The following is a 58,345-nucleotide window of genomic DNA, read 5'->3' as shown; positions in this document are numbered from 1 at the left end:
GGTCGGTGGCCTTGCCAGCGCTTCCGCCCGGCAGCAGCCCAGGGGCCTTGTGCGCGTCCAGGGCCATGTACATGGCGTAGTCGGCGATCACGTCGTTGAAGCGCAACTTGGTCATGTCTTCGCTCGCGTACTTGCCTTCGGCAAACGAGAATTTGCTAAAGCGTTCGCTGTTTTGCCACGTGTGCAGATGCGCGTGCTGGTGCGGCGACTCGGACGACGTGGTCGGAAAGTCCAGCATGTCGTCGCGCTTGATGACGCCCACGTCATTCGCACAGTGGTTGATGGCGATGTGGCCGGCATACAAGGTGAGCACGCCCCAGTGCCAGTTGGGCCACCCCTTGATGCCGTACGCGTCGCTCTTCTCTTCGGCGGTGAATTCGGATTCGTGCAAGTACAGCATCGTTTTCACCGTGAGCTTGGCGCAGCGCCGGACGACATGGGCTGGCCCATACCACGTCGACCCGACATTGTGGATCGTTGACGCCGAGTAGTTGAGCTTTTGGATGATGCTTTCAAGCCGCGCCGACGTCGTCGTGCCGTCGAACGTATACGCGCCTTGGCCGACAATGAGCTCCTTCGGCTTCCACGTGGCAAACGCTGGCGTCACAAACGTGTCGAGGTCCGTGCGCAACATGTAGTCGTAGGCGTCCATGACCGCGTTGTCCATGGCCACGACGTTGAGCGAGTCGCCGTAGCCATAGTTGAAGGCCTTGGTGCGCAGCGGTGTGTAGTTGGTGATAACGATGCACTTGTTGGGTTCATGCCGATTCATGCGCGGCGCGGTCGAGCAGTTGAGGCTGCGCAAGACGGCCGTCATCGCTTTCGTGTAGATGACAATGTCGGTGCGCCACCCCGCAGGCTCGTGCTCGGCCATGGCCTGCCAGCTCCGGCGGAACCAGCGCAGCTCCCGCACAAACTTGGGCGTCTTTGGCGGCAGGTACGTGACCGCCGCGCGTACAAACGTGCCATCGTCGACGCGCGTCAAGGACGGCGTTGGCGATGGCAGCGCGTCCTTGTGCGCGTCCAGCGCCATGAAGAGAGCGTAGGCGCTCGTGTTGGTAGCGATGTTGTCGGGCGATACCGATGCCGAGGCGTAATCGCCGGCCGCAAACGCCTTCTTGTTGAAGACCCCGTCGTGTTCGTGCGTGCGCAAGACCGCGTGCGTGGACGGTGCATCGTGCGACGTCGCCGGCGCTTCCAAAAGGTCGGGTCGCTGGACGACGTTCGGTGCGCAGTCGTGGATCGCAATGTCACTCGCGTACAACTCGAGCACGCCAAAGTGCCAGCGCGGCCAGCCACGACTCCCGTACGCGTCGCTCTTTTCCTCGTCCGTAAACTCGTGGGTCACCAGGTGCTTGGCCACGCGCATCGCGAGCGCTGCGCAAGTGCGCACCACGACGGCGGGCCCGTACCACGTCGCGCCAAAGTTGTTGTTGCGCTTGCTGCCGGTGGCGAGGCCGAGGTTTGTCGCGATCCGCTCCAACCGACTGCTCGTGTCGACGCTGTCCAGCGCGTAGATGGTTGACGCCGTCACGAGCGAGTCGGGCGTCCACGCGTGGAGCCCGGGCGCCAAAATCGCATCCGGCGTCACCTTGAGAATGTAGTCGTACACCGACGGCACCAACGAGAGCACGTGGATATGATCCATATCGACGTTGAACGTGGACGACCGCTGCGGCACGACGTTGCCGTAGCGCACGCAGGCGCTCGAGCGGGCCGGATCCGATCGCGTATGGGCGGTCGTGCAGCCAAGGCCGTGGAGAAAGCCGTCGTCGTCGTTGTCGGTCGTGTACACAAGTAAGTCGGTGCGCATCGCGTCGGCCTCGTGCGTCTGGATGTGCAGCCAGCTGCGGTGCAGCGTCCGAAACTCCATGCGGAGCGTCGCCGACGTCGGCGCCGGGAGGAAGACGACGACGGCGCGGACACGGATGGCGTCGGTCGTCGTCGTCGTGGCATTGGCCGCACCGGCTCGGAGCGCCATGCGCAGCGCGTAGTCTCCGATGCGGCTGAGCGAGAGCTGGTCTGCATGGCTCGCATCGTACTCGCCGCGGCCAAAGGCAAACTTGGAAAAGGTCGGCGCCTCGCGATCGTCGCGCCACGGCGTGCGCAGATGCGCGTGCTTGAACGGCGAGCCTTGCGACGTCGTGGGGACGTCGAGCATGTCCTGACGCACCAACGCGTAGCTGCTGCCGCCCTTCATGTCGTCGGCCGCCGTGCATTCGTTGATCGCGAGGTGGCTCGCGTACAAGTTGATGGCGCCGTGGTGCCACTCGGGCCAGCCTTGCTCGCCGTACGCAGCGCTTTTCTCCACGTCGCTGAACTCGCGTTCGTGCAGGTACACCATAGTCTGCACCGCGAGACGCGCGCACGCTTGCACTTTTGCACGGGGTCCGTACCAGCTCGAGCCGACGTTGGTGACATGCACGGGGGCATACCCGAGGTCCGTCGCGATGCGTGCGAGCCGCGCGCTCGTGTTGTAGCCTTCGAACGCATACTCGCCAAAGCCCACAGTCAGTCCGTGTGGCTTCCACGACGCGAACGCCGGCGTGAGAAACGTATCGAGGTCGGTGCGCAGAAGGTAGTCGTAGACATGCACCCACGGATGCGCCTCGCCGGCGACGCCGACGGACGCGCCGAGCGCATACCCGGGCACGGGCGCCGCATGGAAGCCGCTCGTGATGACGACGCACTTGTTGGGCTCGCTGCTTGATGCGCGGGCGTCGACGCGCAGCCGAGTGCGCCGAGCTCGGGCAGCAGCGAGTCGGTGAAGACGACCATGTCGGTGCGCCACAGCGATGGCTCGTGCTTCTGCATCTCGCGCCAGCTCTCATGGAACCAGCGCAGCTGCGGCAGGAACGCCTTCTCGGACGGCAAGTAGAGCACAGCCGCGCGCACGAACGGCTCGTGCGTCGCCTTGACGCTCTCGAGCATCTCTTCGCGCAGCGTCTGGGGGTCATTGGGCGTCGACGCGAACCAGTACTGCAGCACGAAGAACTGTACGACGAAGACAAGGATGACAAGGCTGAGCTGCAGTCCGAGCTGCCGCGGTGGCGCGACGGCCGCTGGAGCCTCGGTCATCGTGCAGGAATGGCGACTGCAGATCGAAGGGCCGACCTACCCTAATTTGAGGCAAATGTCCTATCTGAAACCTCCGGCTATTTTTGCTAACTTGGTATTTGTATATGTGGTCGGCAGTCCGGCAATGTGGCCAAAGATGTCAGGATCGCCAGAGATCGCCAGCTGGCACCATGCTGCACGCAACAGTCGATGGCACGACGCCTCGTTGCGGATGCACTCCGACCGCTTGCAAGGACCTTGCGTGCAGCTGCAGTGACTGCCTCAAGGCCACAAGTATACGCACATATGTGCCCGATGGTCCTGCTTATTGCACCAGCAATAAGGTCAGGCGCCGACAGGTGGTGACGTGGCACGGCACCTTGGCGGCACGTACCACCGTGCGTACACCGACTGCGACGATCGGTATCATGACTTACCAGCTAGCATGGGGTTGCAACACACTGGCGCCTGGGTAGATCCAGTGCGTCGTCAATTGCTCGCGCTCGTCGTCAACGTGGTTCGTGGGTGGTGGTATCGATGGCCACACGCATCGTTGCGGACAAGTCGGTGAGGTCCAACCATAGCTAGTACCAGTAGTCGGTCGCGGTACGAACAGACACGAGATGGACGCGATCGCATCTTCTTCTTGTACTCCAACTTAGGACGTTGGCCGCGCGATCTCAAAGAGGTTGGATGTGGCGACGTAGTCGTTGCGGCTCATGCGGCCGAGCGACGCGAAGACGTTGCTGTCGATTTGGCCGCTGTCTGTGAGCGCCGCCTCGGCAATCTCAAAGTGCACTACGTTGAGGAGCACGACTTTGCCGTTGCCGATCGCGAGGACGTCCCGCAGCGAGCACTCCATTCGGATCGGCGACGCCGCCACACCCGGCACATCCACGCGCTGGCTGCGAATCGTTGGGATCTGGAGCGCGTCGATCTCGCTTTCGCCGTGCGCGTAGTTTTTGGACGTCGCGTTCATGAGGTCGCCGAGCTCGGTCGTCACAAAGTTGATGACGCACTCGTTCGTCGCGCGGAGGTTCGTCAGCGTGTCTTTGTCGGTGCCCGGCGTCGGGAAGATCTGCGTGTACGACACAATTGGCGGGTCCGAGCTCACGACCGTGAAGAACGAGAAAGGAGCGAGGTTCGTGACGCCGTCCTTGCTCACGGTGCTAATCTACGAAAACTATCAACTCGATACTCGTTGAGAGATGGAGCGCATACCCACGCAATGGGGCGCGGCACGACGGCGCCCGTGAGGAGCTGGTACGCCTGGCGCGCCGGAGTCGACGCCACGTCAAAGCCTCTGGTTTGCATTGAGCAAATGAATTGTGGCGACGGAAAGCCCAACGGCCGCTGAAACTGCGACAGGCGGACCGTTCCGTGAGGAATTCTCAATGATGTCGTCATGCTCGAGTGGTCTCGACGAGACGATGCCGCAGGCTACTGCGCCTGAAGCAACGTACCAGGGCATTGCTTTGAGTGTGAATCGATGTACGAGTGGTTCATAGGCGACTGGGCCACAAACGATTTCTCTCTGCACCCAGCCTGCTCTGCACCGGCGCATTATTTCCAGATCCCAGATCCGACCGAGAAGGTTTAGCGGCTGGTTTTTGCCGAAATCGGTAGCCCTTCGGCGCGGCAGTGGACGCTTGGTCGTCACTAACAACGCCTTTCATGCCAACGTGACCAGCTAGAGGCCTTTGAGGAACGCCGCTGTATGAGGACGCATGTACGCTGCGAATCATCAGTATCAGCACCGGTCGGATACGTCTCTCCTTGAGCATCTTGTTCAGAGACTGAAGGATGCACCGGTAATACATGGACGAATACGTTATTGCTTTGAATCTACTACGAGCATTATGGCGCCATGCTAGAATGCGAAACCTCATCGAGTTGGTCCTATGCGCTGTGCGACCGCAGTCGAGCGTAGGCGACGTACGACGCGAGGCCGAGCGCGGTCGAGAGCGCGGCGTTGTCGATGGCCCACGACATCGTATCCGAGACCATCTACGCAAATGCGATTTCATCGCTCTGAGGAGAGACAAGTCGATGCATACCTGCACGAGCGTCGCGCCGCCGGTCGCGTAGGGCTGGGCCACAGCGCCGTACGACAAGGTGTGGTTGCTCGCGAGATGGACGTAGCCATAGTTTTTGCCATAGTAGACGTGCTTGCTCAGCATGGCAAACTCGGTGCGCGTGCGCGGAGCGATCGCCGCGTAGAGCCAATGGAACGGCTGCAGCAGTTGCGTGATGGCCAAGTGGAACGAGATGATCTTGAGCTCGTGCATCGTCGTCGAGGCTTCCGTCATGCCGCTCGTAATGAGCTGCGGGAGACAACTCCAGTTGCCCGAGCCGACGTGGCCGCACACGGTCGTGTCGGCCGTCATGTGCAAGTCGCCGCCCACGAGCAGCGAAGCGTGCGCCAAGTGCGGCCAGAGCTGCCGAAAGAAGGGCCGGTAGACATCCAGACCCGGGTACATCTCGCCGTCGACCGCATCGGCAAAGGCCGCCGAGTACTTGGTGTGAAAGAAGAGAGGGAGCGGCGTGAAGAGCACCAAGTGCTCGCCATTCAACTTGGCATCCAGCGTCTCTTGGACAAACCGGAGCTGGTCGTCGCTCATCAGTGTCGGCGCCGCAGCCTACCGAGCACATGGTCCATGACGATGTCTGCACAGACCTTATCGCACGTACCGAGGTTTGGAGCCCGCGGTCGAGGCGCGTATCGACCAGCAGGAGCGAGAGGTTGCCGACCCGGCGCAGTGCGTGGCCAGGCATGTACAAGGACGACCAGTTGTGCGTATGGGCAAAGTCCATCGAGGACCAATCGACGTCGTGCAGCAGCTGGAACTGGTACTCGTAAAAGGCTTGGAGACCGGCGCGGACGAGCACTTCGTGCTGCGGCGACTCGAGGTTGGCGTAGCTCCAGTTGTTGATGATGTCGTGGTCGTCAATCAACATCCAGTGCGCGCCCCGCCGGAGCACATACTGCAGCATCGGCCGGCCAAAGCAGCGCCGGTACAAGGTGCGGAAGGCCGAGAGCGTCTCTTCAAAGCTCAGCGCCGAGGCGGCGTGGATCTGCGCGACCGCGAGCTTCACGAGCTGGTCGGCGTAGATCTGGTCGCCCGTGTGCACCATGCCAAAGTACGAGTCGTCGTCGGCGATGTCGGCGGCGAGCGTCGACCAGTGCGTGTCATCGGCGTCCTCGCTAAAGCGGTCGCACGACACCGAGAGCACGCGGACATCTGTGGCATCGGACGCCGTCGGCGCTGTGCGGAAGAACGCCTCGGCCACGCCATGGCCGTCCAAGACGAAGCGAACACGGTGCTGGCGCTGCGGCACTAAGGCGGTGAAGGTCATGACGTACGGCATTGGCTGGGTGTGCGCATGCGACTGCGCGTAGACGTGCTCAAAGCTGCCGTCCGCCGTCGCGGCTTCGAGGATGACGTCAATGGTCGCGCCATACACCAATGGCTCGTAGAGGACGCGCGCCATGGACGTCGACACGTCTCCGACGATGACCAGAAAGTCCATGCGGTTGGCCGCGACCTCGGCAGGCGAAGCGTCTGCCTCGAACGGGATTGACGTCTGCAGGCGCAGGTCGGCGACGGCCAGCGACACCAGCAGCAGCAAGAAGGTCCAGACTCGTTGGACGCCCATTTCGCAAATATCGCAGTGCGGAAACGCCACGACAATCCAGGACACTCAAAATTGCATATTGAGTTTACTTTAAGAATGGAGATCCGGGCAAAATGGTGGAAGCAAGCGCCTGGAGAGGCGTGTGCGACGTATTGTGTGCTGTAAAGTAAAGTAGACATCGACCAGTGGAGAATCGAGGAATCCATTTTCTTGCGGTGAAGCTACCGCAGAGCTTTATGGTGCGATGATCTTGTTGCATGCCAAGGGAGCGGCGACGACTCGTGATTTGAGTTGAGTTTTATCCATTTCGCGTTTATTCAACATGGCGTTTTATTGGCGTTTTATAGGTTTTAATGCGGGACAGGCGCAGACAGGCGCATTCGGCGTGTGTGATTGGCTGTTGAGGGCGGAAGCGTGTTCTGGGAACAATCGCTTGAGATGACCATGGTGGCACTCTCGACTGGTTGGGTTGATTTCGCCTCTTGATGGCTTGAATCGCTCATACTTTATATCGAGTCCAAGCCCGCCCAATCGAGTGAAGGGGTGAACCCTGGCCCAAGCATGTCTCTGTCTTCTGCGCTAATGACTGATGATACATAAATGGGTTTGTGCACGTACTGCGATGATACTACCGACAGAAGTATACGATTTCCTTGTATCTTATCACGATGGTTGTAGCAGGCTTCGTCGTGTGTATGACATGGTGGACGCGCCATTTTCATTGAAGTCCTTCACACGCTTGTGTCTTACCTAAAAGCTCTCCGCACCAGTTGAGCGACTCATTGACGTGATCATTCGCGTTGATGTTTCTTGCAGTGGAGCTACATTATTGTACCCCATCAAAACAAGTGGTATTTTCACACTTCGCTTGTAGAGCTGCTAGTAGTACCAGCAAGAATGGAGCTCAAAGTGTGCACCGGGTATCAACTTGGTTCAAGAGCAAGTGAGGACCGAGCATGGGCATTCGGTGCTATTGCCAAAGCCGCTCACCTGATAGGGGCGGCTGCACCGATGCCATTGGCAAGACAGACTGCGAAGCACCGTCACTTCGCTCGAGTACTCGAGTTCCCCCATTGTGTAGCCACTTTTGTGTAGCCGTGCTTCGAACAGAGGTGATTCAGAGCCTGATCCAGTTTGTCACAGCGAGCTATCAGTGGACGATGCGTCGCTTTGCAATCGTGCGTCTTGCGGCGGCTGATAGATGAGGTCCGCGATGTTTAGCAGAGTAGATGATGAATCCTTGGCCGAAGGACACGCACACCACTGATTCCACTGATTTGAGTATATAAAGCTCGCTCGCAATGAGCCATGGTGTGATCACCACCGAGTGCCGTCGCCGCCAACGCTGGTTTGGATCGTCGCGAAACATCCGGTGCCGAATTCCCTTATATCAATATAATCCAGATGCAACCACCAATCCGATGGTGTATTTCTTGTAAAAATTAGCTTGGCTACGCGAATTCAAGCTCAAGTGCACCGACCACTTTCGTGGCAGTTTACAATCGACCTCGCACCCTCGAGAACGATGCGAGGCGGGTGCGCATACTGGACGATCATCGTGCCGCCCAAGTCGCCGGCCGAGGAGGCAGCCGAGGTCTACCTCTTGGTTCTACCGCGCGGTACCGACGTCTACTGGACCTCGCGTCCCATCCGGTTTCGCCGATGGCACCTCTTCTTCGCCGTCTTTTGCGTCCAAGTAGTCAGTGGCTCCATGTATGCGGTCACAACAGGCTTGGCTCCGGCACTGGACTTGCACTTTTACGGCAGCGCGACAGCCAACAAGGTCGTACACGCCCTCTACGTCGCTTGCACGGCGATGGGCCTCGCCGCTGCCCTGTCCGGCCCCGCGCTCGAGCGCCGCGGACCTCGCTGGGGCATTACCTTGGGCGCCTGCGGTGTCGGTCTCGGCTGCGCACTGCTTCAGATCGCAATTCTCGCCACGAGCCGCGCGATCCTCTATGCGGGGTAGTACAACGCAGACTCCACTGACCATGTTCTCATGTGTAAATACGACTCTTTAGGGCGCTCTTCGCCGGGGCTGGCTTTGGGATTGTCATGCTGTGCTCGACCGCGACGGCGCAAAAGTGGTGTCCCGACATTCGCGGCGTCGTCACGGGCCTCAACTGCTTTGCGTGGGGCATTGGCGGCGCTGTCTTTGATATCTTCTTTCGTCGCGTCGTCGCATCGTCCGCCGACGGGCTCTCGTTTGTCATTTGGTTCTACTTGGCCATCGTGCTACCGATCTTGGTGTTGGCTGCCTTGGTGCTCCGGACCCCGCCACCCTCGTTCCAGGTCCACGGCAAGACGATGCACTCGATTCCTGCCGCGTCGGCGCCCAGTCCGACCAAGATCCAAGACGAGTTTCTCAACGTCGGCATGACGCTCGTCAACTATGACATTGTGCGGCGGTCAAGCAACACAACATCCGGGAACGACCAGCTCCTCGAGGGCACGGACCGGCGGTACTATGAACAAGTGAAAGCGCTCTCGCTGCTCCAGTGCATCTTCTCGACCGACTTTGTGCTCTTGTACGTCGCCTTTGGCGCGACAGCGACCGCGGGCCTCATCACGATTGAGCTGCGTATCCCCGGCGACGAAGTCGGCAACCTCAAGTCGTGGTACCCCGCTCTCTCGGACCACGAGGCGAGAACATTCCTTATCACGGGCCTTCTCATCAACTGGGTTGGCCGCCTTCTGTACCCAATGGTCTCGGACGTCCTCATTCGCGTTCTGTATGCCAACCCCGCCGCCGCGCGCAAGGTGTGTTTCTGGCTTCTCGTGCTCGCCCAAGCGATCGCGCTCGGCGTTGGCTTGAACAGTCCGCAGCTCGAGTCGGACTTTTACGTTTTCTCGCACACCAACTATGTGCTTCGGTTTGCGACGGGCGGCGGCGCGTCGACGATCATCTGCCTCCTCACCGACATGTACGGTGTCTACAACGTCGGGACGATGTACGGCTTGATCATTACGAGCTGGTCCATCGGCATGGTCATCGTCGGTATGTCGTTTGCGGGCGAGAAGCACGTGTTCTTGCGCCAGCTCGACGCGCTCTGGGTCTTGGCGATCGCTGGTAGCGTCTTTATGATTTTTGTGCGCACCAACTCGAAGGACCGGTTCTACCGCGGCTACCAGCTCACGATCTGGAACAAGGTCTGGATCCAGTGGCCGATTCTAGTGACGTCGATCCACATACTTCAGCGCGACGACGACGACGACTACCACGACATGGTCTTGCTGTCGCCAGACGCGGGGTCGTCCTTTATGTGGAGCTCCGAATCTGAAATGGACGCGCCGCATCGGTCTACGGCAAGAGTGCAGACTGTCTAAATAAACGAATGAAGTATCTTATAGCAACAAAGAATCTAGAAAGAGGTTGCCCTTTTCATGACATGACGTGGCTGCATGCAAACGCGCCGGTGCAACGTGTGAATTTCCAAATCGGCCACATTTTTACTATACCAATAGCTACCGGTTTTCACATTTTGTAAAGATTTGATCGAAATGGACAGAACCACCGTTCGCCGCAGCGCAATGTGCCACGTGACTTCAACCGGATATATCATTTCTTATTGTCCTCAAGCTGTGTTATTTGTTCCCTTGGCTCGTGTGGTCGAGCATGGGGGTTTTTGACAAATTGCGCCCAATTTGGGGGTCCGTTAACATTTTGTGCCCACTTTTGCAGAATGTGCCCAATCCAAAAATGTTGCTGACAAGAAGTGCCCAAACGGTCAAAGGCGCACCTATCTTGAGCACTTTCCAACTAAGCCAACCAAAATGACAAACATGCACCCTCATCACTTTGCAATTGCAGATGAGCGGAAGCAACAACAATCTGGAGTGGATCGCACATGTTTTAGCACAGCAGTATTTATGCCATGGGCAGTGATACCAATGCGGCATTGGTATCACTGCCCATGGCATAAATACCGTCCTAGGCATTGGCAATGCCTAGGACGGTGGCATCGTCTTCACCGTCGGGTCGGACGCGCCCGCCGATGTCGCGCCTTCCGGTGTTGTGCCTGTGAGTTTCGACGAGCTGCTGCGAGTGTTCGCCGGCAACGATGCGCTGCATCATGAGGAGGCGGCCACGTCTGCTACCGAATCTACCGTGCCGAGCAAGAACAAGAAACAAAAGAAGGCTCGCAGTGAAGGTAATGACATTCTATGCATACAGTCGTCCAACACGCTAAGATAGACCTCACTGCTTCCGTGAACGAAACGATGGATAAGCCGAGAGTCATTCCTGGAACGGGCTTCTTACGGGAACCTTGTGTCGGCGACGTTTTCGGGTCGTCCCGAAAGGGCCTGACGGATCATGTCACCGGGGGGCTCCTCCAAAAAGGGAAGTCGTGCAAGCAGCGTAGGTTGCCCCTTTGATCTCCACGTTATATTTGTACCAGTTCAACATTGTAGATTCCGTTAAACCTGGCGGGAAACGTGGCGGCAGCAAATTTTCCTGCGCTGCAGCAGCGCGACGCCGTGCGACTTCTTCGTCAATGTGTCGTTGATCCGGTCGAACGCCGCCTCAGGACGACCGCATCTAGTCAAGGGTATTTTATTGATTCTACACTGACGAGTAATTAAAACTTTGCGCAGATGTGAAACTAGCTAGACGACTCCGACATGTGCACACCAGTGGCCAAGTACACGGTGAACGACATCGCTAAAAATTCACGCCTTCGAGGCGTTCGTGCTCTAGCATTCCCATGCTATGGCTGCCCAACTCAAGGTAACGTTAGCTGTCAAGTGTCTATCTTCGTCATCTTACTGGTGGTTAGGCGGCAACGATCCCGGATCTCGAAGGACGCCTGCACATGATTTACTGTGGCAAACATCTTGTTTCGTACGGCTACATCCCAGCGCTCCCGGACCTAAACAATCCGACCGATTTTTTCAAGGCGGCGAACCTCGAGAGCCTCGTCGACCTTGAGCTCGACAAGGACTATTGCTTCTGTCGGGCATTCATCGCGTTCTCGATGCTCGACCTTGTGGTGGCTTCCACGGTGCAACGCAGACAACGCAGCGAGGGGAGAGCCATCTCCCAGGAAGCAGGCCGTTGTATTGCGTTACGCCACGAAGGCAGATCGAGAGGTATTGAGAAGTGGGACTATGGAAGCCTGCGCCGCGGATAGAAAGATAGGCTGTGCAGGATGAGACCGTCGCCAAGAGGCTCCAACTGGGGTCACTACCGTATAGGGTCGCTACCAGACATCATCCGTACATGGCACCTCGTCATATCCTATCTACACCACGCACGCACAGACTACACAGACTCTGGGCTACTAGCTTCCTGGAGTCATAACTCTCCAGCGATACACGCTTGCATCGGCCTGGCATGGCTTGACCAAACCAGACACAACAACCTGCAGCAACGTCATGGCATCCCTGTGCGGGGGACCGACGAGAGCTCGACGCCTCGGCTGTTTTCGAATGCAAGAAAAACAGTAAGACATTAATTCACTTTCATGGAACATGGCGATCAAGATTGGATGGTAGATGATGGCGTAACGTACTACGTCAGCCATCCGGGCAATCGCGATAGCTATCGCACAGTGTGCGTTGAAACGTTGCAGTGCTCTTGCTCGTACCGTCTCCAAAAGGAGCTGCTGTGCCGTCACTTGTTGGCGGTCCTCCGCGTGGCGGAACAACTCGATCGCGCGCCCGCGACCTTCGGCATGCGCTACACGGTGGCGGCCTCTGCCGAGGCTCATGCTTCAACGGTTGTCAATCTTCCTCGGAGCGAGAGCTTGGAGCTCGACCGCGTTGTCAAGGCGCCCGTGCATCAACCAAAAGCGGGCCGCATGCAACCGGCTCGCATAGCTAGCAACGGCAAAAGCTGCGCGGCTAAAGTCTACCGCTGCCGCAAGTGCAAACTCGTGGGCCATAAAGGCAGCAAGTGTACGCACCGCTGCATCCAGCTCGCTCCTGCCATCCCAACTGAGCGCAGCCCCCTTGGACCAGTGCTTCCTGTCGAAGGTCCGCCGTTGCAATTGCTCCTTGACGACGACGAGTTCGCAACAGTGATGACTACATCAACAGTGACCAAGACTAAATGATGTCGAACAACCTCAATACATTTCGCACAAGACGATCAATCAGCAAATGAATTTACTTATGTGATATCCGCCTCAGATCGTCCGCTCATCTGCAATTGCAGAGTGATGAGGGTGCATGTTTGTCATTTTGGTTGGCTTAGTTGGAAAGTGCTCAAGATAGGTGCGCCTTTGACCGTTTGGGCACTTCTTGTCAGCAACATTTTTGGATTGGGCACATTCTGCAAAAGTGGGCACAAAATGTTAACGGACCCCCAAATTGGGCACAATTTGTCAAAAACCCCGAGCATGGGCCATGGCAATTGGAGTGCCCGGCCAGAGGGAGTGTAAGATACGCCTTGGGTTGACGTCATCAAGAGTGTGCGACTAGCTATACGTGAACACGATCGTCTCGGTATGTAGTTTGTGTCGACACGCGTCGTAAAATGTGTCCTAGGACCGTTGTCTGTTGTGTCGTACATTGAGACTAGAAAGGAGGGAAGGTCCGGGTCAGAGCGCCGGAGGAAGCTTCGTCCGTGCTTTTTGCAACGGTGGTGGACAAAGGTTGTGGCACTACGTAGTAGGTGACACTTGTACGTAGTAGGTGACACTTGTACGTAGTAGGTGACGTTGTTGTGTCGCTCGCATCGTCGCCTTTGCAAGGTATAAACAAACAATGTGCTCGTGGATGCTGGTTGCAGATGCGACCATCGAAGTCAAATTGCACATGCGGCCAAGCAAATAGGTCGAAGTTAAATCAGATTGTTTGATGTACTAGTACTTCAATTTGGCTCTTCACAAGAGACCTCGTTGCGTGAATGTATACATCACGCACGCCGCCTCGATGCGTTGGCTTGGGCTAAAAGTCGAGCGGAGTCAATGCCATAACAGACAATAATGTCTCTATCATAGAGGAATCGGTTCCTAGTTCGAGCGCCCGGTGGAGCGACGTACCGAGTGCTGCTACGCAAAGACATGCGACGTAGCCGTCGTGAGGCGACGAAACGTATGGTACGTCCGCTCGCTACGTTTAGTCTTCAGAGAAAGGACGTTCGTCGTGCATGAGCACTGCACAGCACCCCTGACAGCACCCGGTACGGCAGAATTCAGCCACCTTACGTGATGCGCAGCCAAGTGGTTCGTTTGTGACCAAGGCGCCCAATGACACCTGCAGTTTCCCTTCATCCTCGTGACATGCAAGGCTGCGGCGCGTACTGGACGATCATTGTACCGCCCAAGACGCAGGCCGAAGAGGCTGCCGAAGCTTACCTCTTTGTGCTACCATACGGCCGCAGTCAGTTCTGGGCCTCGCGTCCCATCCGCTTTCGCCGATGGCACCTCTTCTTCGCTGTCTTTTGCGTCCAAGTGATCAGCGGCTCCATGTACGCGATCGCCTCGGCGTTGATACAGCCACTGGACTTGCTCTTCCATGGCAGCGCGACAGCCAACGAGGTCGTTCACGCCTTGTACGTCGCGAGTACAGCCATGGGTATCACCGCCGCTGTGTCGGGTCCGGCTCTGGAGCGCCGCGGGCCGCGCTGGGGCATGGCCTGGGGCACCGTCGGCATGGGTGTTGGCTGCGCGCTGCTGCAAATCGCCGTGCACGTTGCGAGCGAGGCTGTGCTTTATCTTGGGTACGTCGTCGTCACCAGCGAGGACGGATACCGATCGCACGAGTGCGTAGGGCGCTGGTAGCAGGTATCGGCTTTGGCTTTTTGATGCTGTGCTCGACCGCGACGGCGCAAAAGTGGTGTCCCGACATCCGCGGCGTTATCACTGGTATCTCGTGCTTTGGGTGGAGTATTGGGAGCGACGTCTTCTCAGCCTTCTTCCGCCACATCGTCCCGACACCCTTCTCCGGCGGGATCTCGTACGTTTTCTGGGCCTACGCCGCCACGGCAGTGCCCGTCCTCTTTCTCAGCAGCTTGGTGCTCCGCACACCGCCGCCCTCGTTCCACGTCCAAGGCAAGACCATGCATTCGCTTCCCGTCGAGAAGGCGCCGTGCCCGATCAAGATCCAAGACGAGTACCTCAACGTCGGCATGACGCTCGTCAACTATGACATTGTCCGCCGGTCAAGCAACACGACGACGACCCACCATCTCGAAGGCACGGACCGTCGGTACTTTGAGCAAGTGAAAGCGCTGACTCTATTGCAGTGCATTCTCTCGACGGACTTTCTGCTGCTCTACGTGGCGTACGGCGCCAACGCAACCGCAGGCCTCATCATGTCGGAGATGAGCATGATGCTGGACAGGAAAAGTCTCCTTCAGGTGTGGTACTTGGACATATCGGACGACGAAGCCAGAATGTTCCAGCTCATGTCGTTTGTCATCAACGCCATGAGCCGTCTCTTGTACCCGATGCTGTCAGACGTCCTCATTCGCCTTCTGTACGCCAACCCCGCAGCCGCGCGGAAGACGTGTCTCTGGCTCCTCGTACTTGTCCACGCCGTCACGCTCGGCATCGGCTTGAACAACGACAGCTTCCTCACGGATGGCGACGTCTTGACGCACGTCAACCATGTCATTCGGGCCGTCTCGGGTGGTAGCGCGTCCATGATCATCTGCCTCCTCACCGACATGTACGGCGTCTACAACATGGGCACCATGTACGGCTTGATGATCTCCAGCTGGTCCATTGGCATGGTCATCGTCGGCGAGACCTTTGCGGGTGAGCAGAGCGTCTTTTACGATCAGCTCCGCGTTCTCTGGGGTGTCGCGATCGCAGGCTGCATCCTCATGCTGTTTGTGCGCACCAACTCGAAAGACCGGTTCTTCCGCGGCTACCAGCTCACCATCTGCAACAAAATATGGATCCAGTGGCCGCTGCCGTCGACAGCAACGTCGGCGAGCCATGACAACGACATGGTGCTGCTCTCGCCCGACAACAGCCCGATTTTCCTCTGGACGTCCGACGCCGAGATGAGTCAGCACCGCGACCGAACCACGACCCCGTCCCTTTCTGTGTAAAGGTAGTCATAATATGATGCTCATAAATCAATGTGCTGCGGCAGTTTCACGACCGCATGCAACGCAAGATCGAGTGTCAGCTGGAGACAGTCGCACACTCGATCGCGCGCGTCATATCGGCCAGAGACGTGTCGAGCTTGACACGTGCTGTCGAAGCGTACTGCGTGTAGCTTTGCCGGATTTGGACGAGCGCGGACCGCTGCGTCTCGAACGTCTCAACGAGGAGATCACCATACGGGTTGGTGCCGCCGTTGACTTGCTGTGCTTTGAAGGCATCAAACACTTTAACGATGCCATCCAGGGCGGCCGTGAGCGCCTACGTTGCCTCAAATCTCGTATCCAGTTTGGTGAAAATACCTCTTGCGCCCACTGGACCTTCTTGGTAAATACCGTGTCGAATTGCTGAAGCATGGTTCGCCACGCAGAGGCTTGACCTCGCACGCTCTACGCCACGACGTAACTGAATGTCCACTCGGAGGCAATACCCACCTGCTGCAATGAGGCTAGCTCGCCAAGACCTTGCTCCAGCCGCGCTTCGACGCCGCTCTACCCATGTGGTTTACCGCATGATGCTGACTGTGATATATCGTACGAGGTAGGCGTCGAGACGCTGAAGCAGCAGACGCACTCCCTTCTCTCGCTCTTTGTGGGCGCTGGGGAACGGCGGCAGCTCGGCCAAAATGGCTGCCACCGTTGGTCGTGACGGGTGATGGCGCCTAGGCACGGCGTTGTATCGACGCGAAGGAATAATCATTTGATGTACTCGAAGCCAGGGCCAACCGCGTGCGCACAGACGACGGCACCGAGCGATGCTGTTTCTGTCGCCAAGGCTCGTGTTTGCCGAGCGAGATCCCGAGCCTACGAAGGGTTGTGAGCAAAAAAGAAGACAAAAGACGGGCGTACTTGGTCGTGCAGACGCATGGTCGCGGCGTCACTGATCAACGGAGGCGTCACTTCGGTTGCGTCTTTAGCAAAACCGAGCAGTTGTGACGTGAGCTGCGAGAGATGGCTTTCGATCTGCTGCAAGCGATCGAAACGCAAGTGCTCGACGTTGGGCATGTCTACACACTACACTTTCGTACGAGTCTCTCTCTGCAGGGGTACCGTACGCAGCGGGCCATGGCAACTGTGTTGATTGTGCACATCGCGGACGCGAAGCACCTTGTAGTTTTCGTCGAGCAGTCCATCGTCCGAGTGGCGCAGCTTCTGCTCCATACTCGCGCCCAACGATCGGTTGAGTCCAAGTAGCTGGCGCTCGATTTGCTTGATAGTCTATTCCCAGCCATTATATCCTTAGATTATACAAACACGTTGTGTTGTACCTGCTGGAGATCTCTAGGCACAGCCAGCATCCATTTTTCTTGGTCTGGTCGGCACCGGCCTCCTTGGCGTCTGCAAGACCCACTTCAACAGCTTGATTCAACGCATGTAGCAGCGCTTGCAGGTCCGTGACCGCCGATTCTCGTGCAGCCACGGCGTCGAGGAGCATGTCCACCTACAACGCAGTGTCCATACTGTGCTCAATTTGTATCTTCGTACTTGACGCTGCAGCTGGTGGTTCTGGGCTTTCAAGAGGCGGACGCGGCGCTCGGCGCTGGGTCCTAGTTGTGACATGTCGTCGCCGCGTCAAATCGGTTTGAAATAAACCTTGCAGAGGCTCGTCGGAACTTTTGAGGAGCGTCGCATTGAGCCCTTCGAGATGATCAATTTCTTTGCGCAACGCTTCGTTCTCGAGCAGCGCTGCTTGTAGCTAGGAAATACGATATTGGGACTTGATGCGCGCCTCTAAAATATACCTTGGGGTCGACTTTGGGCTTGGTCGGCTTGGGGGCCGTCGTCACTCGCTGCATTTCGGGGGCGACCTCCTCGACCTGGTTAGAGGAGGGGGGCTTGGGGGACGCCGGGCGCTTAATGACAGCTTTAGCGGGCTTGGCCGGGATCAAGGCAGCGCTCCGCGGGGCGTGATGGCCTTGGTCTCGGGCTCGGTGGTCGAGACCCACATCGGCTTGTCGTCCATGGTCGATGGCCGCGCCTTGGGCTCCAGGAGCGGGAGGAGAGCGCTGCCCGATCGTTTCTTCTGCGAAGACTTGATCTTTGTGAGCAAGATGCGAATGGCCTGGTACGTGCAGTCTTTATCGAGGACGAGGCGCTGCCATGTTACGAGCGACGGCGCGCCCATGCGCTACATGTTCATCAGCACATGCATCTCTACAGCATCCTACCGCCAGTTCCTTGGCGACGACCTTCATAAAGCTGGCGCGATACGAGTCTTCCTTCTTGCGCAGCGCGTCCTTGGACCTACGCAGATGCTGCTCCTGGATCATCGCGGGCGAGCACGCGTACATGGCGCCGTCGGTCTTCTCAAAGGCGCGTTCCTGCTTGCGATCGGCTGCAAGGTTCTTGAGCTCTTCGTAGATGGGCTCGGACGACCCGTTCTACGCGCAGGTTCTCTTGTATTGGCGTGGACGACGCTCTCGTACCTTCTCGAGCAGCAGGAGCAGCACCTTCTCCTTCGTCTTCCAGGTCATGTCCTGCAGCTGGAGAGGGCTCTACATGCACACATACGCGCCGTCAACCTTCCATCGCTGGCGCCATCTTCGTACGATCCCCGGGATCTGGAGCTCGGTCGCCAGCTTCTCGGCCATCGCTCTCTGCTCCGCGTCGGCGGGAAAACGACTTTCAGCCGGATAATATGTCAATATCCGGAAAGATCTGGCCTGCCAAGACCACGCTGCCGTTCCAGCAACGGCGATAGGAGCGAGCTTGCATCGATAACCCGATATGGCAAGAGCCACCAAGTCGAGCTTCTATCCATCGGCGCAGCCACGCAGCTGGCAGCAAGCTCTGGCAGCAGTGTTCAAGCCAACAAGTGGACGTCGTATGAGACGAGAGCTGTTGAAAGAGAGTCTACTAGGACCGACTACGTAGTAGATACCAGCGTAGTACACCAATACCAGTTGGACTGCTGCAAGCGCTTGATAGAAGCAGCGAGCTGGGTACTACGAGAGGAAGGGGACGGTTGCGATCTGCCTCCTTTTGTAACCGACGGAGCAACTGACGGAACATGGTCCACGGATGATGAGATCGCGCTATCGTACAGCTAAGCGCTATCGTACAGGAGTGGTTCCAAGCAAAAACATGTACAGTAGTCGTCTTGATTACAGTGTAGAACTCGCTTCGACCCCGTAAACACGCAGCCACGGGTGCGACGTCGGATAACAGGCGCTCGTGCTCCACGTCTTGTCCTCGCTACGTCCTGTCCTCAACATCATGTTCATGCTGACGCAAGGATTCGCTCGAGAAAAACACTCCGCGCAACCTCGAAAAGGCGCGACCGTATGATACAGCGCCATTTGGGTTTGCACTTGGGACTTCATCGCTCTTCGCCATCGCAACGTAATGAAAGTTCCACATGGCGCAGATTGCAAGTCGACTTTAAGATGGCGTTTCGGTCGTTCGCTCCGTCGTCGACGGCCCCGCGGCAGCTTTACCACCTCCTTACAAGCGCCGTCGTGCCGCGACCGATCGCCTGGGTACACTCGACCGACGTACCTGCACTCGAGACTCCTTCCTCACGCACGATGCATCATTAGGTTAGCACGCGCAGCGCGGCCGGTGCCTCCAACCTTCTCGTTCTTCAACGTCATGAGCATCGACCCGCCGGTCCTCTCGATCACACAAGTCTACCCCAAGCCAGGCGAAGACAAGGACACGCTTGTGAACCTCCGCGCGACGAACGAATGCGTCATCAACTTCGTTCCTGCCGATATGGCCGAGCTCATGAACGCGACGTCGAAGGACTACCCGCACGGCGTGAGCGAGATCGACGAGCTTCACATCCCGATGATTCCAAGCACGCATGTGAATGTGCCTGGTGTGGCGGCGTCGCCGATCCGCATGGAGTGCAAGCTCCGTGACGTTCTTGAAATTGGCAACGGCAAGACCATGCTCCTGGATGTACTCGAGTTTCAAGTCAACCAAGCGCTCTTCTCGGACGACGATACCATTGATGGCAGCCGCGCAACGACGCTCGGCCGCATGGGTGACAACGACTACACAACGACGTCGCAGCTCCTCGAGATGCTGCGGCCGCCGCCATTCTCTTCTTGATCAATAGACTCGATTAACTAAACATCACGTGCAGTCGCTAGTGTCGTTGTGCAGGTGGTTAGCACAGAGGTGCGCGATAGTGGCGAGCTTCCTTCCTCCTCTGCAGCATCCGTGGTTTAAGAAACAAGACTGGAGATTTGAATATCGGTGCAAATGCCCCACGCGTGCTTTCGCAGGCGCAACGTCTCATGTTATCACAAGGATGGTCGAGTGATTTAGTTCGAGTCGGCGATCGTGACTTCGACCTCGACACCGGGTTCGATCGAGATCGACGTGATCTGCTTGACGATCTCCGACGGCGAGTAGAGATCGATGATGCGCTTGTGGATGCGCATCTCGAAGCGGTCCCACGTGTTGGTACCCTCACCGCACGGCGACTTGCGCGTCGTGAGGCGGAGGATCTTGGTCGGAAGACGGACCGGGCCCGAGACCTTGAGGTTCTTGTCGACGGCGCCCTTCTTCAAGTCGGCGCAGACCTTCTCGAGGTTCTTGACGTTGAGCGACGAGAGCGTGATGCGGATGCGGTGGATGCGCGACTCCTCGCCTTCGAAGGCAGCTTGCTTGGTGGGCTTTTGCACAGACATTGTATTTAGATCTGGATCGAGGAGCGAATGCGGCGGTAACCTGAACCCAATCGATTCGAAAATACTACAGGTGCAGATGCCAGCGCCCGAGTCGCCCGCCACCAATCACTTCATAGGGACTTTGCACCAATCGCCAGGCATCCGGATAAAAAGCTGCCCACACGCTGCCACGTCATTGTGGCGTGGATGGCGGAGGCATGCGAGTTCGCATCGCGCGCGGCGTCGTCGGACAAGACAGCCTCCATGGGCGCTGTGCCCAAGGACGCGTGGATGGTCCTTTGAGGCAACGATGCGACATATAGCTTGCACAGGCCTAGCGTTGGTTAAGCCTCGAGCATCGCATGGGAGCCTCGCAGCAACCATACATGTATTATACCAGTGTGATGCCAACGGCCTTGGAGAGCCGTGAAGGCGCCACGAACAAAGCCAGACTATATTCACGACGCTGTCGGTCACCCTAGGTGCTCTCGACGAGTGCATCGCGCCAGGAGAGGTGTTCGAATGGGACGGTGCCGGAGCTGTTCTGTCGTGGCGACTGCTGGGACCAACATACTTTAACAGAATGACCGGAAAGCGATGGCTTTTTGCTACTATACGCAGCATGCCTAGCCCACGAGAGCTGCGTCCACTTGGGTCTGCGGCGGCCGAAGGCGCCGGCGTCGTCAGTAGCAGCAGCAGGTTATCCGGACTGGTGACGACCGCCATGGGGTCGTGAACAATCTTTTTAATATCGACCATTACATACCAATATTAAGTATAGGTTAAAAGAAAGAGTATTAAAATTGCGACTCAAAAACATTAAAATGGATCCCGCCAGAGTATACAAACATCCAGTGCAATTCGACAGCAGGGGTTTGCGGCTCCGGATTTGAGGATTCGGAATTGCCGGAGGTGGTACAGTCGCAGACGCGAAACTACAGCCGAGACCACCCAAGCGCGATGGCAGGATACGACCCCCAGTACGTAGGCAAGCCCGACGCCAGCGAGAAGGCCTCCATCGAATCCAAGGTCCAGGCCAAGCTCACGGAAGTGCTGGGCGTTGAGGTCGAAAGCGTCATGGCGGTACGATTGTGTCTCCAGGAGCGCGAGGCCCATGCTGGCCATGGCTTGTAGGAATACGTCGTTGTCATGGTCTACAACTCGAAGAGCATGGGTCAGATCCGCACCGACTTGGACGACTTTATGGGCGCCGACGGCGCCGAGACCTTTGTCCAGTGGCTGTACGCGCTTCTGGCCGGCCCGCCGGTACGACCCACGATGCTGCCGTCTTGTAGCCGTTAGTCACGTATGCTGTAGGCGACTCCCACACCGGAAGCGGTCGAGCCCGAGATTACCACCCAAGCGCCAGAGCCCGCATCGACCACACCGGCGGAGGAAGCCCCCAAGCGCGTCATCAGCCTTTCGCGCCCGGCGCCCGCTGTGGAAGCAAAGGGCACGGTGCGCATTATCGGCAAGAAGTCGGACAAGGAGCTCGAAGAGGCCATGCGTCGGCGCTCGGAGCGCTTTGGTCTTCCCCAAAAGGAACGTGCGTCGCAGAACGAGCCGTCGAATGGGTCGAAGCCGTCGATCACGGACCGCCTCGGCAAGACGCAGGACACCAGGCAGCAAGGGCCGCGCAAAGACGACCGTCGTGACGACGATCGCCGGGATACCAACCGCCGGGACGCCAACCGCCGCGATGACAACCGCCGTGGCATGGACAACCGCGACAACAACCGGAAGCGACCCAACGATTCCAACAACGACGACGAGCCCCGATCGAAGAAGCCTCAGTTCGACGACCAGCGGCAAGGCCCGCCGCGTGGCTTCCCTCCGGGCGGCTACATGCGCGGTCCTCCCCACATGTATGGCGGTGGCTTCCCGTACGGCATGCCTCCTCCGGTAAACTTCCTCGTTGCCGCATCTCGTCCTGTGATGACTCATGAAGTGACGACTAGGACTTTATGTATTACCCGCCGCCGCACCACATGGGCGGTCCCCCTGGCTACGGCATGCCCCCCTATGGCATGCGTGGCCCGTACATGCCTCGCGGCCCGCACGGTGGTGCGCCGCGCCCGTTCACGAACCGCAAGTGGGTCAACCCGGCGACGGTAGCCGCCACGCGACGCCCCGGCCGCAGAAGGTGGCGCCGAGCCTGTACAAGTAGCCGCTCCGGATGCCTCGACGAATGCCACGACGAATGCCACGACGAATGCCACGACGAATGCCTCGGCGAATGCCGAGCCGACGCCTGCGCCGATGCCGGCCCCGGGTTCCACGGTGCGCCGCAAGGCAACTTTTTTGGGTACCCCCGCCCCCGGTTCCAAAACAAGACGTGGGTCCGCCCCGAAGCGGTGGTCGCCCCCGAAGCCAACACGGAGGCGCTCTCGGCCAGCTTGCCCAAGACGCCGTAAAACGCGCGACGCCACCCCCACCCCTTAGGACCCCTTAGGACACGACTAGTCTTCACGATAAGCCACTGACGAATTTGACCCTCCCCCTATGCATGACAACACAAACATTGATATTATACTATTTATTAAGCCACTATTTATAATGACATGATCTTCTTGTCTACTCTTCTTGTTTCGTTAACAGTGTCGTCGTGCCAGCATTGCGTTGAGCCCAACGCGCCTGTGCTCTCAAGTCGATGTGGAGTGTCAAGGATCAATTGAGCAAGTTTTAGTCTCCGAGCGACAGGACGCCTATCTCTTGTTGCCTTCAATCTTGGTGTCGATCGTCATGTAGTTCTAGACGCAGGCACGAGTATGAGACAACGAGTCGGTGGCATGTTGCAACATACGTCCGCGTTGGGGTCGTAGCCCATGCGGTATTGGTCCTAATGCCATCATCATGATCGTCCAGGAGCTCATTCTACCGATGTCAACGTACATCAATGTGCTTTTTGAACTTGAGTTTCGCCGTCATCCAGCTCGTCGGGTCGTTGTCGTCGTCGTCGGGCGCGTCGCTGTCTTCGCTGAGCACTTGGCCGTGGTACGTCTCGGTGCTCTTGGCCGTCTTGGTTTTCGAGACCGTGTGCACGTGCATGAGCGTGTTGCGGAACTTTTCGAGGCGCTCGAGCGTCTTGGCTTGGCGGTCGCCGATCGATTTCTTTTGCGCCAGGTACTTTTGCCGGCGCAGCTGGAGCGGCGTCAGCATCTCGTGGAACGCCTTCTCGTCGTCCAGCTTTTGGGCTTTAACGCCCGTGACCACGTGCACGGCCTTGTTGGCCTTCTTGAGCTCGTCCTTGAGCGCCGTGTACTCGTCTCTACGCCATTTTTGTTTCAATGTGTACAGCTTCCACGACGTACTTGGCCTTTTCCTTTGCCTTCCGCGCGCGCTTTTGCGCCTTGGTTTCGATCGCAGACAGATCCGTCTCGTCTTCGAGCGCCTCCTGCGCAAGCTTGGGCGTCGCCGTCGATTGGACGTTGGTCGGCTTCTTCTTGAGCTTGTTGGCAATGAGTGCCTTGAGCGACGAGACGTCGCCGGACGCGGCAGACAGCGCGTCGTCCCGGTCGGTCGATGACGACGGCGTCTGATGGTCCTCGGGACGCACGAGTGCGATCTTGGTTTGGAGCGACTGGTCCACACGCTTGCTGAGCTTCTTGTCGTTCGTCAGCACGTCGTGGCTACTCATCGGGCCCTTCTTCTTGGGCATCGCGACGAACGCGTCTTCAGCCTCGTCGCCAAACGAGAGGAGCTTCAAGTCCTTTGTCGCCTTGCGCTTGTTCTTCTTGGGCTTGTCCGTCGCGTCCGCTGTCATTGTCGTCGTCGCCTTGATCGCGCTACATTGCCATTCATTCGGCGTCAAAGAGGTGAAAGGCGAAAAGGTACCGCGGTACGATGTCGGGGAATGGATTCCAGAGGATGTCGATGCCGAGAAGCTTGACGGGCTCGACCGGGCGCTCGTTCCCGCCCGTCTCAATGTCGTTGACCGTGAGGAGGTTGAAGATCGTGTTGCCCGTGACCTTGCCAAAGATCGTGTGCTTCCGGTCGAGAAAGTCGCAGTTGTCGAGCGTGAAGAAGAACTGACTCTTGTTCGTGTTGGGCTTGTTCGAGTTGGCCATGGCGAGGAGGCCACGGTGGTTGAAGCGCAGGCGCGAATGGAACTCGTCCGTAAACGGCTCGCCGTAAATCGACTCACCACCGTCGCCCGAACCAGTCGGGTCGCCGCCTTGGATCATAAAGTTGGCAATGATGCGGTGGAAGATCGTGTTGTCATAGTACTACAAGGCGAACACCATGAGCATGCTGGCTGGTCGATGGAGAACGTACATGCTCCATGGCGAGCTGGATGAAGTTTCGCACCGCCTTGGGCGCCTGCTTGGGCCAGAACTCAATGTCGATGTCGCCAAAGGACGTGCGCATGAGCACCTTGCCCTCCGTGTCGGGCTCCGTGATGTAGATGTTGGACATGCTGCGGCTTGCTGCGGCGACCTCGAATTGCCCGACAGTGGATATGCGTTGTTGGCAGACACGTCTGATGTATTCATTTTGAAAGGGTACTAGGAGTCAAGGTACACACAACGATCGAATATAAAAGGTAAACGCACCGAATCAAGCATCGGGTGCGTGTTTCGGAGGCGGCTCGAAAATCTATTTTTAGCTGCAAAAAATTGAGCCCACTTTTGCGCGCTCACCGGAGACCATGTTGCTGCTTACACCGCTTGCTTGGTAGTGCATGCTTGCGAAGCCAAGATACGTCTTGATAAGAGCACCACCCATTGCAACCGCAGTTGCAAGCGGTACTCCTGTCGTCGGTCGGCGCACCACAAGTACCCGATGATCATTCTGGCTCCATCCAGCAGCTCGATGCTGAACATCCCAGCATGGCCTCGGGACTCGCGTCTCAAGCTGATCTTGAACTGGTGGCGACTGGCGACCAGAGGGATTGTTGGCGTTCTTTTCTTCGACGTCCAGCCGCTCGATCCGAGGAAAGGTCGCGTGCGTTACGCATCCTTGTTGTACGAGGTCGGGTTGCCAATACACTGCATGAAGGCGAACCTGATCTACGACGCATCGTCCGTGCGCAACGACGCCGGCCATGTAAACGCTTCATGTACATGCCTTCAAGCGACCATCCTGTCTAGGCGTCGTCATACAAATGGCTACTGCTGCTGCTGCAATGCCTCTTGTCGGCAATGAACCAAGCGCTTTGCTTTTCGTACGCGCCGATATCTCGCATCGCCGATACGGCGTGGCAGCACGAGGTACCACAGCGCCATACCGCCATATCTATAAACGCATTAGGTGCACTCGTCGTCGCTCATCACCATCTTCTTTCTCGTGTACCTTCCGTTTGCATTTTTGGGCTCGTGGATCTTGGACCTGCGCGGGTGGCGCGTCGGCGTACGACACTATCTCCATCGTTCCTTGCGAAACCACGTTTTCGCAGGTGCTGCTCGGTGCCTTTGTCCAAGCGGTTGGCGCCATCTTCCGCGCCGTCTCGTCCAACATGGACATGGCCTTTCCCATCGCCAAGGTCTTTCTGATCATCGGCCAAGTCTTGGCCGCGATCGGCATGCCGTTCATGGTCTCTCTGCGTGTGGTCGAGACACCATAAACGCATGCGCTTCGTAGGTCAACTCGCCGCCCGTGCTCTCAGCGCTGTGGTTCCCGCCCCACCTCCGCGCCCGCGTGACGTCCATGGGCGTCAACAGCAACCAGCTCGGTATCGTTGCCGTGTACGTCTATGTCCATTTCGCCACGTCTAATGGAACCCACAGGTACTTGGCCGCGCCGGTCCTCGTGGCGGGGCCGGCGGACCTGGCAAAATGGGACAGGCTCCTAGCGATGTCGGCCACGGCCTTGTTTCTACTGGCGTTCGTGTGCTTTCGCGTCCCAAAGTACCCGCCGATGATCCCAAGCGCGTCCGGCGCCTACGACTACCGGCAGTGGGTCACCGCGTTCCACCACCCTGGCTTTAGCCTCACGGTGTTCGTCTTTGCCGTGGCCGAGATGGCCGAGAACGTCCTCGCCGCGCTGCTCAACCGCTTGGCGTCACCCCAACACGGCTTTGCTCGCGTACTCCACCAACACCTCGTGTATATTTGAGAGGTGTGTCTAGACCACCCAAGGCGCGATGGGTGCGGCGTTCATTCTGAGCTCGGTCCTTGGCGGCTTCCTCGTCGGGTCGTGCGTGGACGCGTCGGGGTCGCACAAGGCCGCGATCGTCGTCTGCAGCCTCGTCGCGGGTGCGTGCCGCTTCTTTGCGTCGCCTCCGACGCGGGCGCATAGGCGGACTCTTGCTTGGATTTGGGTACGTGGTCGCGGCGGTCGATGTGACGTGGCACGTGTCCGGCTCGTTTGCGCTGCTCGTCGCGTTTGGCTTCTTCCTCGGCCCGTTGCATCCGATTGCTGTCGAGCTTGGTGGGCGAGCCGTGATGCAAATCACGCGACTGACTCGATAAGACTAGGCGCCGAGTGCGCGCACCCGACGTCCGAAGCTACGGTGGCGGCGCTCCAGCAACTGCTTGGGAACGCCTTGTCGGCACTCCTGCTTCCGCTCCTGAGCCTTCTACAGCACTGGCTCGAGGGCAACGCAGCCGCGGCATTGATCGATGACGACGATGAGGACGACAGTAGTAGCAGCAGCGACGGCCCCACCGTTTTAGGACAGTGGTGGCAGCTTCTCGCCACGCCGGTGGGGGTCGTGTCCCTGCTCTTGCTTTTCGCCGGCATCATCTTCACGCAGTAGTACGTTTTCTCTTCTGCCTCTTCTTCTGCATGATGCACACAACCTGGCGTAGTCGCGGCGCGTGGAAGCGGTCGCAGTACGCGGCTGTGCCGCCGGGCAGACCCCATCTCGGCATCTAGTCATTGTCGTCGTCGTGCGTAAACATAAGTGGTAGCGTTGCTGTTTCCAGCGCATCGTGCGGACTGAGGAGACACCGTGCTGCATCGCGCTCTCTTAATGGACGAGCGACGGGTGTCGACTGCTCCGTCCTTGCCTCGTACCGTGCAGGAAGTACGGTCTTCCAGCACAGAGTGCTTCCAACGAGAACGCATCTGCTCGTATGCAGAGGAGGAGGATGCGATGAACCAGATCGTTGACGGCAACGAATGACTCGCGGTAAAGACAGCGCGCAACAGAGTGGCCTCTCATCGCAATCCAGTCACTGTCACGGCCGTGGGACGAACTGTCGGTCCAAGCTTCAAGGCAGTGTGGAACCGCGCTTCAAGGGTCCAGAACACGACTCTTTTATAGCTTTTGACGATACGGAGCGCTGGCGACGACGATCCAGTCGTGTCCAGGATCACTTTCGGCCCACCTTGTACACTGCACTGTTCACGGCGTCGCTTGAGACAGGCGGCACGTGACGTGGCGCGACCCACCGCTCGTCCTTGAATCTTTCAGTCGACTTGGGCGACGGCGATTGGCTGAAATTACACCACATGCCAATTCTGACGCCGTCGTGCGCTCGGGCATCTCGGTTGTACCTCGTCCGCCTCCTGCTGCTGCTGTCGCTTCACGCTAGTCGGCGCGATCGCTATCGTTGAAACAAAGAGAGAGCACTCTCGGGTTGGCTATCCCGTCCAGCGCACCTGCTCGGAACCGTTTCCGGCGTCTCTTCTCTGCGGCCGTGGGGCCGCCGCGACAACCCCTTTCTGGACGGGATTCGCCAGAATAGGCGCGCGGTATAGAGAGCAATCTGCCGCGTTGCGGCTGCGTGGCGCTGGCGCGACGCTTCCTCGAGGCGGGTAATCGTGCCGTCGCGAGTACCTACATCTTATCGCTGCTCGACGGCGCGCCACATCACGACTGCCACGCAACGTGCGACACGCCAGGTGGCATTAAGAATCCAACTAGCGTTTCAGTATACTAGCAAGGACTCTGACCAGTCGCAGTTTCAATTTCAACACCCGGCACGAGCACTCATCGCATGGCCCCGCCAAAGCACAAGCATGCCTCCTTGGATACGACATCGCAGCATCGAGACCCGTCGCCGCGCCTTCCCGGTACGTCGAGACACGTGCTACTAGTTAGGCTCATGCCCTCGCAGCCTATGGCACCTTTGAAGAGAGCGACGGCGTGCCCTCCGCACCCTACTGCACCTTTGAGGACAACGACGTCATGGCGTCGCCCGAGTTCTACCAGGTATAAAGTGCACTGCGCGTTCACAAAAAGGCTCATGGACCTAGCCCCGCCACGTGAAATGGGTCATGGTCGCCCTCCTCTCGCTCCTCTCGGGCTTGAACCAAGCGATTTGCTACTCGTACGCGCCGATCGCCAAGATGGCCGAAGCGTCCTGGGACTATGGCGTACGACTTCCTCCATCTGTATGCATGCCCATGCGACGCGCGTACTAGGTCGAGTCGACGACGCTCATCACCATCTACTTTATCGTGTACCTCCCGTTCGCGTTCGTCGGCTCGTGGGTCATGGACAAGAAGGGCCTGCGCTTTGGCGTGCTTCTCGGCGCGATCCTCCAAGCGGTCGGCGCGTCCGTGCGGTACCTTGCGACTGCGAACCACGTCGACGCGTCGCTCCAAGTCCCCTTCCTCGTCCTCGGGCAGACACTCGCCGCCATGGCCATGCCCTTTATGGTATCGTCGTAATTCTCATGCGCTCGCCTCCTCATATGCATCGTGTTAGGTCAACTCGCCGCCGATGCTCTCGGCGCTGTGGTTCCCGCCGTCCCAGCGCGCGGCGGCCACGTCGATCGCTGTCAACTGCAACCAGCTCGGCATCGCCGTCGTGTACGCTCGTTCCGACATGCGATGCAGCGCTCATGCTGAGTAGGTACCTCTTGACGCCGTTCTTGGTGCACTCGCCCGACGACGTGGCGCCGTGGTCCGGTCTCATCGCGCTCCTCGCATTGCTCTCGACGACGCTCGCATGCTGCTTCTTCCAGCGCTCGCCGCGCTTTGTCCCGTCGTCCTCCTCCTACGACGCCACGCAGTGGCTCGCAGCCTTCCACCATGACGGCTTTGGCTTGACCGTGCTCGTCTTCTCGATGGCCGAGACCGTCATCAACGTGCTCTCGTCGATGCTCACGCACATCCTCAACGTCGACGGCTTCTCCAAGGTCAGATCTTATTGCACTATCGATCTCATACAAATGGGTTGCATCGTAGACGCAAGAGGGGCTGATTGGCGCGGCCTTTATCGTGAGCGCGCTCTTTGGCGGCCAATGCCTCTCGGCGTACGTCGACGCGACGAAAGCGCACAAGAAAGCGCTGACGGTCTGCCTGGTCTTGACGGCGATCGCGCTGCTCCTCTTCGAATTCGTACTGGCCGTGGCCGATGAGTTGCCCTACCACGTGGTCTGGACGCTCGTGTGCCTCATGACCGCGGGCCTCTTCCTCGGACCGCTGCAGCCGATTTCGCTCGAGCTCGGCGTCGAGTGTGCGCACCCGACGACCGAAGCAACCGTCGCCGCGCTCCAGCAGCTCTGCGGCAACCTCCTCTCGGCGATCGCGGTCCCGCTCCTGAGCATCCTATCGCACTCGGAAGAACCCATCGCGGATGACTTTGGCGACGCGACGACGTGGCTCGACATGCTCGGCACGCCCCAGGCGGTGCTAAGTGTTGCGCTCCTTCTGACCGCTGTCGCCTTTTGCCACTTGTACGTTTCTATTCCTCGATGGGAAGACATGTCTCATAGCGTGCGCATGGTTATAGCAAGGGCAAGTTCAAGCGCTTTGCCAAGGAGTCCAACTCGTCCGAAGACATTCTTGTGTAAGCCGTGTAAATGTTGCATGTGGGAATGAATATATGATGGTGTTAACAATGGGCGTACTGGAGGGTGTGGCTACGATGCTACGTACAAGAGGCACGCATGAACTAGGCTGCGGTCGCGAGCTCGGAACCTGGAACGGGCGCCGTCGTCGACGCCTTGGGCACGTGCATGAGACTCCAGCCGAGGGCGATCGTGCGTGCGGCCGACCCGAACCGGCTGTGCTTTGGCCGCGCGTTTCCCTCCTATAGCCCAACGTACTGAGACTCGATTGCGAGTCGCCACGACATACCTGGTTGCTAATGACCGTGTCCAAGAGGCTGCTGCTCTGGCGAACCATCGGCGATCGCATCGCGGGCAACGCAACAGCTTCAACGCTGACGTCGTCGTCGTGGTCCGGTAGAGGCGCGGGCATTTCCACGTCGCGCGCTTCTTCGCGCAAGGACGCCAGAGCGTGTTGGGCTGCGAGCTGGCGATCCTTCTCGGCGAGGACGGCTTCGTAGCTGGCAATCTGTTGGCGCAGCGCGTCCATCTCGGCGCAGCGACTGCTGTCGAGCGCGTCCTTTTCGTCTTGCAGCGACGCCAAGCGCGCACTCGCCTCGGCGAGCTGGTGCCGCAAAGCAGTTGGCTCCCGCAGTGCGATCGCAAGGGCTTCCTTGTCAGCGCGTGCGTCCTCGATCGCCGCTGCTTGCGCGGCGTGGAGGCGGGCGATCTCGGCGGCGCACACGTCGAGCTGCGCGGCCGCGACCAGGTTGCGCCGCCACAGGAGCGCAATGATGCCGAGCACGATGGCCCAGAGGACGACAAGCACCGGCGACGCATGGTCGGCGACATGGGTCGGGCAGCTACCATGGCCTTTGACGTCGACAAGGATCGGCGCGGCAGGCGCCACGACAAGCACGTCAGCGTCGACGGCCGGAATGAGGTCGATGGCGCACTGCAGCATGGCAGTGTCGGCATCATGATAGGATCTGGTCAAGTTGCCTCGAGTGCGGTCCAAGACGGCGTGGTGGAGGTACCTGCCGCTGGACACGGGCCGCGCCGGCGCCAATACCGTCTCTGTCGTCGTCGTGTCGTCATCGTAGCTGCTTTGTTCATCTTGTTCGATGGGTGTAGTACCCTGCGCCGGCACGGTCTCTGCCAGCGCATCGTGCACGGTCGCCGACTCGATCGGAGCGACGTCGACAAGCGCTGCAGCATCATCGTCGTCTTGGCGTGCTGGGTCGTCAACGATCGCTGCAGATTCAGGCGCAGTAGAAAAAACAGGGGCCATGGGGCCAGCCAAGAGGGGCTGCGACATGGGCGTATCGGTCGGAACTGACTCTTCGTCGTCCAGATCCGTGACCTCGAGAACGTCGTCGTCCGAGGTGACCTCGAGAACAGGCGCATGGACTTTGGCTTCGTCGCCGCCGTCGTCCACGGTCTCTGGCAAAGGTAGCGCGTCTGGCGTTGGCTCGGATATGGCGCTCTCGGCCGTTGGGATCGTCGTCGACAGCTCGGGCGTTGGGTCGAGGAGGTCGGCGCTATCGATCTCTTCGATGACCTTGGCGACATTCTCGACGCTCGGTGCTGTTGCATTGGAAATGACGTTGGTTGGCGCCGGGGCATATGGCAGAGACAGGCCGGCCTTGCTCATGCGCTTCCAGGCTTCTGTGCGCGCAAAGGCGAGCTCGAGCGTCGTTAGACACATGGACGGGTCGAGCATGTGCGGGTGGTTGGCTTGGACCGCGACGTAGTGGCAGATGCGACTGGCGAGACTCTCTGCCGGCATGTCGACCCACTGCCATAGCAGGTCGTTGACGACGAGGAAGACCGCCTTCTCGTCCGTGGCCCACGCAGCTGTCGTGAGCGCCTCGTACACGACCTTGCAGCGCGTGCTTGGCAGGCCATGCGCGGCGCAAAAGTCGGCCAAGTGCTGCTGCAGCGCGTCTCGGTTGTCTTCAACGATCAGAGGCAGCGGCAGTGGGACGACCAGCGGAGCGTCACCGATGTAGACGGGGAGGAGAAGCGGGACCGGCGGCGGCAGCGCCAGCGCTCCCGGAGGCAGGTCCGCTATCGCCACGGACGCGAGCGCGACCGCTAGCCACTGCCTCATCATGGACGGACGCGAACTGGCCGTCCAAAAGTTGAATTCGAAAAATGGATCCGTGTAAATCACACGCACACACGTGTGAAAGGCACGTTATCCGAAAACGCACACCGCCCACGTGTGGGAAACCTCGCCATCTTGGCACGTCAAGCATAGTGAGTCTTGCGGTGTGGTATCCGGATACCGTAGTGGCATCGACGGCCAATGTCAGCTCTTATCGTGCACGTCATCAGCTCCTGGTCACCGTCTTTGCTGCTTCTCGCGGCGCCGACACGTTGCCTGCAGGACCTTTCAGGGGACACTCTGCTCGTATAGACACTGACGCCGTTCCTGGTCGGCTCGGCTCGATCCCGCTGTCCCGTTGAATCAGGCACCCCCGAATCAGGTGCGGGCATGTGGTATCACCTTCTCGTCGAGATATGTGTGGTGCGATCGACAAGAACCGGCGCCAGTACTTGACGGCAAGCGCCGGCAAGAGCAGCGATGATCTGCAGTCGATCCGAGTACGTCACATGCGCTGGAGGCAGAGACCCGCGCTGGAGCTGCGCGCAGAGCGTGCCACGCGTCCTGTAGTTTCCCACACGGTAACATCCGGATTAACATCCGGACTCGGGACACGGGGGACCAAGCCTGCAGCGATGCTTGGGATTTGTATGCCCGGACCCTGTCGGATCCGGATACGCAGTGAGTTACACGATGTATTTTTCACGTCGCGTGGCGAACGCTCGGTTTGTATGCGATTGGCGCGTGCACGTGTTTTTCACGTGCGTACGTCAGCTGCATTTGACACGCGGTTGTCCGGATAAAGGTGGGGACTTGAAATTTGTATCGGCGTCTGTCACGGCGTCGGTACTACGACTGGCAGCTGGAACAGTCCAGCATTCGACGACAAGATGGCGGCGCCGAAGAAGAGCGAGGCCATCCGCCTGGCCGAGAGCTGCAAGTGGGCCGAGCTGCGCGCGCTCGTCGAGCGCGATCCCGCGGCCGCCCAGGACCGCGACCGCTATGGCATGATCCCGCTGCATTGGGCTTGCACCGACAGCCATACGCCCCAGGAGCTGCTCATGCTGCTCCTCAAGGCGTACCCGCAGGGCGCGCGCGTCTTCAACTCGGGCAAGATGCTGCCATTGCACATTGCGATCAAGGCGCAGGCCAACGTCGAATGGCTCCAGGCGCTGCTCGCCAATTACCCCGAGGCCGTCCTCGTCAAGACGCCCGTCAACGAAGACGTCTTGTCGCTCGCAAAGAAGTCGCGCCTGCCGCCTCGCACGCTCCACCTCCTTGAAGAGATGCGCGACCACGTACAGAAGATGCACGGGTCGCGCGAGAGCTTCCCGGAGCGCCTCGGGTCCCAGTCCAGCGAGCCTGGCGATGGTACGATCACATGTCTTTGTTGCCAACGTCACTCACGCTTCTTCGATACGATGTGATAGACAACGTGCTCGACGACGACCATGCGATGCCACGCAAGTACAGCAATGGGCTGCAACGCCCGGCGTCGCACTCGGCGCCGGCCTTCCGCAACACGCCGTCGTCCAGCTACGGCTCGCAGCGCAGCTACAACGACTCGCTCTCGGAGAATGTAATGTGCTGAACTCACCACGTTCGATCGCTGACGCTTTCGTAGCACATGCCGTTGAACATGCAGATCCCAATGGAAGTCGAGGAACAACCGTATCTGCTCGACCCGCAAGCCCGCCGGTACTCGAACCGCCTCGTCGTCTCGCTTCCGCCTCGGTACATCGCTCGTCATGTCGCAACGACTGCACTCGACGTCCGTGTGTGTTGTAGGTGGCAGAACGCACCCAACTGCCACATTTGCTCGTGCAAGTTTGGCACGTTCAAGAAGCGCCACCACTGCCGCAACTGCGGGCAGTCGATCTGCACCGACCACTCGGCCAAGCAAAAGCTCAAGCTGCCCCACTTTGGCTTGACGTCGCGCCAGCGTGTCTGCGTCCTCTGCCACGACGCGCTCACGCGGGTCGAAGCACCGATTCTCGACACGCACGTAATCGCACACGGCGCGCCCTTGTACTCGCAGCGCGCGCATTTGCCTGGCACGATGCAGCGCACGCAGTCGACAGGCAGCATGTCGGGCAGCTCGTCGCGCGGGTTCGTGCCACCGCCGCCGCCGCCGCCGCACCGGACGTACAGTGCGTCGTCGTCGCGCTCGGACGACATGTCGCCGCACATGTACCCGCCAAGCAATTACTCGGACAAGGACACGATGCTCGAGGACATGAACATGCAAGTCATGCTGCTCCAGCAGCAAGTGTCCAAGCTCATGGAAGAAAAGCAGCAGGCCGAGGCGCTCTTGCTGCGACACACGAGCCTCTCCGAGTCGGCGAGTGCGCGGAATACGGAAGACAGCAGCTTCTCGCGCGCGCAGGACCTCGGGCTCTCGATCACACGCGACCCGTCCATGCTCGGGCTCACGCCGCAGCCCGTGACGACGCCGCCGCCCGTCTCGCCCGTCGCAGCGCATGTGGAGCCCCCGCTCTCGACCACCTATTCCGGTATGCGGAAATGCACCTCATGACAGCTCATGAGGCCATGTAGACACGTCCGAGACGTACACGTATGACATTCGCGAGACGTCGCTGACGGACCATGACACGCGAGACACGTATTTTGAATTCGTACGCGTCGGGCTCTCATATGACGTATGTCCCTCACCGTCTTTTGTAGCGCGATACCGCATACAGCTTGGACGATCGGGAAACCTTTGTCGCCAAGTACCTCAAGCCGACGACGCCCGTGGCCAACCTCGCCAACATCTCCGAGAGCCCCGAGTCGTCGGCCGTCAAGTTTGACGACAACGAAGAAGAGGCAGCAGCAGCAGACGAAGCAGACGACGAGGACACCATGTCGGTGCACGACCTCGTCGACGACGACATTCCGCGCGTCCACAACGACGAAAACGACGACGACGCACGAAGAGGACATTCAGGAAGTCGACACGCTTGTGACGCTAGGAATTGCCATGCTACAGAAAGGGTCGGCAAGCGGCGCAGTCGCGGCGTTTGAACGGGCGGTGGAGCTGCTGCCGCGCGACCCGCTCCTCTACTCGTACCTCGGCAAAGCGTATTATGCGGACGAGGACCTCGACCGCGCCGTGCTGGCGCTCGAACGGTCGCTGGACCTGGTCCCGTCCGCCGCCAACTCGACGCTGCTCGGCAAGATCCTCTTTGAGAAGGGCGACCACGACAAGGCCATTCTCGCCTACCAGAGGTCGCTGGAGATCCAGCGGGGCAACTAGATGTGACAGCTAATAATATTCGACGAGTTTAGGGTAAGACTTTTCTACGGCGCGGCATAGTCTTTTGCACGAAAGAGGTTGGTGACGACCGCGCGACCGACTGCGTTGACGCGCGATGGAAGCTGCGGCGCTGCCTTTTGCGTCTCTTGCCACAAACTAGAGCCGCTCGGGTCGATACAGTATCAAGGTATCAAGCGGGCACCTCAGAAACGTCGGGTGCGCGGCGCCAAGGTCGCGGGCGCGGGTCGCACTAATGCCAGGCACCTGCATGAGCATCATCTGGTACAGCTCGCCGGTCGTCGGCGCCGCCTTCTTGCGGAACGTCTCGTTGAACTCGCCAAACGACTGCCACGTGGTCGGAATGAGTTGCCTACCCACGCGCGTCAAACACGCGGTCGACTCTCGTCACGGTACGTAAAGTCGCGAAGGCACGCCGGCGGGCGACCAATCGACGCGGCGACCGGCGGCGCGGCGTTGCGGACCTTGTACACGGCGCTGAATGCGCGCACCGTGTGCCAGTGCAGCGCCGATAAGAACGCGACGGTCTCGTCGGGCGACGCGGCGTGGTGCACCAGGTAGTTGTTGAGCACCTGCCAGTAATCGCCATGGATCGATGCGCCACACGAGACGAGAGGAACCTACTTGTGTGCGGGTCAGGGCCGTCGCGAGGGCAGTGGCCCCCAAGATGGTCTCGACCGCGAGCGAGCCTTCGAGGAGGTACACCACGTAGCGCAGGCCGGCGTCTGCGAGCCGCTGCTTTTGCTCCGTGTAGCGCTTGTCGATGATACTCAAGGCGAGATCCGAGACGGCCTTGCGCTCGACGATCACGTCAAGCACAAACTCTTCCTCGATGGGGCGGCCGCCTGCCTGACAGCATCGACGGCGGTTCATACACAGAAGAAAGGTCTACCAAAGGTGGGGCGGTGGCGGCGCGCGATCCACATCATGTCCCCGAGGTGGAGGCCGCGGACTTCGCATGTGACGCCGGCCTCGAGCAGCTTGCGCTCAAACACCGATTTGCTGCTGCGAGACACCATCTACACGGCGTCGGTCGGCACGAGTCGTCGCAGTAGGAGGACACCTCGCGGTGGTCGAGGAGCAGCACGATCTCCCATTCGTCCTGCGTGTGCGAGAGCGGCACCTCCTTGGGCTCGAATTTGGACAAGTTGGTCGACATCCAGTCGAACGCGTCGGTCGTCGTTGGCGCCTCGTCGCTCGTGATCGCTGGGGCCTCCATTCGTGGCCGCCGGGCGACCGGGCCAGCCTCTGCAGCTTGGGCGGCGGCGTCGCTGCGTTGGCAATACCGGGCACTGTGGATCCCTACAAAGGAGTGAGGTACAGTGGCTGGTTGTGCGAAGCGCACCATCCGCCGTCAAGAAGAGGTGTCCGTAGAGCGACGACTTGGCAACGACCTTGTGCGTATTGACAAGGGAAACCAGACTTGCCCGCAGCTGCCCTTGGTCGCTGGTACACTACGCAGCACAAGCATGCGAGTATGTCGTCAAGGGCCTACATACCCCAAGAGCTTTCATACGGGCGATGACGGCCTCCGTGTCCACACTCAGCGCCTCGCAGGTCGCTTCGAGCTCTGCCAGCGCCACGAGAACGTACCATGGCTCTACAAGGTAGCGTGAGCGTACATGCTGGACGCAGTAGGCTCGTACGCTTTCCTCGCGCAGGCCTGTACTTGGGCCCTGGCTCTTGCGGCGCGGCGCGCTCACGCGGCGCGACGACCGCGACAGGCGGTGCGTCCGGGACTGTCGCCTTGCGCTTCTTTGGCCGTGGAGCGTCGGGCTCGGGCACGCTGCCATTGCCGCTTGCTAGCCGAGTGAGGATACCTTGTATCTTTTGGCCGATGAAGTTGCCAATGCCCTTGAGGGCCTTGGCCTCGTCGCCGGTCCGGATCACGTGGGCGCAGTGGCGGATCGAATAGAGCGCGCGCTTGTAGTTGGCAACAACGTGGTTCTGGTTGCCCGTGTTGCGGGTGCTCGTGGCCGCCTTGATCGCCTCGGCCTCGACAATCTTCTCGAGCGCTGCGGCAAGCGCCTCGTTCGCTGGGTTGGCGCAGGCCATGTTGCGGTTTGATTTTTAAAAACCGAATATATCCGGAATTCGTACTTGCTTTGCCGGATAATAATATCGTTTGGGACAAACGTACCCAATGTCCCATCCGGATCGCTACCATTATCCGGAGGCTTTCGAAACCATGGCGACTCGAGGGATAGTCGAAAGGGGAAGAGATCTTACCGGTATGGCCGCCGACGCCGAGAGGCGCATGGAGTCGCTGCGGCAAAAGGTATGCAGCATCAGGCGATGGCCGGCGCCGACGATGCACATGCGCGTAGATCGAGTTCTGCGAGGAGATCCTGAGCAAGCCCGACGCAGCATGGGTGAGCCGTGTCACCGCCATGAAGCAGCTCGAGACCGCCGTCATGGGCATGGCCACGAGTGACGGTGATCGCGACGGCGCCAACTTTAACGCGGCGCCGATCGTGGGCCATCTGCTCGTTCTTGTCGTACGCGCCTCCGTCTCCCGATTCCATCACGTTACGTTGCGCTCCTAGAATGGGTTTCTGCAGACGCTGGCTGACTGTCGACCGGCCGTGGCCAAGCAAGCGTGCAGTCTCCTCTCGTCGCTCGCATGGCTGTGTGGCCCGCCACTGCGGCCGCTCTCCGAGGCGCTCCTCCTATCTGTGTTTCACCTCGCGACAAAGAAGAAGCAGACCCAAGTCATCGCGCTCTCGGCGCGCCAGTGCTTGCACAGCCTCACCAAGGCGACGCGGTACCCCGTGGCACTGCTCGAGCGCGCGTACAAGCAGGCCAAAGACGGTATTGACCTTCCTGCGCTCGATCGTACATCATGGCGGACTAGACGGCGACAAGCGCATGCTTTGCGTCTCGCTCATCGTGCTCGTCCTGCGCTTCTGGCCCCCGTATGAAGTCCTCGAACGGGCCAACTACATGGCGATGCGGCGTGTGATTTTACAAAGCCTCTTTGACGACGACGCCGCCGTGCAATCGCAAGCCCGTCTCGCGCTCTGCCTCCTCTGTGAATACGGGTGCGCTCTCTTTTGTACTGCTCCATCCCATTGCCAATACAGAGTATGCTCGGCGTTCTAGGCAGGAACACATCCGCTTCCTCCTCGAGCAACTCCCGCACGAGGTCCTTGCGTGCATTGCTGACGAGTTTCCCGACTCGATGCTGGCGCAGCCGCCAGCGTGCCTCGAATCGCCGTCCGAAGACGACGACGACGATGATGATGACGATATCATTTTGTCCCCGATCCTCGAGCTCGACGACGAAGACCACGAGTCGGACGACAGTGTCTTGCGCCGGCGTAATCTCCGAGCGCGACCCGTGCTGCCACCGCGCGACATGTCGCTCGTGACGCTGCGCAACGCTGCGACGCCGACCGAGCTGAAGTTGGAGCTCTCGTTTGCGAGTCTTCCGGACCACCTCTCGGCGATCACTGAGGGCGACGAGCCACCGAGCGCGTCGTCGACTCCTCTCAAAGCATCGCCGCCACCAAGCGATTTGTCCGTCAACACACCGCTACCTGCGCGCAGCGTTCTCGACATCAAGCCGCCATCGCCGTCGCTCATCCCGCGCCCGCCCTCCCGTCTCAAGTTCAAGGGACGCAGCCTACCATCGGCATCCTCACCGACACCATCCGCGACGCCAACCGCCGTGAAATCCACGCCGCCACCGACAACAGAGACTGCGCCTGCCACTGCACGTCCACTTGCAGTGCGCGAGGTGACACTTGCTGCTCCGACACCTCGGCGGCAGATGACGCTGTCGATGGTGCCGGCGGTTGTGGCCTCTGGAGCACACGGTCAGGTGGCGTCACCGATACCCGAGATGCCGACTCGCGACCCGCGCATCCCAACGAGCAAGCCATCGCTTCGACCCCAACGAGCGACCATCTTTACGCTCTCGCCACCTCCGTCGGTCGCCAAGCCCAAGGAGATTGCCGCCGCTGTGGTCGAAGATGTGGCGCCAGTGGATCCGCCGACAGACGACGTACTACTGCACGAAGAACAACCTGCGTCGGCTCTCCTGCAAGAGCTCTGGGCGCCGCGACGACCGTCGTTCGACTCGGACGCGGACTTGAGCACGTCATTGGATGATTCATCTCTGCACGCTGGAAACGCCCGCGAGCAGCTCTTTGGCCCGAGCTGGAGCGTGAGCACGCTGTCGCCCAAGGAGGCCAACTGGGCAGACGACTTTGACTGCAGCGTCCAGAGCATCGGCAGCAACCTCCTTGACGACGACGACGAGGAGGCGCTGCGCATGCTCCACGCGGAATGGGTCCAGCCGGCAGACAACGAGGTCCGCCCGCCCTCGCCCCGATCGCTCGTTGGCTCGCAGTCCCTCGTGTCGCCAGTGCGCAGGACCGAGGAAGCACCACACCACAAGGTAGTTGCGCCACCGCCGATGCCACTTGCAACGCCAGAGACCTCGTCCCCGCCGACTTCAACAGGTCTACAGCTCCAATCACCATTGGTTCAGCCAGCAGTGCCCAGTGTCACCGTTCCAGCATCACAACGGCCGAGCCCACTGGAGCAGCCACTGCAACTCGCCACGGACGCGGCGTTGACCATCGACTTGTCGGCGCATCACGAAGCCGAGTGGGCGATGGCGCCGCTGCCTCTTCGCACAATCAACAACTCGACGCCTGTGGTCACGCCAGTGGTCACTAAGAACCGCGCGTCGCCGACCGAGATTCCGCTGCGACAGCGGCATCGTGTGGGGTCGGGCGCGTCATCCCGTAGCAGCGACGCATCACTGCGTGAAGTACCATTGCCCACGACGAGCCAGCCATCGCAGCGTCCAGAACCGTTGACGCCACCAACGACCAATACGCGTCGTCCCCTTGGCGCAACACTTGGTCCAGTCTTCGAACCCCGCCACGACACAAGAGCGTCACAGCCAAAGACACCCACGACGTACCGTGTCCCGCATGGACGTCTCGTCGGGCGTGTACCACCGACGGCGGTGGCGCCACCACCTGCCGACAACTGGTCGCCATCGCCCGCGCCGATTGCAGCTACTGCCGCGACGCCGACACTACGCCCGCTGCTCATCGACGTCGCGCTCACGCTCATCTGGTGGCTCAGCTTTGCCTTTTGCGTACGTTTGTCGGTTGACTTTGGCAAAGAAGATTCATGCTGCGGGACGAAACTAGGTCTATGGGCTCTTGGGTGCGATCGAGGCGTACAGTGCGCGCAAGGTCGCCGCGCTCTACTCGGAGCACTTGCGCCCAGCGCTCGAACTGCAGTTTGAAGTGGTGGCGGCGTCCACGTCGTCCCAGCTGCAGCGGCTTGTCGAGTGGATCCAAGCGTGGCGCGCCACCATGGACGCGCAGGAGGCGTCAGTGCCGCTCCTGTCGCAGGTGGCCACTTGGACCGCGACGTCCTTTGACGCGCTCGTGGCGCAAATGCAAGCAACGGCGCGCGTGCAACTCGAGGGGTCGTCCAATATGTAGACATATACTCTGTGGTCAATCTTGTCTGTGAAAGTGATGGCCTCGGAATGGACGTGTATCGCGTCATATCCAAAAAGTACTTGAATAATATCACATCGGTAGAGAGCACTTGCCTCTTGGATCACTGGACGCGCCTTATCGTGCTCCTCTGTCTTGAAGCGCTGGTGGCCAGGGTCGCGCCAGCTCCCATGTGGGCACAACTTGAACTACAAAGTATCAAGTTGATATATTGTCGCAAGTAAAAGACTGTCTAGTGTACAAAGGAAACGATTACACGTGCCGGGTCGCTATCCACGGATGCGCCAAGATAGTCTCGAGGGACGGGCGCTGGTCCGGGTTCTTTTGGAGAATCTGGGTCAGCAGATCTTGCGCCGCCCGAGAGACGTGGTCGGGGAAGTGCAGGTCGACGCGGAGGATGCGCTGGTACGTCGCCGAGGTCCCATCGGCTTCGAACGGTGGCTCACCCACGAGGCACTCGTACATGAGGACGCCCAGAGTCCAAATGTCCACGGCGGCGTCGTGCGGGAGGTGCTGGACCATCTCGGGCGCGAGGTAGTCGAGGGTGCCACAGAGAGTGCGGCGTCGTGACGCGACTGCGTGGACGGACCAGCCAAAGTCGGCGAGCTTGAGGTCGCCCTATGTAAACGGCGTTCAAAGTGCAAGGCGGTAGAAGCGTCTGTGTACGTTGTGGTCGACGAGGATGTTTTCCGGTTTCAGGTCGCGATGGATGATGTGCTTGCGGTGCATCATCTGCAGCGCAAGAGCGACTTGGTATATGTACTTGGCGCTTGTCGGCTCGTCGAACCGGCCTTCGTGCGTGAGCTTCTTGTAGAGCTCGCCCTCGGAGGCATACTCGATGATCAAGTAGACGCGCTTCTCGTCGTAAAAGTAGCCGTAGAGCCGCAAAATGTGCTTGTGATGGAGGTGCGATTGGATCTCGATCTCTCGTCGCAGCTGGTACTCGACGCGCGCCTTGACGAGCTGCTTCTTCTGAAGTACCTTGAGCGCGACAACGTACTTGGACTGCTTCTCCCTCGCGAGGTACACGGTACCAAACTTGCCGCTGCCCAGTGGCCGCCCAATGTCGAAGTCCACGAGCTTCCACACGTGGCTATTTGCCGGATGGGCGCTGTGGTCACGAGGCGACTGCGCTGGGACCGAGAGCGCACGCAGCGGTGGGCGCGACGGCTCGTTGCTGCAAAGCGGCGCCATGGCAGGTGGCCGCAGCGGGGCCTTCACGGCCGGGCTAATGCCGTGGGTCGATTGCTGTAGGCTAGCGTTGGATGCATCGTTCTCTTTGGTATGGTCATCGGCGGTGCGGATCGGCGGCGGCGGCCAGCGGCTGCCCTGCGCGGGCCCTGCAAGCATGGTGGTCGGCGAAAGATTGCAATCTCCAAGGCGGAGATATATTTATTTTTAGAGGCTTAAAACTCAATTGGAATTACTGGACGCCATATGCATTTGTTCTTTGTATGTGATTGCTTGCGGCGACGAAAATCACGGGATAGAACTCAATGCGTATAGATTGTTAGAGGTTTTGAAGGATGCACTTGGCGTTTGTATACGCTGGTACTCTTTTGAATATTCAAATCGCAAGATTTGTATTTTGGCGGAGATGGCCAGCAGCAAGACGGCCGAGCTCGTGCGGCCGCGCGCCGGCTGGGACAAGGACAACAGCAAGAAGACCGACCGCGCTGGAGTCGGAAGCTCGGCCATGTCCAACTCGCTCAGCGCCAGCCTTTTCCGCCAGCACGCGGCCAACGCAGCCAAGCCAGCGGCCAAGCCAGGTACGTGCTGCAAGGATCGACCATCGACCGAGTAGCTCATGTGCGCCGCCAGGGCTCTCGAGCATCTCAGAGACGCACAAGCTCACCACTGCGCCAGCGTCAGCGGGCAACAACATGCACCAAGGCTGGAAGCTCACAGACTTTGACATTGGCAAGCCGCTCGGACGAGGCAAGTTTGGCACCGTGTACCTTGCTCGCGAGCGCAAGTCGGAACACATCGTGGCACTCAAGGTCCTGCAAAAAGCACAGCTCGTCAAGAACAACGTCGAGCACCAGCTGCGGCGAGAGATCGAGATCCAATCGCACCTCCGCCACAAGAACATCTTGCGCCTGTATGGTTTCTTCCACGACGAGAAGCGCATCTACTTGATCATCGAGTATGCTGCACGCGGCGAGCTCTACAAGGAGCTCACGGAGCGTGGCACGTTCTCCGAGGCTGTCGCTGCACGCTACGTGCGGGAAATCGCGCTCACCTTGGCTTTCATGCACAGCAAGCATGTGATTCATCGCGACATCAAGCCTGAAAACATCCTCATCGGCTACAACGTACGCACTGCTATGAACGGAAAGAGGCTTATGAAATTGAACAGGGCGAGCTCAAGCTGGCAGACTTTGGCTGGTCCGTCCACGCGCCCACATCACGCCGCAACACAATGTGCGGTACCCTCGACTACTTGGCGCCCGAGATGTGCGAGCACAAGCCACACAACGAAATGGTCTGTGCCCTTTGCATACGATGATGATGATGGTTGACGGTTCGCATACTAGGTGGATGTCTGGACCTTGGGCATCCTCATGTACGAGTTCCTCGTGGGCACACCGCCATTCGAAGCCGAAGGACACACCGAGACGTACAACCGCATTCTAAGCATCGACTTGCGCTTCCCCGCGCACTTGTCGACGCTGGCGTGCGACCTCGTGCGCAAGATCCTTCGCAAGGAACCCGGCGACCGGCTAGCGCTCGACAAGGTGGTTGAACACCCGTGGATAGTTCGCTATTGCGGACCACCGTAGTCGTAGCTGGGAGAGTAGATATCATGACACAACATGCTGATAGAAGCCACTCAGAGACTAAGGTTGCATCGAGTGTACTCGGGTGATGTCTATTTGGAGGTGTTTGGTGTGCCCGGCGTCTTCTTGATCTGGTCCAGAATCTGCTCATGGCGCTCGCGCACGTCGTGGCCGATCGAGTGCAGACTCACAAACTTGTCGATTTGCTTGTCCATCTCGAGCTTCTGCTTCTGGAAGGCTTCGGACTGTGCGTACGCATGCGACTTTGTCCGTTCGAGTTGCTCCTGCAGAAGCACGTTCTGCTTCTTGGCCGCCTCGAGCTTGGCCGTCGCCTCCGCGTAGGCCTTGTACTGCGCCATGTACGCGTCCTTGTTGGTCATGCGCACGAGCTCGCGCGAGTCGGCGATGATTGTCTTGACGAGCGACGCACCTTGGCCCATGTTGTTGCTTCGGCTTGCTTCGTCCAAATGGTGGATTTCAGCCAATGGCATCGTCCTGGACATCTTTTGTCCAATCAACGGCCACAATAAATCCATATTATGTTTTCGGCCAATGAGATGGCTGAATGGACCTCTTTTTGCGCTTGCCGTCATGGCTGAAAACACCCACTTTTCTCGGATCCCGGTCCATGCAATATACAACGCAAGAAGCATTTTCACGCGTTGTCGCAATGGGCTATCCAATTCGTCGGTGATCATAATAGGGCAATCTTTAGGGCGGTTGTATATGGATGGGACGGCTCGTGGCACTGAGATGATGCGCAAAGGTAGGTGTTTCTAGTCTCATGCCCGATAGATTTTGGCCAATCCGCATGCACCGAAGATCTTTTCAACCAATCCAGATGCGTTGCGAGCCGGAGGCAAATCTTTCGACCAAGAAAACAAAGAAGAGGTTATGCAAGGGCCGCTCACCGACGACCAGCGCGCTCGCCAAGAGATGCTCCAGCGCATGCGCGATGAGCTTCGCCGCGAGAGCGCGTAGGCCTTGCATAGTTCTATATCAGGCGCTCACGATGCATGCCGACAGCAACCCGCTCATCAACCTCAGCCGCATCGAGACGCTCAAAAGCTACATGCAGAAGTTCGCCCAGGTACTCGCACGCTTGCTCGCACCTCTATTGACGCCTTCTTGGCTCGTAGCCGACGCGCACGTACGACAAGACGACGATGGAGTCGTACGAAACGGCGTGCTTCGCCTACGACGTACGTTGTGCTCTACCTTTTTCTTGGCTCATCCGACGCAGAACCATGTTCGTCGAACGCTTCTTCACAACCACCGCAACAAGCAGTTCCAGGCCGAGCTATGTATCATGCTGAGCGCTCTCGGTTGCACTGGATAAGAGCACGGATAGGTTCACCGCTCCGAAACACGCCGTTTGTGCTCGACCGGTACGAGCTCATGGAGTTGCTAAGCACGTCGTCTGCGACCACGAGCGACGTGGAGCTCTGGAAAGCCGTCGACAGGTCGACTAAGTCGCTCGTGACACTCAAAGTTTCTGCGAACCTGGACCTCTTGCGGCTCGAGTATGCTGCCTTCAAGGTACGTCGTGTAAAGGGGCAATCAAGCATCGCATCTGGCCCCTAGTCGCTGCGCTTTGCAAGCATCGTGGCCACGCTTCCGGGCGATGGCATCGTATCAGTGCCCGTACACGACGGCCAATCCGTGCACCTCTTTCCGCTCGAGCACATGCACCATGACCTTCAGAGCGTTCTCTACGTACGTCAACATCCCTTGGCATCGATGGCATGTCGGTGTTCTAGAACACACCGGGCGGGCGGCTCGCGCCCTTTGAGGCGCGCGAGATCATTTTTCGCCTCTGCCAAGCCATTCAATTCCTCCACGACGAAGTACAATTCCACCTCTGTCGTAGCAGCAAATGGAAAAAATGGAACTAGGAAAAAGTGGCCCATTGCGATCTTCGGCCGAGCCACGTGCTCGTCGCGTCGCCGCCCAATCTCGACGTGCGTCTCACGAGCGTCAAGTCGATCCAGAACCGCCGCGACACGATCTACCACGTGACGCCCCGTGACATTCTCGCGATGCCGAGTCGCCGCGTCATGTACCTCTCGCCCGAGAGCTTTCGGCACTGGACTCCCTCGCGCGATACGAACGTCGAGACAACGACCAACGCGTGCGCCGATATTTGGGCGATCGGCATTCTGCTCTACGAAATGCTCTACGGCCAGCACCCGTTCTGCGACGGAGTCTTGGACCTCTGCCCGGCCGACAAGGTTGCATATGGCGTGCTTCTCTCGTCCTACGGCCTCAAGACCGGACCGTCGCTTTCGTTTCCGGCCCGCCCCGACAACATCCACGACGATGCCAAGGTGGACAACTTGTCATTTATTGGATGCTGACGTAACGTTTCTAGGACTTTATTCGCCAGTGTTTGGCGCCAAGCGCCGTCAATCGCCCGAACGCCCTCGCCCTCATTGTTCACTCCTACTTGACCTAATGATGGCGTGGAAGGCGTCTGCATCCAACATGACGTGTTTCAATGCATTTGCCCTTACATGCTCCAGTCAAAGAGGGGTGACGGCAACGGCTTTTGCTGCTCCCAGTACGAAGGGCCTGCGCCGAGGATCGGGCCGCCGCCATAGCAAAGACCGTCGTCCTCGTACAAGACGAGCGACTGCGCGGGCGACACCCCCCGCTGCGGCACGTCAAACTGCACGCGCAAATATGGCTCGTCGGTTGGCGCCGCGGCCATCGGTTGGTAGACGCTCAGGCCAGACGTGACATCGTCCACCGAGGCCATCGAAATCGTGCAGTACGCCAATGGCTGGCGGTAGCGAGCCCGGTACTGGCAACGCAGACGGCCATTCTCGGCCAACGCCACCTACGACGCTTCCAGCTCAAGAGGATACTCGTGCACGGGACCGTATACCGGCATGTGGCCTTGGATCCAGTTGAAGGCCGACGCGCGGACAAACACTTCGTCCGAGAAGAGCGCCGGGTGGTGCGTCCCGGGGGCGATAAAGACGGCGGCGTCTTCGTCACGCTTGCCGACGACAAACCTATCCGGAGATGGGAACCTGATTGATATCTTGATACAATGTCTATGGAGACCGGACCATTTCGTGGGTAAACCCGAGACTTTAGCTCCTTGTCCAATTGTGTATGCACTGTAGCCGTCATGGGCGTGCATGATCTGCTCGTCGACAACCTGTGCGTCGTCGTTATGAGCCATCATGGAACACGTGCAAGATACCGAGACGAACGAGCCCGGGCGGGGCGGCACATATTGCGAGAGGAACGAGCCGAAGGAGCGTTTCCCGATAAAACAAATGCCCACGCTGTCCTTCTTGGCAGCGGTACAGAGGTTCGCTTCGGCGGCGATCTCTCGGACGCGCGGCTTGCAGAGACCACCGAGCGGGAAGATGACCTACTTGAAGTATCGGACGATTGGACCATGGGTTGTAGAGGTACGCGCTGGAACTGGGCGCCCGTGACGTGCGAGAGAAAGTAGCTCTGGTCCTTGTTGCGGCGTAGAGCGCATTGGTGCCATTGGGCAATCGCTTGAGCTGCGCGTAGTGCCCCGTCGCAATGTAGTCGGCGCCGAGGGCCGAGGGCCATGGCATGCTTGGCGAAGACGTCGAACTTGATTTCTTTGTTGCAGAGGACATCGGGGTTGGGCGTCAAGCCCTACGAAGATGCAGCAGAGCTATCGCGGGCCTCTCTCTACCTTGGCAAACTGGTCCAGGCACGGCTCAAACACGTTGTTCCAGTACTCTTGGACAAAGTCGACGCGTGTGCACTCGATCCCAATCTCTTCGCACACTTGGCGCACGAGCTCGTAGTCCATATCGGCGGGGCACGTCGCCTTGCCTTCCTCGTCCGAGCTGTCCCAGTTGTTCATGTACAGGCCGACCACATGCAGCGACTTGTCTTGGTGCAGGAGGTACGCAGTCACAGACGAGTCGACGCCACCCGACATGCCCACGACGACTGTCTTCTTGGGCGTCGTGCTTGCATGATGGAGAAGCCGCCGGAGCGGGAGGCGCGCCAAGCTGCGTCGAAGCATGATGAAGTTTGAAACTTCTTTTGGCCAATCAAAGTGTCTGGATTCCAACCAGCCAATCAAACGTGGCCAATAGAAAAGATCAGTTGTTTGCTGGATTCATGGATTCAGGACGAGATATCGCGGCCCGTCTTCGTCCATCGATAATGTGTGCTGGTATAAATATCTAGCAGCAGCAGCCTCCATGGCTGTGACTGGGACGCGATTGCCGTAGAGGTGGTATATTGGGTGTCTTGTCTGCATTTTCTAGACAGCAAAAAGCCGATCGAGCCACGAACCGATCATTTTGTGTCCACCAATCAAACGCGCGTGCGAAAGAGCCAACGAGCCAATCGATTCCGACTATCGGCATGGCGAGGAAGACAGACGCGGGCCGGGACTATGGCCGGCCCACGAAGAAGCGCAAGCCCGCCAAGCGCGCAGCTGCAACGAATGAGCCCAGCGCAGCCTTTCTAGCAGCTCTCGAGGCCCAGCGCGCGAGCCACACCACACCGGCGCCCGAGCCAACACCGGCGCCCACGCCCCGCGCGATGCCAGGGTTCTACTACGACGCCGAGCAGAAAAAGTACTTTCGCGGCAAGCCGCCCGCGAAGACGCATCTAAGCCTGCACAAGCTCGTTGTGTCGACACCTACAGCGAGCTCCGCGCGGCGCTTCGACGGTCGGTCCAACGTCGCAACGTTCCTTTCGATGCGCCAAGTGCGCGCTGAATGGACAAGTCGTCACGACCACGATCTCGCGCGTCTTGTGTGGCGCAAGGTAGTACATTCGCTTCATTGAACAAGCTGTGCGTACGATGCGCTAAGCCTCGCGCAGGCCCCTTGCATCACGTCGCTTCTGTCGCCCGTGTACCGACCGGTCGACATGGCATTGGCCCATGGCCGGCTCGCCGTCGCAGGTACTAATGCTCGCCCTTTTCCCATTACACAATGTCACACGTGTGCTCTAGATGCCACCGGCAGTATTGCCGTGTGCGAATTGACAGAGGCAGGTGTCCAAAGCAGCGTCGAGATTGCAGCGGACGCTGCGCTGCAAGTACGACGCCTTTGCAACGACTGCTGAAGACGTCAACGTGCTCGGATTAGATGACGCGCGTACAGTGGCAGCGAGCCTACCAAAGTAGTACGCCAGCGCTTGGCTACACGGCGCTCGGTGGTGCCAATCGTCCAGGGTTTCTTCGTGTGCATCGCGAGAATACGCTGCTTTACGTACGACGACAACCCGTCGTAGCATGCTCATGATGGTCGGTAGAACCAAGCTCTTCAGGACGCGTGGTGTCTTGCGTGGTGAGTCCTGTCGCTCGCCATGTTGCCTTGCATACCGCGCGCCGTAGGCATCCCCACAAGTCGACGCACGTCGCCGTCGGAGCGACCCACAAGTAGAGTGCGCCGCCTGCTGTCGCTACGCTCACCGTACGCGGTGTAGGAAGGCGCGGGCCATGGTCGTAGATATCGAGCACAACCAGCGCGTTCGAGGGCCGTCGTCGAGCGCAAACTCCGATGTTTTTGCACAAGCCTTTCTGAGCTGCGTACGTCGTCACCTGTCGCTGCCACGTCATGAACCTCGGTCGTCGCGTAGGGCCAAGTGCTTCTGAACGGCACGCGCAGCGGTGTCGCCTGGCTCTGGTACGTTGAACGATCGTGTTGCCTTGATAGACGAGCAAACATGCAGGGACCTCCGGGCGCACACAGCGTGCTTGCAACTGAACCTGCCCCGCGCCGCGTCCATCAGCGACGTGGCGATCCTCCGCAACGACGTCTCGTGCATCCTCGGGGCGCGCGACGGCGGCATCGAGCGCTACGACCTCCGCGCTCTGCGCGCACCAGTGCTGACGTACGCATTGCCGGCACCAGCGCAGGCACATGCCACGCGGCTCGCAGTGGTGCGTCCTTGACAGGGTGGTCGTGTGGAGTGATATATGGGTCTGCGGATTAGGACGCGAATGAGACGGTGCTGTGCGGCCACGCCAGCGCGCACGAAGTCGGTCTCTGGGACGTCGACTCGGGGCACTTGCTGTCGCGCGCCCTGCAGACACCAGCCGACGCACAACTCGTTGGTGTTGCGCTCGATGCGACATGTGCGTGGCGCGTCGTCAGTGCTTGCGTGACGGCCGATCGCGTGTCATCCCACCTACTGTGTGCGCGGTATAGCGGCGGCACTTCTGCTTCTTGCTCGAGGAGTATTAGCTCATAACGTACGTATGGTACTCCTCAATCGTCATGCCAGGAGCCATGTGGAAGAGGATTGCGAGGGCGGAGGAGTTAAGTTAAAAAGAGGAGGAGACTCGACGCGACGACAAAGCTCGCAATGCCCAAGAGCGCGTGGGCTTCCTGGACGCGGTTCGTCACCTTGAGCTCAAAGTCCACCTGCGCGCAGACCACGGGCGGGCTCGAGTCGCCGCAAACTGCGTGCAGCACGATGCTCCAGCGCGGCGTCACGTGGCCGTACGCCGGAAACGAGACATTGTGCCATGCTTGGGAGATGCGTCCGTCCTCGACAACGAGTCGGCCGAGCTGGTGGGACAAATTCACGTTGTGGCGACTATCGTGGGCGGCCAGAAGGCGGTCTTTTGCGACGCTTGTCGGCTTGGAGCACGTCGCATCGTCCACAAAGAGGGCCGAGAGCGCCTCAATCTACAGGCCGTGCACATGAGCGTCACACTTCGAGAGGCCATGGCGAAGGTACCGTCGGCGGCGTGACGACGCGCGTGAAGTCCAAGTGGTCGCACTTGTCGAGGAAGCCGACGATGGGCACCATGCCCATTTCGTTCACGACGAGATACCACTTGTACTCTTTGATGTGGTGGCCGCAGCTCGGGTGCAAGGCGTGGACTTGTGTCATATTGAGCGCGCGCATGTCAATGTCGGCGAGGATCGTGACCAAGGTCGAGGACGGCGTCGGGTACACGACGTGGATCGAGCCGAGGACGCCGCCGGCGCGGACCTTGTCAAAGCTGTACTCGATGGTCGTGGCCATGGGCGACGCCGCCGTGGCCACATGTACACAGAGCGAGAGCAGTCCAAGCATGTACAGCCAGCCCATGCTCCAGCCGCATGCTTCCGACGCCATCGGCCTCATCTTCGTGATGGCTTTATTTACGGAATGCACGGGGATGAGCATTTGGTGGGGTCGATTATTAATATTCGCTCCCGACGCACAGTCGCTACAAACACCGAGTCTACAGGATGGCTCGAGATAAAAATACAATTGAATCAAGAGGAAACGGGCAGATCGTTTTTCTGCAGGGAGATTTTAGAAGCCGCCAATTTGAATATTAAAATTATTATTATTTTTAATATTTTTGACCGCCTGTCGGTACTCGACAACCTCGTCGGGCGACAAAGAACTCGAGCGGTGCCACTCCCGCCGACCCAACTCCCTACTGTCAAGGTAAGAACTACTATATTATAGTAGTGTTAACAGTAGACGCTCGTGTGACACCTACACGCTGGTGTACTTGTATGGAGCGTAAGAAATCCAAGACCGCGAAACCGAGCCGTTATATGGTTTCGGCTGCAATCTTATTTGCTCCCAGATTCGATTGTTCCCGTCCGTTGCGGCTCATATCAAGTGATACATACACGTTGTATACTAGTATAGCGGTTACTTGGACTTCACAGACCAGCACACGTGGTGTCCTTGGGCGAGGTGCCAGAAGCTTGCCGGCCATATCTGGGCCATATCACTGCCGCTTGCTACCGACATGCAGTTGCGCTAGCCCACATCGCAGCACCGAAGCACGAGCAAGCCACAATCGTCTCATAATAGTACCGGCATGTACGGCGAGATACTGCACGGGATGAGCTGGACAGAGCTGGATGAGGTGGTGGCCGCCATCTGGCATCAACCGAGCGCTTTATATGTTCAAATCATTAGATAAGCCTGCTTGCGAGGAGCGAGCCAATCAGCATCGAGGTGCGGCAATCTATCTTTGGCCTTCGACAGCCCGGGGCGTTGATGCGACGTCGGATCGCGGCCGGCCTCTGCCTGCTTGCGGCCGCAGGACTTGCGTCCGCGTCGCCGGTACTCGAAGCCAACGTGACGGCCGTGCGTAGAGGCGTTGGTCGGCTGCTTATCTCGCGAGCATCGAATCTCAACGGCTCGTGCTGCCACGTATGCCGCGATATTGCACTTGGATCTTCTTGATGTCAATGGATAGAGCGTCTAGTCACTGCCCAAGCTCGACGACGAGGTTCAAGAAGAGATCGCAGGAGCGACCGAGGTGCTGCAGAGACAGCTCTTCATGGCCGCCGAGCACGCGCACAAAGTCGTCGGTGTGACCGCGTTTATGTGTGCGTCGGTGCTCTTCCTCTACTTGACCTAATTCCATGCCTCTATCCATGTCGTGCCACCATGCGACTCGTTGGAGGCAGCAAGACGGAAACGAATAAAACACGTAGATAGTATTACATGGTGCCGCCCGGCGAGAAGCCATTGCGCGTCGAGATAACGCCGGTCGATGGGTCCCACCCGACGTTGGGCACTGGCAGCTTGAGGTAGGCAAATGTCTTGAGCACCTTCTTGCGCTCCCACGTTGTCATATCGTCGAGACAGAGCTCGTCATACCGGAGGTAGTCCAGCACAGCTTCGAACGCCTTTGGGTTCACATCGATAAAGTACGTGTCTAATCGTCGATCGCGTGAGCAGGATGATCCAACGTCCAGTGTGTACCGTGGTTGTGGCTTGGCGGCGTGGCCAGCATGAGGTGGAAGAGCGAGTGCTCATGTTGCAACAACGTGTCTTTCGTCGTTTGAAATAGCGTGCCGCCAACGTTCAGCGACACGATCTCGGGTGCGAGGATGCGGCGCTCCCGCGCGGCCTTGCCGTCATTGCCCGCTTCAGACGGCGCCTTCTTGGGCGGACGCACGTACCACTCTGGGCGCTGTGCTTCGGGCAGCGAGGCCATGAGGCTCACGAACGGTGCGGCACTTGCGCAGGTGGCGCTCGACGCACGCCGTTTTGTTGTGGTGCATCACGACGCTGTTGCAATGTTTGCATGGCGCCCGCGGACCTTCCGCGATGATGTGCGCGTTGGCCTTGTTGGTGAAGACGCTCCATAGTGACCGCAGCGGGCGGCCTTTTCTCGGTGCAGTGCTGCTGCCCTCGGGCGACCCGCCGCCGGGTGATGAGATGTCGTCCATCTCACGCCGCAAATCCAGCAACGTCGAAGTTGAATGTCGAAGTTCGAAGGTCGAAGGTCGAATGGCAAAGGTCGAAAAACACGCAACTTGGTCGGATGCGAGGAGTTTGTGCAGACGGTATCTAGTATGGCCGATTCTGCGAGGAGTTGGTTGCTCAAGTTCATTCTCGTCTTGGCGTCTTGGGCTACCGGTCGGTAAGAGCTCCCTTGTCATGGGCCAAGCCAACTAGTAGAAGTTGAGTTCGTTCTACCAACTAAAACATCGGATCGACTACAAGCAATTTCTTCGACTTGCGTCATGCAGTCCGTTGCAGTGTCTGCGAAGGACATCGCGGTCGGTTTTCGAGCCAACCAGCCATACTACATGTAGCTCCGACGAAGTCCATCTCTTGGTAACAAGTCACGTCTATTCAGCACCCAGAAGACGCGGGAAAAGGAAGTACAGCCCTCGCGGCTTGCGCACTGGGTGGCGCTATCGTCATGAAGCGTACAAATTGTAGTCGCGCGTCGCAATATGCGACCGGATGACAATGTCGCTTTCCCATAACTGCGGGTACGACTGGATGCACAGGAGCCGAGAAAAGTATATCATGATCGCAGCGATGCCAACTTCAATGCCGAATAGGCTCGTTCGGGTGGATGTCCTTCTCGTTGCTCCAGCTGTGGTCGGTTCTCTGCGCGGCAATATTGCCACTGCACTCTCCTCGTCGACAGGCAATACGCACTGCATCGTTCTCTGTCTCGTCCTCGTCGAGTGCAACCACGGAGGTTGTCGCTGCTCATCCCAACGTCCTTCGAGTGGCTGGTTATCAGCGCGTTCAACATACTGTAGGCTGGCGCGAAGCCTACCTTTGTACTTTCGTAACCCTCACACACGACTGTCAATGTCGGTTGCAATATGAAGACGATAGCAAAAGGCGTGTAGATGCGTGCGATGGGGTTAGGTGTAGATCTTCAAGTGGTCGACGGTGTCGAGCGCATACCCATGGAGCTTGAGCTCGACGAGGAGGTCCCGGTACATCTTGGCCTTGGCAGGCGTGTCATAATGGTAGTCGTGGCCGAGTACAACGACCTCTTGCTTGCGCTGCGCGTCGCGGCCGCCCCACGCAAAGTTGCCTTCAATCGTCTTGAACATGGCGCATTTCGCCGCTTGCATATCGGTGAGCGACTCCCAGCGCCACTCGACGTCCCACCCAATTGAATACCACGGCTGGCTCTGGAACGTCTCGTTCCGGCACGGCAGCGAGCCCTTGAACATGGCGTCGGCCACATCATTGCGGGCGCCGGCCTCGGGCTGCATCGCGTCCTTGTGACCGAGGAGTGTCGTTTTTTGGTAGCCCGGGAGCCGCCACGCACTCGTGCACGGCAGCCGCGCGTAAGTCCAAATATTGGCCATCGCCTTTTGGTACATGCCAAACTCCTTCTCGTTGTCCCAGAGCGACTCGTTGTTGAGGGCCGTCTGGATTCGCAGTGCGCCGCGAACCATGTCGGCGACCGGCGTGTTGCCGCACGATTCGTACTGCGCGTCGATCTTGGTGAACTTGGCCATGTTGGCGTACTCGCACAAGGCCGACTGGTTGTTGTAGTAGTGCGTGTTGGAGTGCGCAGCAAGAAAGTGGCCGGCCTTGATGGTATAGGCAAAGAGGTCGGTCACTTCGCTGTACGGACTCGGCGATTCGCAGCGCAATTCTTGCTCGTAAAACGTCTCGGGGCCGCAAAAGTTGTACGACGACTCGAAAAAGCTGATCGTTTGGTTGATTTGCGCGAGCGCCGTGAGGAGGTTCTTCCGGCCCTTGATCGACGGCCCGTCGTCGAGCGTCATGAAGACCGTGTCGCCCTTCTCGGCCTTGCGACTCGATGGACACGTGGGCTTGGTCGGAATGTCCGTGGCCGGCGGCACGGGCGGCATCTTGATGTTGTGCGGCGTCTTGACCTTGAGGACGGACGCAGGCGCGCCGGTCGCGCTGGGGACCGGAATCGCGATCGACGGCGGCTGCGGCGTCACGACTGTGTTGTCGCTGTTGCCATTCGAGGCCGTGCTGGACTTGGCGGTCGTCGCAACGGCAATGGCTGTCGCGGCCGCGGCGACGATGACGAGCGCGCCGACACCCAGGAAGAGCTTTTTGCGCTATTAGTACGGAGCCAGCATGAGATCGGATGGTTTGGCGTCATGAGGCCTTGTACCTTGCCTCCTTGGACTTGGCGGTCGACGGGCGACTCCATGATGGCCGGCGGTGTCTCAACGGGCGGCATGCTAGTACAGAGCGGGAATACTGGTCTCGTCTCGAGAGGCGAGAGCTAGTTGGGAAATGGCATCGACCGAGCAGGTGTTGCTCGAGCGCCGGAAGGTCCTGTTGTGCTGTGTCACGCGACCGGATACGCCCAAATATTCGAGTGAATATGCAGCACCCTCCCGAGAAGCCAACAAGCTCACGCGCAGAGCTGCGGCAGAGGATCTATGTCCCCAGAGCCATAGACTTGGCTATCTCATGCTCGGTCGTGCGACGCGCTTGGCAAGCCACAGCGTACGTGCCTGAACGATATATGTATAGGCTGCTTGGTCGGTCAAGTGACCGTTGATCTTGCTGGCGTTGACGAAAGGGCACTGTGATTGGCCAACTGCTGGATGTGTCACAGGCGCGTAATGAGATTGCACTTTGCCACACGACCAGCACGACCAGTGCAAATCTTGGAAGCGCGCCGGTGCGACAAGGGTCAGCGCTCGATGGCGCGAGCGAGGTGGAGCGTAGAAACCTCTGCGAGGCTCTGTCCGAGGGGCGAAAGATATGGGTGAAGGGAACCGGGTTTTAGAATCGTCAATGACGCGCAGCTAATACATCCCGACAGCCCCACGAGAGACGCCACCCAGCAGTTTGCAAACGACGCAGATAGTATGATCATTCAATTGAACCCGTGCGCAACGCCATGGCGTGCGTATAGCAGCGTCAGAGCTGATCGGTTTGCGCAGGTCGGAGGTGTACCAGCCTGGGTAGTATCAGATGCGGTGCTATATCGTAGAGCCGCACTGATCACAGCTCGTGATCACTATAAGAAGGAAAATACTTGGTGGTTGCAAAGGAAGGTTCTCTCCACTTTGCTCTGCTAGTACTACGTGCTCAAAGGTATGCCACTCGACGACCCTTTGGCCGCTGCTCAGGCAAATCACGCCCCGTTCATGTGGCGTGACTCACTGACTGAAAGTTTGGAGCGCGGAAGTTTGGAGCGCGGAAGCCAGTGGACAGGTGAGAGGCTCCGCTTGGGGCGCTCTTCTGCACCTCAACCCACCTTGGTGCACATATTGTCTGTCGATGCGTTACCTACAATGCGTTGCAGCGAGCTCAAAACTGACAGACCCATGGTAAGCACTCGCCTCATTCCTGGTTTTCGTAGTGTACAAGAGTATAGCCCATGACTCTGTAAATGTGTAATTTGTTAGTGTGTCTTGAGGTGGTCGATCGTGTCGAGCGCATACCCCTGGAGCTTGAGCTCGACGAGAACGTCACGGAAGAGCTTGGCCTTCTCAGGCGTGTCGTAGTGGTAGTCGTGGCCAAGCACAACGACCTCTTGCCGACGCTGCGGGTCGTGGCCGCCACCAAAGCCTTGTTCGATGATGCGAAAAATGTTGCACTTGGGCGGGAGGTTGTTGGCGCCGTCCGGACGCACCTCGACGTCCCACCCAATCGTGTTCCACGGCTTGCTCTGGAAGGTCTCGTTCCGGCACGGCAGCGAGCCTCGAAACATGGCATCTGCCACCTCGGTGCGGGCGCCAAGCTCGGGCTGGAGTCCGTCCTTTGGCCCGAGCAGCGTGATCTTTTGGTATCCTGGGAGCCGCCATGCACTCGTGCACGGCAGCCGCGCGTACGTCCAAATATTGGCCATCGCCTTTTGGTACATGGCAAACTCGTCATCGTTGTCCCAGAGCGATTCGTTGTTGAGGGCCGTCTGGATACGCAGTGCGCCGCGAACCATGTCGGCGACTGGCGTGTTGCCGCACGATTCGTACTGCGCGTCGATCTTGGTGAACTTGGCCATGTTGGCGTACTCGCAGAGCCGCGACGAGTTGCTATAGTAGTGCGTGTTGGAGTGCGCAGCGAGAAAGTGGCCAGCCTTGATGGTATAGGCAAAGAGGTCGGTCACTTCGCTGTACGGACTCGGCGACTGGCAGTGCAATTCTTGCTCGTAGTACGTCTCGGCGCCGCAAAAGTTGTAGGACGACTCGAAAAAGCTAATCGTTTGGTTGATCTGCATGAGCGCTGTGAGGAGGTTCTTCCGGCCTTTGATCGACGGCCCGTCGTCGAGCGTCATGAAGACCGTGTCGCCCTTCTCGGCCTTGCGACTCGATGGACACGTGGGCTTGGTCGGAATGTCCGAGGCCGGCGGCGCCGGTGGCATCTTGATGTGGTGTGGCGTCTTGACCTTGACAGGAATCGTCGTTGTCGGCGCTGGCGTCGCGACTGGTGTCGGCGTCGTCACGGCAATCGGTTCCGTCGTTGCCACCTGCGGCGACGTCGACACGGTCGACGAGCTCGACGAGGTGGTCACAACTGCGATGGCCGCGGCGGCGCCTGCGACAATGACGAGCGCGCCGGTAACAAGCAGGATCTTCTTCTTCTATGGCACAAGAACCATGAGGTGGGCGATGTCTTGGCCTGGACTGCGCACCGTGCTCGAGGCCTTGGTCGGGCGGGCGTCCAGCGGTGACTCCATCTCGCTTGCGCACTGGCCCGTCGCTTTTGCACTGATCGGCTCCGTATGATTTCCCAATCGATTGAAAAGTTTGGAGTTTTGGCCGCCTGGTTCGACCACAACATAAAAGCCGCCGCGAGGCGTCATTGACCAGGCGCGCACGTGGCGACCACCTCCGCCGCGACACCGTTGGCGCGCGCATCGTGGCGGCTGCTCGCCAGCCCTGCGTCGCCAGCTCGCTTGCTGATTGCTGTAGGGCACCATCAGATTGCTGCCGGCAAAAAGTGATCATTACACTACAGTCGACTCTCTCTAATTGCATAGTGGATAATTTATGCATCCGAGAGGTATATTAATGGTGCAAGGTAAGAAATATAAAGCCCATGAATAATATGTTTTCGTCGACCAGGTCCAGCTTCAGTACAACACGAAGCTGCTGAGCGACCAGCTCCTGGAGCTCATGAGGAAGCCCAAGCAGTACGGTGTGACGTGGAGCGAGCACTTGCGGTATCTCCCCATCTGCAACGCAAGATGAGTGCGCCCAACAGCCTTGCCATCGACATCTTCTGCCGCCACACGTGCCCTGAGCACACGGTCGTGCTCCTTGCGCACTCTGCGTTGCGTCGCGACGACCCAGCGACGATGGATGAGCTCGTGGACTTGCTCGTTGCGCTCACGAGCACTGGTGACGAGTACGGTCGGCCGGCGCAAGGGCCGTCGTGCTCGAGCACAAGCGCCTCAAGCCAGCGCCGGTGTATCAACGGACGCGTACCCCTGACGGTGTCGACACCGACCACGCGCACTGGTCGTCGGC

The 58,345-nt window shown here is 59.0% G+C and overlaps 27 protein-coding genes across 27 annotated transcripts in view; 12 read left to right on the top strand and 15 right to left on the bottom strand.

The window, feature by feature from the left end:
- The window catches only part of SPRG_08189 (hypothetical protein), a gene marked incomplete at its 5' end in the record, with an annotated part of 5,047 nt that extends 1,969 nt beyond the window's left edge, over positions 1-3,078 (bottom strand). The window contains 2 exons of the mRNA XM_012347434.1: positions 1-2,702; positions 2,726-3,078. The exon at positions 1-2,702 is cut by the window's left edge and continues 1,969 nt beyond it. Coding sequence (XP_012202824.1) covers positions 1-2,702; positions 2,726-3,078 — 3,055 coding nt within the window. The remainder of the gene's footprint in view (positions 2,703-2,725) is intronic.
- A 607-nt stretch (positions 3,079-3,685) lies between these two features.
- On the bottom strand, positions 3,686-4,376 carry SPRG_08188 (hypothetical protein). Its single transcript, XM_012347433.1, has 2 exons — positions 4,279-4,376; positions 3,686-4,231 (listed from the first exon to the last, which is right to left on the bottom strand). The coding sequence occupies exons 1-2, from the start codon at positions 4,369-4,371 to the stop codon at positions 3,716-3,718; spliced, it is 609 nt and encodes a 202-aa protein (XP_012202823.1). The 5' UTR covers positions 4,372-4,376; the 3' UTR covers positions 3,686-3,715.
- A 500-nt stretch (positions 4,377-4,876) lies between these two features.
- On the bottom strand, positions 4,877-6,721 carry SPRG_08187 (hypothetical protein). The gene is made up of 3 exons (XM_012347432.1): positions 5,749-6,721; positions 5,115-5,696; positions 4,877-5,064 (listed from the first exon to the last, which is right to left on the bottom strand). The coding sequence occupies exons 1-3, from the start codon at positions 6,712-6,714 to the stop codon at positions 4,957-4,959; spliced, it is 1,656 nt and encodes a 551-aa protein (XP_012202822.1). The 5' UTR covers positions 6,715-6,721; the 3' UTR covers positions 4,877-4,956.
- Positions 6,722-8,218: 1,497 nt separating this feature from the next.
- On the top strand, positions 8,219-10,020 carry SPRG_08186 (hypothetical protein; the record flags this gene model as incomplete). The annotated part of the gene is made up of 2 exons (XM_012347431.1): positions 8,219-8,658; positions 8,715-10,020. The coding sequence occupies 2 exons, from the start codon at positions 8,219-8,221 to the stop codon at positions 10,018-10,020; spliced, it is 1,746 nt and encodes a 581-aa protein (XP_012202821.1).
- Positions 10,021-13,919: 3,899 nt separating this feature from the next.
- On the top strand, positions 13,920-15,697 carry SPRG_08185 (hypothetical protein; the record flags this gene model as incomplete). The annotated part of the gene is made up of 2 exons (XM_012347430.1): positions 13,920-14,359; positions 14,410-15,697. 2 exons carry the CDS (start codon positions 13,920-13,922, stop codon positions 15,695-15,697), a joined length of 1,728 nt encoding a protein of 575 aa, XP_012202820.1.
- A 76-nt stretch (positions 15,698-15,773) lies between these two features.
- SPRG_08184 (hypothetical protein) lies at positions 15,774-18,342 on the bottom strand (the record flags this gene model as incomplete). The annotated part of the gene is made up of 17 exons (XM_012347429.1): positions 15,774-16,013; positions 16,055-16,141; positions 16,187-16,243; positions 16,290-16,413; positions 16,461-16,555; positions 16,601-16,758; positions 16,807-16,969; positions 17,020-17,030; positions 17,075-17,192; positions 17,237-17,298; positions 17,345-17,447; positions 17,494-17,647; positions 17,698-17,879; positions 17,920-17,995; positions 18,041-18,132; positions 18,178-18,246; positions 18,301-18,342. 17 exons carry the CDS (start codon positions 18,340-18,342, stop codon positions 15,774-15,776), a joined length of 1,833 nt encoding a protein of 610 aa, XP_012202819.1.
- A 1,000-nt stretch (positions 18,343-19,342) lies between these two features.
- On the top strand, positions 19,343-19,807 carry SPRG_08183 (hypothetical protein; the record flags this gene model as incomplete). Its single annotated transcript, XM_012347428.1, has 1 exon — positions 19,343-19,807. The coding sequence occupies one exon, from the start codon at positions 19,343-19,345 to the stop codon at positions 19,805-19,807; it is 465 nt and encodes a 154-aa protein (XP_012202818.1).
- A 118-nt stretch (positions 19,808-19,925) lies between these two features.
- On the bottom strand, positions 19,926-20,460 carry SPRG_08182 (40S ribosomal protein S20). Its single transcript, XM_012347427.1, has one exon. It carries the CDS (start codon positions 20,389-20,391, stop codon positions 20,023-20,025), a length of 369 nt encoding a protein of 122 aa, XP_012202817.1. The 5' UTR covers positions 20,392-20,460; the 3' UTR covers positions 19,926-20,022.
- Positions 20,461-21,271: 811 nt separating this feature from the next.
- Positions 21,272-22,918, top strand: SPRG_08181 (hypothetical protein). The gene is made up of 4 exons (XM_012347426.1): positions 21,272-21,453; positions 21,505-21,636; positions 21,688-22,272; positions 22,329-22,918. Exons 1-4 carry the CDS (start codon positions 21,331-21,333, stop codon positions 22,782-22,784), a joined length of 1,296 nt encoding a protein of 431 aa, XP_012202816.1. The 5' UTR covers positions 21,272-21,330; the 3' UTR covers positions 22,785-22,918.
- A 106-nt stretch (positions 22,919-23,024) lies between these two features.
- SPRG_08180 (hypothetical protein) lies at positions 23,025-24,814 on the bottom strand. The gene is made up of 6 exons (XM_012347425.1): positions 24,646-24,814; positions 24,205-24,596; positions 23,682-24,155; positions 23,263-23,638; positions 23,174-23,209; positions 23,025-23,120 (listed from the first exon to the last, which is right to left on the bottom strand). The coding sequence occupies exons 1-6, from the start codon at positions 24,784-24,786 to the stop codon at positions 23,076-23,078; spliced, it is 1,464 nt and encodes a 487-aa protein (XP_012202815.1). The 5' UTR covers positions 24,787-24,814; the 3' UTR covers positions 23,025-23,075.
- A 548-nt stretch (positions 24,815-25,362) lies between these two features.
- On the top strand, positions 25,363-27,235 carry SPRG_08179 (hypothetical protein; the record flags this gene model as incomplete). Its single annotated transcript, XM_012347424.1, has 10 exons — positions 25,363-25,416; positions 25,461-25,580; positions 25,621-25,719; positions 25,766-25,903; positions 25,951-26,054; positions 26,097-26,394; positions 26,438-26,564; positions 26,608-26,739; positions 26,787-27,066; positions 27,120-27,235. 10 exons carry the CDS (start codon positions 25,363-25,365, stop codon positions 27,184-27,186), a joined length of 1,419 nt encoding a protein of 472 aa, XP_012202814.1. The 3' UTR covers positions 27,187-27,235.
- Positions 27,236-28,223: 988 nt separating this feature from the next.
- Positions 28,224-30,108, top strand: SPRG_08178 (hypothetical protein). The gene is made up of 8 exons (XM_012347423.1): positions 28,224-28,329; positions 28,374-28,468; positions 28,513-28,632; positions 28,681-28,917; positions 28,967-29,070; positions 29,114-29,399; positions 29,449-29,939; positions 29,996-30,108. The coding sequence occupies exons 1-8, from the start codon at positions 28,254-28,256 to the stop codon at positions 30,054-30,056; spliced, it is 1,470 nt and encodes a 489-aa protein (XP_012202813.1). The 5' UTR covers positions 28,224-28,253; the 3' UTR covers positions 30,057-30,108.
- Positions 30,062-32,182, bottom strand: SPRG_08177 (hypothetical protein). The gene is made up of 2 exons (XM_012347422.1): positions 30,343-32,182; positions 30,062-30,295 (listed from the first exon to the last, which is right to left on the bottom strand). The coding sequence occupies exons 1-2, from the start codon at positions 32,146-32,148 to the stop codon at positions 30,158-30,160; spliced, it is 1,944 nt and encodes a 647-aa protein (XP_012202812.1). The 5' UTR covers positions 32,149-32,182; the 3' UTR covers positions 30,062-30,157.
- An 850-nt stretch (positions 32,183-33,032) lies between these two features.
- On the top strand, positions 33,033-35,398 carry SPRG_08176 (hypothetical protein; the record flags this gene model as incomplete). Its single annotated transcript, XM_012347421.1, has 7 exons — positions 33,033-33,513; positions 33,573-33,721; positions 33,767-33,876; positions 33,931-34,655; positions 34,699-34,778; positions 34,828-35,043; positions 35,081-35,398. The coding sequence occupies 7 exons, from the start codon at positions 33,033-33,035 to the stop codon at positions 35,396-35,398; spliced, it is 2,079 nt and encodes a 692-aa protein (XP_012202811.1).
- A 44-nt stretch (positions 35,399-35,442) lies between these two features.
- On the bottom strand, positions 35,443-37,477 carry SPRG_08175 (hypothetical protein; the record flags this gene model as incomplete). The annotated part of the gene is made up of 9 exons (XM_012347420.1): positions 37,063-37,477; positions 36,916-37,016; positions 36,762-36,870; positions 36,480-36,718; positions 36,309-36,435; positions 36,041-36,261; positions 35,813-35,988; positions 35,601-35,768; positions 35,443-35,554 (listed from the first exon to the last, which is right to left on the bottom strand). Exons 1-9 carry the CDS (start codon positions 37,469-37,471, stop codon positions 35,443-35,445), a joined length of 1,662 nt encoding a protein of 553 aa, XP_012202810.1. The 5' UTR covers positions 37,472-37,477.
- A 172-nt stretch (positions 37,478-37,649) lies between these two features.
- On the top strand, positions 37,650-40,887 carry SPRG_08174 (hypothetical protein; the record flags this gene model as incomplete). The annotated part of the gene is made up of 8 exons (XM_012347419.1): positions 37,650-37,694; positions 37,744-37,914; positions 37,963-38,227; positions 38,271-38,457; positions 38,519-39,818; positions 39,969-40,196; positions 40,332-40,532; positions 40,588-40,887. 8 exons carry the CDS (start codon positions 37,650-37,652, stop codon positions 40,885-40,887), a joined length of 2,697 nt encoding a protein of 898 aa, XP_012202809.1.
- Positions 40,888-41,118: 231 nt separating this feature from the next.
- Positions 41,119-42,255, bottom strand: SPRG_08173 (AUR protein kinase; the record flags this gene model as incomplete). The annotated part of the gene is made up of 2 exons (XM_012347418.1): positions 41,119-41,523; positions 41,572-42,255. The coding sequence occupies 2 exons, from the start codon at positions 42,253-42,255 to the stop codon at positions 41,158-41,160; spliced, it is 1,050 nt and encodes a 349-aa protein (XP_012202808.1). The 3' UTR covers positions 41,119-41,157.
- Positions 42,256-42,479: 224 nt separating this feature from the next.
- On the top strand, positions 42,480-43,688 carry SPRG_08172 (AUR protein kinase; the record flags this gene model as incomplete). Its single annotated transcript, XM_012347417.1, has 4 exons — positions 42,480-42,674; positions 42,727-43,220; positions 43,265-43,390; positions 43,443-43,688. Exons 1-4 carry the CDS (start codon positions 42,503-42,505, stop codon positions 43,686-43,688), a joined length of 1,038 nt encoding a protein of 345 aa, XP_012202807.1. The 5' UTR covers positions 42,480-42,502.
- Positions 43,689-43,739: 51 nt separating this feature from the next.
- On the bottom strand, positions 43,740-44,176 carry SPRG_08171 (hypothetical protein; the record flags this gene model as incomplete). The annotated part of the gene is made up of 1 exon (XM_012347416.1): positions 43,740-44,176. One exon carries the CDS (start codon positions 44,174-44,176, stop codon positions 43,778-43,780), a length of 399 nt encoding a protein of 132 aa, XP_012202806.1. The 3' UTR covers positions 43,740-43,777.
- Positions 44,177-44,565: 389 nt separating this feature from the next.
- On the top strand, positions 44,566-46,140 carry SPRG_08170 (serine/threonine protein kinase; the record flags this gene model as incomplete). Its single annotated transcript, XM_012347415.1, has 9 exons — positions 44,566-44,662; positions 44,712-44,775; positions 44,825-44,887; positions 44,929-44,989; positions 45,037-45,224; positions 45,270-45,401; positions 45,446-45,532; positions 45,581-46,012; positions 46,057-46,140. The coding sequence occupies exons 1-9, from the start codon at positions 44,580-44,582 to the stop codon at positions 46,138-46,140; spliced, it is 1,194 nt and encodes a 397-aa protein (XP_012202805.1). The 5' UTR covers positions 44,566-44,579.
- Positions 46,141-46,163: 23 nt separating this feature from the next.
- On the bottom strand, positions 46,164-47,723 carry SPRG_08169 (tRNA methyl transferase). The gene is made up of 6 exons (XM_012347414.1): positions 47,371-47,723; positions 47,115-47,330; positions 46,897-47,070; positions 46,760-46,851; positions 46,573-46,702; positions 46,164-46,524 (listed from the first exon to the last, which is right to left on the bottom strand). The coding sequence occupies exons 1-6, from the start codon at positions 47,707-47,709 to the stop codon at positions 46,195-46,197; spliced, it is 1,281 nt and encodes a 426-aa protein (XP_012202804.1). The 5' UTR covers positions 47,710-47,723; the 3' UTR covers positions 46,164-46,194.
- A 330-nt stretch (positions 47,724-48,053) lies between these two features.
- Positions 48,054-49,891, top strand: SPRG_08168 (hypothetical protein; the record flags this gene model as incomplete). The annotated part of the gene is made up of 11 exons (XM_012347413.1): positions 48,054-48,464; positions 48,522-48,603; positions 48,655-48,740; positions 48,791-48,913; positions 48,957-48,991; positions 49,039-49,083; positions 49,131-49,233; positions 49,284-49,330; positions 49,377-49,587; positions 49,641-49,796; positions 49,856-49,891. The coding sequence occupies exons 1-11, from the start codon at positions 48,057-48,059 to the stop codon at positions 49,889-49,891; spliced, it is 1,332 nt and encodes a 443-aa protein (XP_012202803.1). The 5' UTR covers positions 48,054-48,056.
- Positions 49,892-49,951: 60 nt separating this feature from the next.
- SPRG_08167 (hypothetical protein) lies at positions 49,952-50,805 on the bottom strand. The gene is made up of 2 exons (XM_012347412.1): positions 50,391-50,805; positions 49,952-50,338 (listed from the first exon to the last, which is right to left on the bottom strand). The coding sequence occupies exons 1-2, from the start codon at positions 50,781-50,783 to the stop codon at positions 49,967-49,969; spliced, it is 765 nt and encodes a 254-aa protein (XP_012202802.1). The 5' UTR covers positions 50,784-50,805; the 3' UTR covers positions 49,952-49,966.
- Positions 50,806-51,662: 857 nt separating this feature from the next.
- Positions 51,663-52,029, top strand: SPRG_08166 (hypothetical protein; the record flags this gene model as incomplete). Its single annotated transcript, XM_012347411.1, has 2 exons — positions 51,663-51,818; positions 51,874-52,029. 2 exons carry the CDS (start codon positions 51,663-51,665, stop codon positions 52,027-52,029), a joined length of 312 nt encoding a protein of 103 aa, XP_012202801.1.
- An 82-nt stretch (positions 52,030-52,111) lies between these two features.
- On the bottom strand, positions 52,112-52,611 carry SPRG_08165 (hypothetical protein; the record flags this gene model as incomplete). The annotated part of the gene is made up of 2 exons (XM_012347410.1): positions 52,112-52,329; positions 52,377-52,611. The coding sequence occupies 2 exons, from the start codon at positions 52,609-52,611 to the stop codon at positions 52,112-52,114; spliced, it is 453 nt and encodes a 150-aa protein (XP_012202800.1).
- Positions 52,612-53,761: 1,150 nt separating this feature from the next.
- SPRG_08164 (hypothetical protein) lies at positions 53,762-55,174 on the bottom strand. The gene is made up of 2 exons (XM_012347409.1): positions 55,030-55,174; positions 53,762-54,973 (listed from the first exon to the last, which is right to left on the bottom strand). Exons 1-2 carry the CDS (start codon positions 55,096-55,098, stop codon positions 53,786-53,788), a joined length of 1,257 nt encoding a protein of 418 aa, XP_012202799.1. The 5' UTR covers positions 55,099-55,174; the 3' UTR covers positions 53,762-53,785.
- Positions 55,175-56,209: 1,035 nt separating this feature from the next.
- Positions 56,210-57,595, bottom strand: SPRG_08163 (hypothetical protein). The gene is made up of 2 exons (XM_012347408.1): positions 57,508-57,595; positions 56,210-57,456 (listed from the first exon to the last, which is right to left on the bottom strand). Exons 1-2 carry the CDS (start codon positions 57,550-57,552, stop codon positions 56,278-56,280), a joined length of 1,224 nt encoding a protein of 407 aa, XP_012202798.1. The 5' UTR covers positions 57,553-57,595; the 3' UTR covers positions 56,210-56,277.
- Positions 57,596-58,345: the final 750 nt, after the last annotated feature.

The sequence above is a fragment of the Saprolegnia parasitica genome (genome assembly GCF_000151545.1).
Source record: "Saprolegnia parasitica CBS 223.65 unplaced genomic scaffold supercont2.36, whole genome shotgun sequence".
NCBI classification, from domain to species: Eukaryota; Oomycota; class Saprolegniomycetes; order Saprolegniales; family Saprolegniaceae; genus Saprolegnia; species Saprolegnia parasitica.
Note: the sequence above shows the minus strand (reverse complement) of the source record. Positions and strands in the feature narration are given on the sequence as shown.

Coding starts and splice junctions, on each gene's coding strand:
- SPRG_08178 (XM_012347423.1), top strand. CDS start 28,254: ATGGCCCCGCCAAAGCACAAGCATGCCTCCTTGGATACGACATCGCAG. Junction 28,330..28,373: donor CCCGTCGCCGCGCCTTCCCG/GTACGTCGAGAC, acceptor ATGCCCTCGCAG/CCTATGGCACCTTTGAAGAG. Junction 29,940..29,995: donor GCTGTCGCCTTTTGCCACTT/GTACGTTTCTAT, acceptor GCATGGTTATAG/CAAGGGCAAGTTCAAGCGCT.
- SPRG_08181 (XM_012347426.1), top strand. CDS start 21,331: ATGGCAGGATACGACCCCCAGTACGTAGGCAAGCCCGACGCCAGCGAG. Junction 21,637..21,687: donor CGCTTCTGGCCGGCCCGCCG/GTACGACCCACG, acceptor CGTATGCTGTAG/GCGACTCCCACACCGGAAGC. Junction 22,273..22,328: donor CGTACGGCATGCCTCCTCCG/GTAAACTTCCTC, acceptor AGTGACGACTAG/GACTTTATGTATTACCCGCC.
- SPRG_08164 (XM_012347409.1), bottom strand. CDS start 55,098: ATGCCGCCCGTTGAGACACCGCCGGCCATCATGGAGTCGCCCGTCGAC. Junction 54,974..55,029: donor GCCAAGTCCAAGGAGGCAAG/GTACAAGGCCTC, acceptor CCGTACTAATAG/CGCAAAAAGCTCTTCCTGGG.
- SPRG_08188 (XM_012347433.1), bottom strand. CDS start 4,371: ATGCAAACCAGAGGCTTTGACGTGGCGTCGACTCCGGCGCGCCAGGCG. Junction 4,232..4,278: donor TGCCGCGCCCCATTGCGTGG/GTATGCGCTCCA, acceptor TAGTTTTCGTAG/ATTAGCACCGTGAGCAAGGA.
- SPRG_08180 (XM_012347425.1), bottom strand. CDS start 24,786: ATGTCCAACATCTACATCACGGAGCCCGACACGGAGGGCAAGGTGCTC. Junction 23,639..23,681: donor AAGGCAAAGGAAAAGGCCAA/GTACGTCGTGGA, acceptor AAAATGGCGTAG/AGACGAGTACACGGCGCTCA. Junction 23,210..23,262: donor AGTTCAAAAAGCACATTGAT/GTACGTTGACAT, acceptor TGATGGCATTAG/GACCAATACCGCATGGGCTA.
- SPRG_08182 (XM_012347427.1), bottom strand. CDS start 20,391: ATGTCTGTGCAAAAGCCCACCAAGCAAGCTGCCTTCGAAGGCGAGGAG.
- SPRG_08167 (XM_012347412.1), bottom strand. CDS start 50,783: ATGAGGCCGATGGCGTCGGAAGCATGCGGCTGGAGCATGGGCTGGCTG. Junction 50,339..50,390: donor GCGTCGTCACGCCGCCGACG/GTACCTTCGCCA, acceptor CACGGCCTGTAG/ATTGAGGCGCTCTCGGCCCT.
- SPRG_08187 (XM_012347432.1), bottom strand. CDS start 6,714: ATGGGCGTCCAACGAGTCTGGACCTTCTTGCTGCTGCTGGTGTCGCTG. Junction 5,697..5,748: donor ACCGCGGGCTCCAAACCTCG/GTACGTGCGATA, acceptor TGTGCTCGGTAG/GCTGCGGCGCCGACACTGAT. Junction 5,065..5,114: donor GCGGCGCGACGCTCGTGCAG/GTATGCATCGAC, acceptor GCATTTGCGTAG/ATGGTCTCGGATACGATGTC.
- SPRG_08177 (XM_012347422.1), bottom strand. CDS start 32,148: ATGATGAGGCAGTGGCTAGCGGTCGCGCTCGCGTCCGTGGCGATAGCG. Junction 30,296..30,342: donor ACACGGTCATTAGCAACCAG/GTATGTCGTGGC, acceptor GTTGGGCTATAG/GAGGGAAACGCGCGGCCAAA.
- SPRG_08169 (XM_012347414.1), bottom strand. CDS start 47,709: ATGCTTCGACGCAGCTTGGCGCGCCTCCCGCTCCGGCGGCTTCTCCAT. Junction 47,331..47,370: donor GCCTGGACCAGTTTGCCAAG/GTAGAGAGAGGC, acceptor GCATCTTCGTAG/GGCTTGACGCCCAACCCCGA. Junction 46,525..46,572: donor GGATCCAAGGCCACATGCCG/GTATACGGTCCC, acceptor GAAGCGTCGTAG/GTGGCGTTGGCCGAGAATGG.
- SPRG_08163 (XM_012347408.1), bottom strand. CDS start 57,552: ATGGAGTCACCGCTGGACGCCCGCCCGACCAAGGCCTCGAGCACG. Junction 57,457..57,507: donor CGACCAAGGCCTCGAGCACG/GTGCGCAGTCCA, acceptor CTTGTGCCATAG/AAGAAGAAGATCCTGCTTGT.